This window comes from Gopherus flavomarginatus, chromosome 2 (genome assembly GCF_025201925.1).
Source record: "Gopherus flavomarginatus isolate rGopFla2 chromosome 2, rGopFla2.mat.asm, whole genome shotgun sequence".
NCBI lineage: Eukaryota > Metazoa > Chordata > Testudines > Testudinidae > Gopherus > Gopherus flavomarginatus.
The window spans coordinates 208,882,720-208,946,139 of NC_066618.1; the positions used below are offsets into that span (position 1 = coordinate 208,882,720).

A 63,420-nucleotide genomic window follows, 5' to 3' on the forward strand; every position below is an offset into this window, starting at 1 on the left:
CTGTGAGGTTTTATGCCTCCATTATACTTATTAAACTGAGGCCTAGCAGGATTAAGGGAGTCACCCAAAGTTATACCAGTTGATGATTAAGCTGATAGTGGAAACTGGGAGTCCCAAGTCTCAGCTGTTTGATGGGACCATTAGATTGTATTGGTGTGGGAAAGACAGACAACTTGGACTCTCACAAGAAAATGCTCCAGACCAAAGTAATCATAAGAGGGTGTAACTGCACTGAAGTGAAGCCGGGGTGAATTGGGCAACTCATCTTCAAAGAAATAGAGTTTAATGTATTCTTTGCATTTTGCCTTCAAGAATATTAACCATATGCTGGTGAGAATGGGAGTCCAGGTATATTTATGCGATGCAAGTTTCAACATGCAAATTTACCTGAAGTTTTTTTGCTGCAGGATGGCCACCTTAAGATCTGCTATAGTGTGGCCAGGGAGGTTGAAGTGTTCTCCTACAGATTTTTGTATATTGCCATTCCTAATATCTGATTTGTGTCCATTTATCCTTTTCCATAGAGACTTCAGGACCAGACTTCAAAGAGAAACTGCTGAGCTTCAGTTCATCTGCAAATTTGACACCATCAGCTCAGGATTAAACAAAGACGGTGAATGGCTTGCCAACTACAAAACCAGTTTCTCCTCCCTTGGTTTTCACACCTCAGCTGCTAGAAGAGGGCCTCATCCTCCCTGATTGAACTAACCTCATTATCTCTAGCTTGCTTCTTGCTTGCATATATATATCTACCCCTGGAAATTTCCACTACATGCATCCGACGAAGTGGGTATTCACCCACGAAAGCTCATGCTCCAAAACGTCTGTTAGTCTATAAGGTGCTACAGGCCTCTTTGCTGCTTTTACAGATCCAAACTAACATGGCTACCCCTCTGATACTTGACACAATACTATGGAAGTGCTAATAGATCATTTGTGCCCAGATACTTTGCTAACTATAAAGGGCCATATGTTCCCCACCACTGCAGATCCTAAATGGCAGCAAAGAGAGGTAGATCCTAAATGGCAGCAAAGAGAGGTAGAAATTGAGCTGGGGAGTGGAATGGAGAAATTAGGCCATTAAAATCCCTCATGGGGCAACAGCATCACCACAGAATCAATGCATAATTCAGAATACATGTTTTGGATGGAGGGCAGCTAGCCAGAAGAGGGCAAACTGGTGCACCCACTCTGAGCTGCATGCTCCTATGCAAACTTTCTCTCATCTACACAACAAAATGTTGTGTAAATGTTTGCTTCCAGGGGGTGGTTTCCACTCCCACTGTCAGAGGGTAAGGTAATTCACTCCCATGACAGGGGAACCCGTAGCAGTAGAGCCATCCAGCTGTCCATGCTGCTGCATGTGGTGAGGCCAGAAGGGCACATAGAGGAACTACCTCTTCATGGGGATGACCCAAAATCTGGGATTCCTCATGGATCCTCAAACTTCATGCAGCTGGCAGGTCACATCCCTTGTACTTTCTACCTCACCATTAATCCTTCCCACAACAGAGGAAAAAGTAGAACAGCTTTCTTGATACATTGTACTCAATGTATTTTAATGTAAGTGTGAATGTAAAGTTGTCCCTTCTACCCAAAAATTTGCATCAGGGGAAGATATGGGGCCTAATTCTCTGTGCACCTGCCACACAACATAAAAGGCCATATAGCAGGCTGAACTGGGTCCCAGGGAATATCTGGTGGTCTAGGGGGTTTCCCTGCTTGGCACAGTGGCCATGAAACAACTCTATGCCACCATTGAGAAGCCCCCATTGCAGGGACATATTGCAGGCAAAGAGGTGGAGGGAGAGGTCATGGCCAGAGTGCGTTGTGATCCAGCTATTCTCAACTGTCAGAGTACATTTTGTGAGGAGTGTGAGTTAAACTGAGCCTGAGGCTTTATGAGAGACAGGATGGGTGAGGTAATACCTTTTATTGGACTGACTTCTGTTGGTGAGGAGACAAGGATAGGAGCTTACCAAGAGCTCTTCCTCAAGTCTGGGAAAAGTACTCAGTGTGTCACAGCTAAATATAAGGTGGAACAGATTGTTTTGCATAAGTTGTTAACACATATTTCAAGGGAACATTAAAGGTGAAGTGGCCCACTAACTCCTTTCTAGTATAGGGGGGAAAGGAGAAAACAAAAACTGGGGTGGTGGACAGTGGGTTATAGATTGTTGCAATAATTCATACATCCAATGTGTCTATTCAGTTCATGATGTTTAGTGTCTAACATAGTTATGAATTTAAGCCCCTAGGCTTGCCTTTTGAAGGTGTTGCACAGGTTTACTTTGAAGATTTGAACTGATCAGCTATAGAATGATTGCTTTGTGAGAGGTGATAGGGTACTTTTGTCTTTTATCATTTTTCTGTGTGAGTTCATATGAGAGCATAGTGATTCTGTCATTTCAGCCAAATAGCTATTACTGGGGCATTGAGTGCACTGGATGAGGTACATCACATTTTGTGATAGGCACATGTAGGACCCATGAATCTTGTAAAATGTGTCGTGGGGTATGTTGATCATTGTAGCAATGGAAATATGTCTGCAGATTTTGCAACTGTTGGGTCTGGTGCGGCTTTGAGATGTTATGTCTTGGTCTCTGGGCAGCTTGCTTCTGATGATGGGCTTGGAGAGGTTGGGGGGTTGTTTGATAGCCAGAAGAGGGGGTTCAGGAAAGATTTCTTTCAAGTCTTTGTTGTAATTATTTAATGATACCCCATATAAGTTCCAGTATGGGGTAGTAGGTGACAATTAGGGATGTGCAGTCAGAAACGGTTTTATTTCCATATTGAAGCAGGCTCTTTTGGGGTAATCAGGTGGCCCATTCCATGATGCTTGGTGAAGACAGTTTTAAGTGTGTTACGGTAGGTATCCTGGACTTTCTCCTCCAAGCACATTCTGTGGTATCTTGGTGCCTGGCTGTAGACATAGGCACCAACTCCGTGAGTGCTCCAGAGCTGGAGCACCCACGTGGAAAAATTGGTGGGTGCTCTGCACCCACCGGTAGCCAAGCTCTCCTCCTCACCCCACCCCCACCCCATCTCACCTCTGCCTCCTCCTCTGAGCATGCTGCATCCATGCTTGCGTAACAAGCTCCAGGAGGGAGTGGGAGGAGCGGGAATGTGGCACACTCAGGGGAGGAGGCGGGGAAGAGGCAGGGATTTGGGGCAGGGGTTAGAATGGGGGCACGGCTGGGGACAGAGGGGAGTCGAACACCCACCGGCGCCAGCAGAAGTCGGCGCCTATGGCTGTAGATAACATATTTCTTGGTGTGTTTGGGGTGGTTACTGAATCTGTGAAGGTAGGTGTGATGATCCAGGGGTTTCTTGTATATAGTTGTCTGTAGAGTTCCATTGTTAAAGCCAACTGTGGTGTGCAGGAAGTAGATGTTAACGTGTAATGTAAATAGTCCAGAGAGAGTTTAATGGAGGGTGGGCGGTTGCTGAAGTTGTGGTGGAAATCTACGAGGGAGTTTTGGTCATCTGTCCAGAGGATGAAAATATAATTCATGTCTCTCAAGTATATCATTGGGTTTGTGGTGATTTGTCCAGAAATTCTTTCTCAAGACGGCCCAGGAAGAAATTAGCATATTGGGGAGCCATCCTAGTACCCCTGGCTGTTCCCATGGTTTGAACAGAGTGTTTGTTGTTGAATGTAAAATTGTTATGGGTAAGGATGAAATGGATGAGTTTGGGTTGGCTCTCTGGGGATTGTCCATTGTCTTGTAGATATCTGAGGCAGGGAGCGATGCCATCATTGTGAGGGATGTTGGGTGTAGGAAAGTGACATTATGGGGGGAAGGATGGTGTTCTGAGGGAGGTGTTCTGGGACTAACTGGCTACAACAACACTGCAGACAATACATAAGGTTTTATGTCGGGGGCCAGACAGGTCCCTAGATCACCCAGAATTCAGGAAGCACAGAAGTATCTTGAAACCACCTTTGCTGCTCCTGCAACCATTTCATCCTTACTCATAACAATTTTACATAACATAAGTAGGTTCAAATTGCTGTGCGCTGTGCAGAATAATATGCTGCAAAATTTGACCAACCAGAAGAAAGATAATGAGCAGAAGAACTGCATGGAGGATGGAAATTTGGCTTTGTGAAGCATTTTGAGATTTTGACATTTGTTTTCATTCTGTTTCAGAATGATACCCAAAAAATTAAAAGTTCTCCACTAAAGAATTTTTGTAAATCATTTTGGGTCAATTGAAATGTTTTGTTGCAACAAAATTAAAATGTTTCATTTCAATTTTGACTTTTTTATGTAAAAATGTAGTATAATATATAATCGAGAAAATGTACAAATTTTGAAACAAAAAGTAATTTCTAGACAAAAAGCTAAATGTTTCATTCCAAAAATGTTGAAATGTTTTGACACAGTCAGAACTTTTTTCTGCTCATTTTTTTCCTAAACATTTTGGCGAAATTGACACAATTTCAAAAAGTGTTTCAATGTTGACATAGCTGCATTTTCTGCTGGAAAATGGTTTCATCAATTTTTTTCCAACCAGGTATAAAAAATAAGTAATAATCGACCACAAACACACAGCTAGGGACAGGTGAACAAGAGTGCATCAGAGTTCTTGGAAGTTTGGTAACTGACAGATGGTAGGAATGATGGTCCAACGGTTAGGAGTACTAGTCTAGGACTTCGGAGATTTCTGTTCAATTCTCCGTTGTGCTGAAGACTTCCTTTGTCAAGTCGCTTAGGGTTTGTAAGCTCATGTAGACATACCAAAGATAGTTTCATGCTAGTTAGCAGTGAAGTTGCAATAGCGTGGACTGTTCAAATCCACCCAGAACCCTGGGTAATTACTCGGTCAGCTTGCCTGCTGCATGGTAACTGAGCTAGATAGATTAAAGCTAGTTTGCGTGTGTCTACATCAACAGCAGTCACACCCTGTGATTACCGTGTAGACATACACTTAGGGCTTGTCTTCATGTGCACCACTGTAGCACTTTAGCGAAGATGCTACCCTACATTGATGGGAGAAGCTCTCCTGTCAACATAGTTAATCCATCTCCCTGAGAGGCGGGAGCTATGTTGACGGGAGAAGCTCTCCCATCGACATAGCGCTGTCTACACTGGGTGATAGGCAGATTTTTCACACCCCTGAGCAATGTAAGTATACGAATGTAAGTGTAGTGTAGACCTGGCCTTAGTCTCTCTGTATCTCAGGTCAGTACTTCCCTACCTCACAGAGATGGTGTGAAGATAAATGTGCTAAAGACTCTGAGGTGCTCAGAAATGGTAGTGACTTGGAGGGTGAACCTCAGTCCTTGAAATAGGATATTGAGTTCATGGACTTGCATATGTGTGTAGCCAAAACAAGTTACACTAAAAAAAATACCCAGACACTGTGTCACTGATTTTTCCTTCAACAGGAAAACAACCTACAAGGCATGCACTGCTCACCAGATGGATGACAATACTATGTCCAGTTGAAATTTCAGAGGGATTTATGCTGATGGAATATCCCGGAATGGAACTTCGCTAGGACAACAGCTTGAGTGTGAACAGCACTGCATATGTGTTTAAATTGTTCCAGAAGCTTTCTTTGTCTTCAGTAATGGAAACAGCCATTTCTCCAGTTGTATAATTCTACAGAAATATAAGTTATATGCACAGCAGTTTTGCCCAGACTGCGACCCATTTTCAATTGTTGCTTTGTATTTTTGGTCACAACATCAGAAAATCAATGTAAAACCAGTAGAAAATGATGGAATCAATACCTTTATAGGCATTTTTACCACACTCGTCTTCATAATATTTGACTACCATAAATGAATGAATGAATTAATGAATATATGAAATCAGCGGTAACATTGGAGATGGTTAAAATGACTGTGGCACATACTGGATTAGAAGATACCTTTGGTCTGTTTTCCTTGCTTCCAGCTTATTGCTGTTAGCACACAACACACACTATCTGGTCCACCTGGCATTCCTAACAACCTCAACTAGGGCCTGATCCAGCGATCATTGCAGTCAATGGAAAGACCTCCGTTGAGTTCACTGGGAGTTGAATCAGTGCTTTAGAGCTTTACTTGCAGTGGCAGCACTCTGCAAATTGTCAGGGCCCAAGGTTAAGTGATTTCAAATAAAGTGGTTTCACTTCAACTCTGAACAATCACAGGAACATTTTAAATACTAGAAACAAATGAAGGTGTAGGGGACGGGGAGTTTTTGGATTTGGTTTAGTTTTCTGGCCAGGATTTTTTTTTTTAATTCTGCAGGAGTCTTCTCTTTTCCTCATATTGATTCATAGTCTTTCTTCCTCCTCATTTTCATACTCCCAAGTCTCTTGCAAGGTCTGAAAAACTATTTTCCAACACTGCTTCTCACTCTCTCCTCCAGCAGGAGAAGCTGGGTTGTGAGTGTCCTACTGGTAAAAATCAGGACTTGCATCCTAACCCTGGTTGACTCTATATTTTCCATATCTGGTGATTTGTGTACCACAATTGTTACTAAGTAGCAATGTTTCAGAGTGTGTGTGTACTGTGGTTTACAAAACTTAAAGCTCAGTGTTAAATCATGCTTTTTCAGAATAGTGGTTAATAAGCAAAGGGGAGCAAGAATAGCTCATGAGGTCACCTGTACCAACTTACAGACCCAGGACACAGTCAGTAAGACCCGTAAGCAGGAAAAGATAGTATTAACTTGTCTGATATATTTGGTGACTTAAAACTCAACTCAGCTAAGGCCAGATTTTGCTCCTATTAAAATAATCATAAAACTCCATTGAATTTACTGGGTGCAAAATCAAGTCCCTAGTGGGTCTGCAAGTAGCTGAAAGAGAAATCAGTGGTAATAGAACTATTTTGTGTAGGTTTGTGCAACTGATAGCTAGAGAATGTTACCCAAGGGTTTGTCAGTCACTTTTCTTGCCAAGGAAATTTTAAAAAAATCACCAATGTATGTCTTATTCTAAAAATATAACATTTAGTTCTTTTCTGAAGATAGCTGAAATCAAAATGATGGATTCAGCAAAAACAGTACTGTGAGCTTGGCTGAGAAACCCTGCTACATTAGATACACTGTAGCTTTTCAGCCACATTTGTATGGAGAAAGAAAGCAATTGTGACTTGTTCTACACTGTAAAACTGTGTAATCTCTCCCTCAAATAGCCAAAGCAAGATGTAATACAATGCATTTTTCTATGTATTAGACAGAACCTAGACTTGTTTTGCGCATTCTAATTACAACTGAACAAATAGTAGGAAAACTTTTTCATAAATATTCATTCAAATTCAAAACAATTTCAATTTGACTGTGTTCACAACTCTTTTGTGTTTACTTTCTGCAAACATTTGAGTGCTCAAGCTTGATTCACAAAAATCCTAGTGCAAAGTGAATTTAAGGCTGAATGTTCGGCTAAAGCCTGATCCAAAACCCACTGATGTCAAAGGAAAGACTCATGCTGATTTTAATGGGCTTTGGATCAGAGCCACAGTCATTAAAGGCCAATTTGGAATTATATATTTAGTTGTAAGATTTGTAATTCAACTGTGTTGTTTAGTCACTTAAATAATCCAATCAGGAAACACTGTGTAAGTTTTAGATACTCATCATGAATTCTTTATGAATAATCTGCAGATTAAGAATTATTAACTGAAAAAACTCAAAACTAATTTCAAGTAATAAGTACATTCAAGAATTTGACAATCTTTTCATGGGCAATTCACAAACAGAAATATGATAGATAAATTATTTGTCAGAAACTATTGGCTCAGGTCTCCTAATAAATCTTTACATCCTGCTCTTTTCAAACTACATTTGTTATTCAAAACAGTATTTTTTTTAAATGTAATTAGCCATTAGCAGATCATAGTACAGTGTGTGGCATTGGCAGAGCATTACTGAGCTCAAGACTAATGTCCTAGCCTTCCCAAAAAGACTACAGTGTCCATATTCTCCCAACCTTCCTTTCTCTTCCAATATTTTTTTTAAAAAATACACCTCATAGTGAGATTGGCATTAGCTGCCAGCCAGCTAGCCTGAACTTGAGGTTGACAAGTGCGATGTTGATATGTTAGTTCTTTGAAGAGTCACACTACAAGTCCAATCAGTTAGCTTTTTTCTCATCTTAATTCTTTTGCACACAGAGCTCCAGCCTTAAAATGCAACCCCTGCAAAATTATTATTCAAAATGGCTACTGGTATACTCAAACTTCAGCTGACCTCCTTACTTCCTTCTTTAAATGTTTCTGATCCCATGCTATTTATAAGAAACACAACCAAGAGCTGAATTTCAAGATTATTACACTACATATGTGTTTAGGCATACATCTTGCATCAGGGAACTGAAAACCAGCCAATGGGAGCTTCAGGGGTGATGCTTGCAGGTGTGGGCAGTGCATGGAGATTCACTGCTCCCCTCCCCCCAAGGGGCACACATAGACATGCCAGCAGCAGCCGGCCACAGCTGCTTCCAGGAGTGGTAAGCACTCCCAGAGCTTGCACCTCACACCCCCTCCCACACCCCATCCGCCTGTCCCAGGCCAGAACCCCTTCCTGCACCCAAACTCCCTCCCAGACCCTGCATCCCCTCCTGTACCCCAATCCCCTACCCCAGCCCAGAGCCCCCTCCTGTACCAAACTCCCAGATCCCACATCCCTCACCCTCTCTGGCACCCTAACACTCTGCACCAGCCCAGAGCTCCCTCCCAGACCCCAAACCCCGCACTCCATTAATATAGTAGAAATGTGCAGACTGTGACAACTTACCAAAATTCATGGAGTGGCCCCCCCTGCAAAAATTATTGCCCACCCCTGGTCTACAGAGTCACATATCCTTAAAATCACATAAATTTTAAAAAGACACACAAAAGACAAAATACAATCTGTGTTGTTTTTGGAAAGTTCTGTAGTGTCTAAGTCTATTAGGTACTGATTTCAGTTTATTTCATTACGACATCTGAAACTGCATTGATAGTAAATCACAAATGGAGCCTAATTTACAAAGTTGTCCAATGCAGTAATTCCTTTTAATTTTTTTACGTAAGTACACATGACTTCCATGGCAGTATTATTAATAACTAATTCCCAGAAGACACTGTTAACTTGTTGGATGAACTGGTTACCTACTGATGATTTTATCTATTCACTAGTTTGCATGTGATTTTTAAGTGGGTATAGTTTGATTGAATCTTCTCATTGGGGGAATTTTATCTGTTGCGCTCCATGATTGCTAGTCCTTCACTTCTGTTGTAATGACTGAGTCAAGTCTATCTTTCACATTCCAGCCGCAGGCTGTTTTGTCTTGTGACTTGTTGCTTCTTTAAGATGTGGTAATATGCTGGATGAGACAAGGCAGCAACAGTAAGGAGCTTCATTGGGCTCTGAAGTGACATGCATTCATTAAGTAGCAGAAGTAGATAATTTATACTAGCAGAGCCTTCTCCCACACACTGCATTCTACCACAATCTGTATCTGTGCCAAAGGTGACTCTTACAAAATGGCTTACTCCTAACCTGTGTAACTTGTCCTTAATAATCTTGTCCCCGGATTCGACAGTTGCACATTGTGTTTTATGTACACCATCCTTCTTTTGTCCTTACACTATCTCTTTGTCCGCAGTGCAGTACCTCGTTGCTCAGAAGGACAGTGATGTCTTTGATAGCTCATTGTTGCGGTTACATCTGCTCTGTTGGATATCGTCGGGTCCTCAGAAATCATAAATGCAGATGCTTTTACCATATTTAAATAAACATTGCCTTTTCATTGTTTATTTGATCCTTCCTCACTCACTGAAGTTATCCATTATCTCAATCACAAATCTATAGAGGAAAGAGAACTATTGGTACCTCTTCCTACCAAAGCAGGATTGTTGCTAGCAGTACTAGTACATCCACCATTTCCCCAGTCAAACAGATAGCACCTTCAGAAAAGTTTTCTGGATAGTCACCCTCATTTTCTTCTTTCTTCATTTAATTCCAATATTTCTAGTTACTCTTGTGGTCTGTTCTGTTATCCTAAATTGTTTCTCTCCTCGTTTACATTCTTTAAATATTTGCAGACTTCTGTCCCTTCTCACTTATTGTTTTGACAAACTACACCTATTTACTTGTTTTTGTCTTTCCTCATAAGGCAGTATGGTGTAAAGCAGGATTTCCGAACACATTCTTAGTGTGTCCTGCATCATAAATGAGATATCGTGCCAAAAATTCTCTCTTTTCCCATGCAGGATCGTGAAGCATCCCTTTGTGGCTTCTACAACAATTAATTGAATGTGGAAAAGTTACACTGGGTACATATTTGTATATTTTTAACTGTCATTAATGTGAGAATCATGTTCGCCTGTTTTAAAAAAAACAAACAAGTGTTGCTCTTCATTTTATCTCACTTAGCAAGCAATATGGAGGACAGCCAACACCATCTGATCAGTACATATCTCCAGTAAGGGCTCTGCAAACCACAGTCTGCAGTTTGGGAAACATTTGTGTAAAGGAATGAGCAAGGGTTGAGAATCAGAAACTCCTGATTCTAATCTTGACTCTCTGTTAGGGTCTGCCTCAGTTCCCCACCCTGCGTGGTAGAAATGGGCATATTAATACTTATACATATCTCACAAGGGTCTTTGAAGGATTACCTAATTAATGTCTGTACATCCCTTTGAATATATCAAGTACTATGAAACTGCTAATTGTTACTTAGTTCATCTATACAGAACTCTAACTAGTTATGTTGCCCTCCCCAGAACTCTCTCCAATTTGTCACACATTTCTGGCAATGAGGTGCAGGAACTGAACACAAGGAAAAATGAAAAGAGGAAGTTTCTGGCCAGTGGCTATTACAAAATAAGGCCCTGGATCCTGAAAACATGCATGTACTTAGCCTTAGGCCCCTGAGTAGTTCCACTGATTTCACATGCATAAAGTTAAGCACATGCATAAGTGTTTGCATGACTAGGGCCTAAAGCGAGACTCAAAGCAAAACTAATCAACAACAGACAGGAGGAATGCAAGAAGCAGAATGGAACTCCAAAGAAGGGAGCTAAGAAGTTTCTTTTAAGTTAAAACATGCCTAATTTACACTGGGATTTCTAACAGTTCTCTCACATGTATGTTGCCTAAGGCCTTTCAGGCAAAAGTATATACTTTGTTTTTTTATTTTAATCAATATATGTCTTAGACACCCTTGCAGTTCAGGCCTATCTGTATTTTTATACCTGTCTGAAAATGTTACTTATATACAGTAAAGTGAAACACCGCTGGCAAGACTCATTCCTTTCCAGTACAGCTGGTCGAACAGTATTTGCCAATAGTTTGGCTGATTTTGATTTTCCCAGCCAGCTGATGAATAACTATTCCCAGTTGTTTTTCCAACTTTACAGATGGTTAGCTCCCATTTGCCCCACACATTATTTACAAATACAATGTTATTTGTAACTGGTGAATAATTTCCCCTACTATTTCCCATAGTGGTTCCAGGGGTGCAGGAACAATTTGTATAGTGGGGGTGCTGAGAGCCATTGAACCAAACCGTGAATGCTGTATATGATAGAACCACTTCAAGCCAGGGGGTGTGGCAGCACCCTGAGCACCCTTGGTTCCAGCACCTATGGGTGGTTCCAGGCCTGGAATGCCAGGGGCAGGGGGACCCAAGCTGAGCCTCACTCCCGCTCCTCTGCCACTGTCCCCTAGTTCCTGGAGGGAGCTGTGTGCCCCTCGCCAGGATGCGGATGGAGGGGAGAGGGGGCTGGGAGGCAGGAGGGGCACACGCGGCTCGCTGCACGGGAAGAAGCTGGGGGGGGGCAGACTGGTGAGGTCCCCCCCCAGGAGGGAGGGGTGAGGGGGCGGCCTCGCGCCCTCTGATCTCCTCTCGTGCCCGGGTGTCTGGTTTCCGGCAGCGCGGGGTCCCCGCCGCCTGGCCCCGCCCCGCCGCGGGAAGGGGGATATGAAGAGGAGCCGCCGCGGCTGCCGCTGCCGAGCGAGCAGACGAGTTGCCGGGGACGGAGTGGGGCGCACGGGAGCCAGCGGGCGCCAGCGGGCGCCGGGCAGGGAGGCTCCCCCAGGCGTGACAGCCGGAGCGCGTCGCACCTCCCCGGGAGGGAGCACGTCCGCCCCGCCAGCAGCAGGCGGTGCCCAGCGATGGGACCCCCCGGCCCCCTGTGAGCGCGGGCGGGCGGGCGGCGGAGAGGCGGGAGCGCTCCCCGGGCTGGAGGATCCGGCGGCACCTTCTGCCTGGGCTAGTGCCCCTGCCTGCGGCGCCCCCGGCTCGCCTCCTTCCGAGCCTCTCCTGCCTGCCTGGCTGTCAGGTCCGCGCTGAAGGGACCATTCGCCTGCCACCCACCAGCCCCGGGCCGGATAACGGGGGGGCGCCCGAGAAGAAGACGAGGAAGGAGAGGCGATAAGGCGAGAGGCGGTGGAGAGCTGGAAATGTCCCTTCCCTGTTGCAACCTGGTTAGATACCTGTTCCCAGCCCTGCTCCTGCATGGTGAGTGCCCGAGGGGCGATTTCCCCTTGGGGTTAATGGCTGTTCCAAGACTACTGAAGGCTCCGTTGCCTTCTCCCAGGATGGCTGCACTGGGGGTGGGGGAGCGGTGCAGCACTGTGCCGCTGGCGTCAATACAGGAGTTTAATACGGTGGCGTTTTCCAGGGAGGAGAGTTGTGTGATTCGTTTCCAAGATCAGCTCTCAGAAGAGTTCTCTCCCTCCCCCACCCCCTGTAGGATTTCCAGACTATGTCCTGAGAGAGGTTTTTTTTAAAAAAAACCCAAAACCTAAATTGTGGTCGGTCTCAAGAGCGTTCCAGAGCCTGTTGGGTGACTCTTGATGTGGCCAAAAATTGTAGGAGGTTCTGAAGGACGGAGCTAGGCTCATATGGGGAAGAGTTTCATGCATTTTTATGCCTGCCTTTCTTGGAAGTGGATAGTTGGGCCACATGATTAAGTTTTCTTGTATGTTAGAGAGGAAGTACATTGATATATAAAGTCAAAGCATACAATGATTTCATTTACTTTGTTTAAACCCTCATTGCTAAGAATCTTTCTTAATAAAACATTTTGTCAAACTTCTACAAACAGGATGACATGGAAGTTGCCCCACCAGTTGCCTATGAAGTTCTTGTAATTTAAAATATATGTCTGTACCAGCTCTGGCACTGCATCCCATCTGGGGGCTCAATCCAATGCTGCTTTAAGAGGCTCTGAGTAAAATCCTACCCCTAATGAATTCAGCCAGAGCTTTGCTATGGAGTTCAATAGGGCCAGGATTTCACCTGCAGGCTTTTCCTAAGAGCTGTTCTTTGGTCTTGGGAGTAGTTATTGAGAAAGCTTGGATAAAAGAATGTTAGTATTGGGTTTAGTGCACCTAAGAATTTGATTTAGAACACTATGGCTCTTTGGACCTGTTACTTTAAAATATGCAAACTTCTGCATTAACCCCACCTAAACATATCACTAGAGTGTAAGTCTTTGGAAGCAGTATTGTGGTGGGAGCAGGGTTAATTTTAAGTGATAAGTTAATTTTAAGATGGACCACTTAAATGGTCAAAGCTGGGTGCCTAAAGCCACATTTAGGCATCCAATTTTCAGAAGTGCTGAGCACCACAGTTTCAACTTTCTTAAAAGGTATTTGAGGGTGCTCAGCACCAGGGAAAATTAGGCTATTTAATTAGGTGCCTAAATACATATTTACAGGCCTCCCTTTATGCATCCATGTTTGAAAATTTTGGTGAGATATTCTTCTCAGTGTCTCAACCTATTCAGTTACATCAGCATTTTGAGGACCGTACCTAATACTGAAGTACTGTATTCTGCAGCATCCAGCCTTCTTCAATAAACTTCCTCAGGTCCTAAAATCTACTTTTAAAAGGAGGTGCCTCTTTCAAGTATACTAAAACTGGACATCCCACAGGATCCAGCCTTAGAACAGGGGACCGGAGTCAGAACTTTAAAGCACTTCTTAAAATTGTCTGTTTTGGAATGGGGATTGTCTTTCTTTATGTTTGTAGTTTTAAGCTAAACAGACAGATGGTGCTCAATAAATTTGTGTTTTGTTTTTATAGAGAGAGCATTTGCTCACCTCTCCTCCAAAACATATATAGACTGTGTAAACAAGTTATTTGAGCCAGACCTGCCTGGACGCCAAGGTGTACCTTTAAAACTCTGTGATCTGTGAATCTAAAAGTCAAAATGGAATGTTTGAAGTTAGAGAGTGAAGAGAGAAGTTATAATTATAGGGTTGACTACCAGCCTCATCTGCTTGGAATTACAGAGCAGTTTTAAACTTTGGCTGAAAAGAGAAACAAATCAAGGCCAATGATCAGATCAAAATAACAGCTGCCAGAAGAAGATGAAACAGGAAAATCATATTTTTTTTCCTTCAAATGGGAAACCAGTCAGGCCAATGATCAGATAAAAAAGCAGCTGCCAAAAGAAAATGGAAAAAAATAGATGATTTTCCTGTTTCATCTGCAGTTATGTATCACAGAACAAAATATACCTATCAAATACTGTTTAGAAAGTAATAACTTGAAAACTTGTTTGTGAACATATACATATCAGTAAGATAGGGACTGAAGCAAAGATTTATTGTGGAAAACTATTGCCCCCTTGGGCTGAGATAGGAACAAACAGTGGGATACAATGCCCAAAGATGTAGTTTAGCCTAATCTAGGTTTTGCCCATTCTAGGTTTGATTATAATCTCTAAACATTATAAATGTATTGCACTGCCCTGGGGCTTTTTCCAAAGGTCTTTTAGATCACATGGCTATCTCCCAGTCAACTGGATTGCGCTTGGAAATGAGAGAGAGAATTTTCTCCTTTTAATTCAAAGTGCTGTTTGTTAATTTAATGGAAGTTAAAACTATGTAACTGCTGTGTAAGACTCAAGCTCATATTTTCATTGCAACATTACTCCTAATATTGTTAAGTTAACATTATGAAAAAATTGTTCTCATTAGTCAAAATGGAACCTGTAGAATGTCAAAAGAGGTTTGCAGCTGGAAGTTGTCCATTATCAGTATTTCTTTGCTTTTATATGAAAAGCCACAGAAGTTTCAGATGTCAAATGCTGGAAACATTCAGCTCCAGAAAACCTGATTAATCAGAGCTATGGTAAAGTGTATTCAAAACAAAATAGCTAATTTGTTTTCAAATGACTAATTTATCTTACAAATGTGAGGAAATTACCATAGAGTGTTGCTGAATATGTGATTGTTATAGCAATGTATTTAAAACTTTAAATAAAATAATTGGTTCCTTATATGATAACATCCTCCACTAAAATATTCAGTTTTAATGAAGTTTATTCAGTCAGGACTGTTAGACTTTTCAAGGCAGAATTCATTGTTTATGCAAAACTAAATAAATTCATACATAATTTCAGTGCTTCAACAGTGTTACTGAAATTGGTTGGATAGAAGTGTTTTATTTCCTTTCTTATAAATTTCATTGTATTTTAATGAATGAGGCAAAAAACTATGTCCCATATACATAGAGATGGGCAAGGCAGGAGTTTGAGCTGTGAAATGTATGTTCCCCTTAGTAAAATAATTGAATTCAGTTAGGATTTAGGAGAAGACAAATCAGAAAGGGAGTTCCCTCTGTTCAGTGCTTACTATATCAAGCATGAAAGGAGAGAGAGAGAGAGAGAGAGAGAAAGAGAGAGAGAGAGAAATAAAGCAGCATGGGCTGAATTCCACTTTCAGTTAAAACAAAATGTAAATCCGAAGTAACTCTGTTGACTTTCAGTGGATTTATGGTAACTATACACTGGTGCAACAGAGCTGGATTTTGTGCTATGTATATATACATAGACTATTTTGAAATAGAATGATATTGTGTTGTCTGTAAACTGAAAAATAAAATCAATGAAAATGACGGAGAAAGAAAAATTTCAGGTATTCAAGACCAGACTAATACTTTGTTATTAATGCAACTTTTGTAGTTACATTTGTAGTGTGTGCTTCCTGTACATAGATTGCATGATTACTTTGGTATAGGATCCTGTCCTGCAGTATTTACTCAAACTCCAATAAGTTTAATGGTAGTTTTCCCTGAGTTTTTTCCCTAATTTGTATGTAATATAGAACAGTGGTGCTGGAACAGTTTTTATAGTGGAGGTGTTGAGAGCCGTTTAAGCGAACTGTAAACCCTGTACAGTAACTCCTCACTTAAAGTCGTCCTAGTTAACATTGTTACATTGCTGACCAATTAGGGAACATGCTTATTTAAAGTTATGCAATGCTCCCTTCTAATGTCATTTGGCAGCTGCCTGCTTTGTCCACTGCTTGCAGGAAGAGCAGCCTGTTGGAGCTAGCTGGTGGGAGGGCTTGGAATCAGGGTGGACTGGCAGCTCCCAGCTCCCCTAAGTTCTTTGTGCTGCAGCTGCCCAGCAGGCTAGCAAGTGCTGGCATTCAGCTGTCCCTCCCCCCACTGCCATGTGCTGCTCCTGCCCTCTGCCTTGGAGCTGCTCCCAGACTCCTGCTTGCTGTATGTGGGGAGGTGAGAAGTGGAGGGCTAATGTCAGGGTGTCCCCTCCCCCTGCACCCTGCTTACCCCATTTCCATAGAGCAGGGGGGGACAGGGTTCTGATCTCAGCAAGCTGATCTAATTAACAAGGCAGTGTACTTAAGAGTGGGGTCAGCTACTTAAAGGAGAAATGTGCATCTCGCTCTCACACACGGGTGTGTGTCTCTGGCTCTGTCCGCTGTGCTCTCTCCCCTCCCTCCATGCCTGCTGCCTTGTAGAGTGAGGCTACATTAATGAGTTAACCCTTGATGAATTGCTAGTTCATCATTTAGCAGTAAGGCATTCCCTGGGAAATATCCCACCCTCTGACACCTCCACCTCAACCAAGCTTCACAGTCATCATCACAGTGTACCAGTATTAAATTGTTTGTTTGTTTAAAACTTATACGTGTGTGTGTGTGTGTATATATATATATATACTGTATATAGTGTCTTTTGTCTAGTGAAAAAATTTCCCTGGAACCTAACCCCCTCATTTACATTAAATCTTATGGGGAATTGGATTTGCTTAGCATCATTTCACTTAAAGTTGCATTTTTCAGGAACATAACTACAATGTTAAATGAGGAGTTACTGTATATAAAGGCACCTGCTTCAAGCTAGGGGTGTGGCAGCACCCCTAGTTCCAGCACCTATGGTATAGAATAGATGTGTTTAGATGTCTGTGGTATAGAACCTATTTTTGCTTGAAAAAGGGCAAAGTCACTCTACTTTATGTATTGTGTTGTATTTAGGTTCCAGTTTTCCCTCCTGGAAGTCAATAGCTAAGCTCCCATTGACTGTAGTGGAGACAGACTCGAACCCTTAATGGTTTACAGAAATACACACTTGAGATGCCACTGCTTTTTCTTCATTCAGTGATGGTGTCCATTCTAGTACAAAATTTAATTCAACATTACAGAGCTCGTTTTATAAAACAGCTTAAAACACGTTATATGAAATAGCAGAATGTGGAAACGATTTGAACCCACAATTCTCCTCCTCTCTCATACGCTGGTGGGAATTTATACTTGAGCCATTGGACTCAGGTTTGATTGCTATTTTTATTTTGTTTTAATTTTTTTTAAATGTACAGCACCTATGACCCTTTTGGTAAATGGTGCTTAATAAGTGACATTAAAGGGCACTGTCAAGGAATTTATCATGATATTTAAATTAATTTTTATACAGTATTTTATAACACCTTGAAAGCATAACCCTAAAAAGCTGTAAACTTTTCTCCTTACCAAATCCATTCATTCCTCCACAATGCATACCAACTTTGTTGTGAAGTGGCTCATGAGGAATACAGATCTGAGGATACTGATTCTGTTTTAAAGAAGAGAGCACAAACGCATCTACTTAAAAATTAAAGTCAAAGAATTTCAGTAGATTACTTGTGTGAAAAGTTATTGGGGCCTCAAGTTCTTGCTGTCCCTACTCAATTGTTGACTGAAACAGGTGTTTTGGAAGAGTAAGCACTGAAGGCCTAACTCTCCCAGGTGCTGAGTTAACTGATTTCACTAGGTTTTGAAGTCGTTCAGCCTCCCCCAAGAGATTCTCAGACTATTTCAGTACTGGGCATTGAGTAAAGACATCAGGATTTGTGCCATAAAATAACAGAAGATCTAATTCTGGGCCAGTCAGCCTTGACGGAGTTTCTAATTGTTACATCTTAAAATCCTTGTCTTGTATCTCTGTTCAGTAACTTCAACACTATAAACTGGGCATTTCCCTCCTTTAAACTACAGGTCTGTTTGCAGACGTATATCTAAAAACTACGTACACACACAAGAAAAGTAATAGGTACATATGAAACAAAAGCAAATCTTGTTATCTTTTACAGTTGTAAACTTCAACCTTCTCTGCCCCCAATCCTTTGTTTGTAATCCCTTGTTATGGTATGTCTAATTTATGTCCCAGTCCTGTAAGGGCCCTTTGATGTATAAAGAAATAATAGTGGAGGAAAACATGGTAAGTAAACACACACATTTGTTTGGCAATGGGATGTTATAGTCTCCATTGTAATTACACAAGTTTGCACTGCAATTAAAAAGCTGTCATAGAGGTTATCTAGCACTTTCCCACATCAAGAGATAGCTGTACTCTAATGTATATTGTGCAGAGCAATTGACTAGATAAGTAAAGCTAAATACTTAACCTAGGCAATTATTTTTCATCTGTTCGAAAGATTTTTAGACAAGTTCCAACTTGAAAATAGTTTGCTGCAGAAATAAAATACTAATATTAAGTGATTCCCTCCAAGGATATAATGCTCACAGATAATAGCACTTAAGGTGACCAGATGTCCTGATTTTATAGAGACAGTCCTGATTTTTGGGTCTTTTTCTTATATAGGCTCCTATTACCCGCCCCCCGTCCCGATTTTTCATACTTGCTGTCTGGTCACCCTAATAGCACTTGGGCTTCCACATGTGGTTATTTGTGTGAGAATGGGCTGTAAAAGGAAGCTACACTGGATTTACACTGGTGTGAATGAAGAAACAGTTTAGCCCTATGTGTCTCAGTTGATGTAAATTAGGAACTTTCCAGTTATCAGACATGTCAGTCCAGATTTAGGTTTGAGTCGTGTTTGATGTTCCAGTTTAACTCTCTAAGTGGCCACATTTGAAATCCGAACATGCGGAACTTGAGAAATTCTGGGTCTCAGTTTTGAAACTCCAAGTGTTTGAAGCCAAAGTTTTGATAGAGCTCGTTATAGATATATTGGTCCAAACTTTGCTGTCAGTTAAATAGCTATGGATTTAAACCAATGTAGCTGATTTTGGTGTAACAGAACAGAATTTAATCTATGAATTCAGATCGAGAACCTTTGAGTTTGAGCTAAACTCTAGTTATAGAATCATAGGACTTGAAGGGACTCAAGAGGTCATCTAGTCCAGTCTCCTGTGCTCCTGGCTGGACTAAGTGTTATCTAGACCATCCCTGGCAGGTGTTTCTCTAACCTGCTCTTAAAAATCTCAATGATAAAAACCTCCGTTCTACAGCCTCCTTAGGCAATTTATTCCAGTGCTTAACCATCCTGACAGGAAGTTTTTCCTAATGCCCAACCTAAATCGTCCTTGAAGCAATGGGCTTAAATTGCAGCTTGTCCTATCCTCGGAGGTTAAGGAGAATAATTTTTCTCCCTCCTTCTTATAACAACCTTTTCTATACTTGAAAACCATTACATGTCCCCTCTCAATCTTCTCTTCTCCAGACTAAACAAACCCAGTTTTTTCAATCTTCTCTCATAGATCATGTTTTCTAGACCTTGAATCATTTTTGTTGCTCTTCTCTGGACTTTCTCCAGTTTGTCCACATCTTTCCTGAAATGTGGCACCCAGAACTGGAAGCAATATTCCAGTTGAGGCCTAACCAGCGCTGAGTAGAGCAGAAGAATTACTGCTTGTGTCTTGCTTACAACAATCCTGCTAATACATCTTAGAATGTTTGCTTTTTCTGTAACAGTGTTACACTTTTGACTCCTATTTAGCTTGTGATCCACTATGACCCCCAGATCCCTTCCTGCAGTACTCCTTCCTAGGCACTCATTTCCAATTTTGTATGTGTGCAACTGATTGTTCCTTCCTAAGTGGAGTACTTTGCATTTGTCCTTATTGAATTTCATCCTATTTACTACAGACCATTTCTCCAGTTTGTCCAGATCATTTTCAATTTTAATCCTATCCTCCAAAGCACTTGCAACCCCTCCCAGCTTGGTGTCCTCTGCAAACTTTATAAATATACTCTCTCTATGCCATTACCTAAATCATTGAAGAAGATATTGAGCAGAACCAAATCCAGAACTGATCCTTGCAGGACCCCACTTGATATCTCCTTCCAGCTTGACTGTGAACCACTGATAACTACTTTCTGGGAACAGTTTTCCAACCAGTTATGCACTCACTTTATAGTAGCTCCACCTAAGTTCTGTTTCCTTAATTTGTTTGAGACGGACATGCGAGACTGTGTCAAAACCCTTACTAAAGTCAAGATACACCACATCTACCGCTTCCCTATTTTTGTTGCAAATATATCTCATATTAACATTAATTCACTGAAAACTGAAATTGAATATGTAATAATTGAAGACAGAATACTTTTTCTTACCAGCCTTTGGACCTAATACTGTTATCCAACTGAATACACTGCCAACAGCTTAATACTTTAAAAATTCTTATTTTACTCTCGATTGCTTAAGAACTTGAAAGTACCTTCTATCCTTATACTTGTTTTCCTTTCTTCATCTAGAAAACACTGGTTATTTTTTCTTTTTTTGTATTTCTCATGGAGCTGCAATTATTATGGCTTTCTTTATTTTACTTTTTGACTTACTATCTTGCTTAAGCACCAGCGTGATGAGTGATGCCATCTTTTGAATAGTGTTCATTAAATAACTGAAACTACAAAGCCAAAAGAAGTTTTTATGGCATTATTTTTGTGGATCATATTTAAAGTGTGGATTTTGTTTGAAATCTTTCAAATAGCTTAGGAATAGGTAGGTAATTTTGTTTTTTTTTTTGTTTGTTTTGTTTTTTTTAAAGAGACAGACATATCAGATCCAGAAATATTTCCTAATTTATAATAAGTTTAAGGTAAATCAGATCTGGAGTCTAAATTACTTACATGCCCCTTTCATTGTTTATCATTTCCTTAGCTATCCTGCCACAGACATGTATAGATTGTGAAACCCCCTTATTTGCCTCTGTTGTGGAAAGTAGCACATTTGGATCCCTTTCAATGAAAGCCAAAGCTCTAAGTATACAGTAATTATGTTTGGTCTCCAATGTTATTTAAAAGTGGTCTTTTAAATTAACTTCCACATTTTTCCATTTCACAAAAACACAGTTAACTGTGAGGCTGCCAACATCTTTTCATTTTATATAAACCAAAGGAATACTGTGAAGTTAATGAGACTACTCCCTGCTTAAAGCTGAACACATCCTTAAGTGCTTTGCCTAAAAAGGGTTTTAAAAGACTATTTTACATGTTGTACTGCAACATACCTTAATACACCAAAGTAATCCTAAAATCCAGTAATCGTGGTTTTTTTCCCCTTGTAAATTAGGAATAATTCAAAGTGAATAATTACTTGCCTATCCCAGTGTGCCATGCTGCAACTCTCTTTTAGATTTCTCATGAAAACCCACTCCTTTCATTAAGCCTTTAAATACTAGGCCATGTTGCTGTGATCTAGCAGCAACATCTAAACAGATTTTTATGTGCTGTACAGCACCAAGGACAATGTCAAAGCTGAATAAATAAATGTATTTCATCAGCACATTTGCTCTTTATGCAATTTGAATCATGGATCCCATTTCCCGTAATGAAAATGCACCAAGCTGATTTTTTTGTTGTTTTGTTTATGAATGTGTCATTACCTTCAGAGTATCCTGAACAGCCTGGGGATTCTCACTGCAGAAGGTGGAGAAGAAGGAAAACATACTGCTGCAAAACTTCCCCATTTTTTAGAAAAGCATACAAGGAGATAAATGGTGCTCAAAGGGGGTCTTGTATCCTGCTTATGTCCATACTCTTTCAAGCCTCTGACAGCATCCAGGAATGGGAACAAACACTTGCATTATATCCAGGAAGGACAGATGTGTAAAGGCAGTGGCATGGTTGTTTACCAGGCCATTTACTGATGTGTCAAAGGCTGGGATGGAGAGCCAAAAGAGAACAATGTATGACAAATGGTGTATCTGATCTTAAGGTGATATAAAGAGGGAAGTATGATCCCACATCTGGGTACTTATGTACAATAAAACATACAAAGATGCAGAAAGGTGCAAGCACTGAAACACTTATTCAGGGTGTGGGAGGCTGTGCTTATTAAATATTGCACTGCCTCACCCCATAATACACACATGACAAGATACTTCTAAATGGGCAAGATAAGGGTCCAGTAGGGGGTGGCATTTATTCCCACCACATAACTTAGAGGCCACAAAACATCCTAGTAATGTGACTATATATTTATACCACACTGTTATATTATTGTATGTGTGTTTTCCACATCTATTCCTCGCTCTCTGGCGCTTCCATTGTGTTCCTGTGCCTGTGCTCATTAGATGAGATGATTGGAGCAGTGAGATTTGTAACTTGTCCATATGCAGAACCAATAGATGATTGTGTTTTGACCCAGTATGGGAAAGTTAAAGTATAAAATGCTAACAACCCAATGCTGAGCAATGCCAAATTTATTATAAATTCAATAGACATTGAAAGTGCTGCTGAATTATTAATTACATATTTCCTGTCTTCATACAGTTGTTTTCAACTATGGTTCATCTGCATAGCTGTTAAACCAGTAATGGGTAGTTATTTTAATAAAACACTGGCTGTCTTCTAATCAGTAATCTAAGATTCGTATTTGTTCACTTGTTAATCCTAATGTGCTTTACTCGTGATCCATATTTTCCTACACCTTATATAGCATGCAGCCTAAAGGAGTGCAAGAAGCATTCTTTCTTACGCTACATACTCATTTTGTTTGATTAATTTTGTGTAGAAAGATTGCTGGTGAGTTTCCTATGTATGCATTACTAGAAACCAAAATTACTGAGTACTAGAGATAAAATTAGCTTTTGAAATTCCTTTTTCCCTGAAAATAAAAATAGCAGAATCCGCCTTTAATTGACCACCTCAGTCATCACAGAGGCTTCCTGTGTACAGAGGCTGTGCTTCGAATATCTGTTTTCCTTTGACTTTAAAAGGTGGCCTTTATTTGCAAGTTTATTATAGAAGCATTCAAATTAGAGGTGGGCCCAAGCCACAAAGATCATATCTGGATCCAGCTTTCCCACAGTTACAGAGGTGCTTGGGTCCAGGTTTTGGGGTTGTCCTCTTACTGACAGACTTAAGAACCAGTTGTGAAGTTCAAATCCAGATCCACACTTCAGAGGTATTTGAATTCAGAGTTTTGGTTCTGATCCTGATCTCATTTTACAACATTTGTGAAATCTAGTCAGAGGATTTGTAATTTGTTGGCAGAAAGGGACATTTCCCAACAGAAAAAAATTATTTTTTCTTCACATGGAACAAGTAATATAATCAATTCTTTCCCTAAGCACATAATATTGCCAAGCGAGTAATGTGTTAGCACTGCTAGATAAACAGTATAGCAGGTTGAGTATCAGTCATCCTTGCTAGAATCCCCTGGTTAACTTACACTTTTATTTCCCAGGGCTGGGAGAGGGTTCTGCCCTTCTTCATCCAGACAGCAGATCCCACCCTCAATCTTTAGAGAAGAGTGCATGGAGGGCTTTTAAGGAATCACAGTGTCATCACATGCTGAAACATCTTCACAATGGAGCCCGAATTACTGTGCAAATGCCTCCCACCATTGAAGGGCATTGGGTCTCTACTGGGTAAGGATAACAAAAAAAGATGCTTGAGTGCCCGGGGGTGGGGAGGGAAATATCTACAAATGTAAAAGCATTTTTCATAGCTACTTAGAATGACAGATATTTTAGTTGTACAACAGAATAGCATACTGTAAAGCTACCTTGTTATACACCACTTTGCAGACTGCATTTTAAACAGTAAGGAATGCAATATTTTTAAAACTTTTTTTGATTTAGAAAGAACAAAATATTGTTAAAACCTGCTTATGAATATTGCACTATATTACAAGACTTCTAATGAATGGATCCTTGCTTTTAAGAGCTTTTGCATGAACAAATGTCATTTAGCAAATTAAATTAAGAAACTTATGTGCAAGTGCTTATCTGTACATCATGATGACATTCAGTCAGAGTAATATTCCATTTCCAGTGTCTCAGCTGTAATATTCATCAACCTATTTTAAATGACTTTCTTAGGCTGTTTGGGGGGTTTTAAGATGTTTATGGGGCCTGATCCTGTAATCCTTACTCAGACAAAGCTACAACAGAACTCAATGAAAGTGGTTCCTGAGTAAGGACTGTTGGATTTGGACTGTAATTATTCCTGAAAATTCCTATAGATTTCAGTGGGAGTTCTGCGTGTGGAGCAATTGCAGGATAAAGATAGAATCTTTTTTGACTATCCTAAGCAGATAAGCTACAAAAGGGTTCAAACAGACAAGCTGCAAACTTTGCTTCTAGTACAGTAACTGAAAAAGTAACAATAGTAACTTATATTCACTGTTTTATAACAAACCCAAAGCTACAGCAAGTTCACAGTAGCTAATACATTTTCTTAATGGAAAAGTTATGTGACCTTTAGTCTAATAAGTCAGTAACTAATTTTGATAATGAAACCCTTTTTTGGATGGGATTTAATGCTCTCCTGTAAAATGTGTAGCAATAGTTCCTTAATAGTTTTTTGCCTACACTTTATTATTAGTAGAGTGGAACCACTTAAATGACTGATCAAAGAATACATTTTCCACACATGTATAGGTATACACCAAAAAATTGAGGTCCTCATCCAAAGTCCATTAAAGGCAATGGGAGTTTTTCCATTTATTTCAGTAGACTTTAGACTAGGCTCTGTAAGCCTAAAACTATTATCTTATAAGTGGAGCAACCCCTCTATTTAGGTTACCTAGCACTTTTCAGGGGTCTTGTATGTGATCATGTAACAGAAGCTTGTATCATAACATGTATGCAAATCAAGGTTTGCATGGGCAACCTAAATTCTGGTGCTTACTAATTTTCAGCTGCTTGACGCTGAAACCTAAACAACATTCTTCTAATGTAGTTTTTTCTCTATATGATCATAGCAATACGTCTGTGTAAAGAATAAGTTTTCAACACACTAAATGAAAAATTGAAAATTGACCTGAAAAGTATAACCTTCTGAGCTTATAATTATTAAATTTACTATTTTTGAAAAGTATTTATTTTAAGCAGCCTGGATGACACTCAAGGGAGAGATTTTTTTCAAAGGCACAAAGGAGAGTTTGACTTTCAGTGTGAGCTGGGAGCCTCCTTTGTACTTTTGAAAATCTTCCCCAGAATTAACAACCTAGCCTCTCTCACCTCTAGGTCATGCATTCAGGTGGCCAGAAAGCATTACCATCTGATGGCTGCGTGTGTGTGTATAAAATATTAAAAATTTACATTAAGTGTCTAGGAAGTTTGCATGGGTGCTACCAATACTGTACCTGTTTTGTGGTCAGTTAAGGTGCTTCATATTTCAGTGCTCTTGTCCTTTCTCTAAATTCACTATATTTTTAAAAGGAAATATTTATTTATTTTGCAGCCACTTCCTATGAGGAAGAACTCCTTTTCATAAAACTCCTGAGACAAAATCAAAAATATGAACAAGATTAAACATTCAAACCAGTATGGTCAAAATTAAGCTTCAGATTTAAAAATCATGTAACCCTAGAAAGAAAATATAGGTGATAAAATGACAGATTGGGGTAAATTTTTCCTAGGAGCAACTACACTTTTTTTTTTCCTTCCAATTTAAAGCAGTGTTAGCTAAAGAAACAACATAAGAACTTATTATTCCAATTGTGATAAAGTGATAAAAGAGGAGGAAGAGGAAGGGCTGCCCAGAGATTAACGTAGGAACCTGAAACTTGGGAAAACCCAAGTTCAGTTCCCTCCTCAGACTTTCTTTGTTACTTTGGGCAATTCATTTAATTGCCTATGTGCTTGAGTTCTCTATCTGTAAAATGAAGGTGATAGTCCTTCCTTACCTCATGGGTAGAGCCCTACCAAATTCACAGTCCATTTTGATCAATTTCATGGTCATAGGATTTTTAAAATCTTAAATTTCATTATTTCAGCTATTTAAATCTGCAATTTCATGCTACTGTAACTGTAGGGATCCTAATCCAAAAAGGAGTTTGGAGGGCTTGGGGTCGCAGGGTTATTGTAGGGGGTGATGCAGTACTGCTACACTTACTTCTGCGCTGCTGCTGACAGCAACGCTGCCTTCAGAGCTGGAGAGCAGCAGCAGCTGGCTGGGAGCCCAGCTCTAAAGGGAGAGCTACCGCCAGCAGCAGTGCAGAAGTAAGTGTAGCAGTACTGCAACACCCTCTACAATAACCCTGCGACCCCAACCCCCCCCAAACTCCGGTATTGACACCCTTATTTCTGTGCAGCCTTCAGAGCTCGGTGGCCAGGGAGTGGCAGCTGTTGACCAGATGCCCAGCTCTGAAGGAAGTGGGCCCCCCCGCATACCATACCATGCCACCCTTCCTTGTGCGCTGCTGCCTGCAGAGTTGGGCCATCATTCAACAGCTGATACTCTCTGGGCACCCAACTCTTAAGGCAGCAGCGCAGAAATAAGGGTGGCATGGTATGGTATGCGGGGGGGCCCACTTCCCTCAGAGCTGGGCATCTGGTCAACAGCTGCCACTCCCTGGCCACCGAGCTCTGAAGGCTGCACAGAAATAAGGGTGGCAATACCGGAGCCCCTGTAAAATAACCTTGGGGGGGCCCCTGCAACTCCCTTTTGGGTCAGGACCCCAAATGTGAGAAATTCTGGTCTTCCCCATGAAATCTGTATAGTATAGGGTAAAAGCACACAAAAGACCAGATTTCACAGGGGGTGACCAGATTTCATGGTCCATGACACGTTTTTCATGGCCGTGAATTTGGTAGGGTCCTACTCATGAGGGCATTGTGAGGATAAATACATTAGACTGTGAGGAGCTCAGATACTACAGCCACAGTGGCTATGTAGGTACCACAGGTTGTTGAGTGGTATAAAAAGAATGCATTTGAAATGTTTCTACAGTACTAATGCAGTATTAATACTAGTGCACACTATAAGAATTTGACCATCTTATTAATTGTAGCATGATAGTGTGGTATATCTCTCTCAAAGTTTGTTTTATATCATTTTCAATCTTCTACAGCTGTGAAGTTAGATCAGGCCCAGAGTTTATCACAAGATCCTATAGATTCTACAACAACAACACATTCAAGGCCTACCAGTTTTATTACGGTGGTAATCGCTGCACAAACCCTACCTACACCTTAGTTATCCGTGGTAAAATTCGTCTTCGTCAAGCATCCTGGATTATCCGAGGGGGAACTGAAGCCGATTACCAGTTACATAACATTCAGATCATCTGCCACAGTGAAGCAATAGCCGAAAAACTAAGTGAGTTGGTGAACCGTACATGTCCTGGATTTGTACCAGACAACAATCCCTGGGAGCAGGATGTGAGCTACAATTTGTGGAGAGAAGAGAATGGCTGTGAATGCACCAGAGCTCTTAATTTTGCCATTCATGAACTTCAATTGATCCGAGTAGAGAAGCAGTATCTACATCATAATTTAGATCACCTAGTGGAGGAGCTATTTCTCGGAGACATCCACACTGATGCTACTCAGAGGATGTACTATCGGCCTTCTAGTTACCAGCCTCCTCTTCAAAATGCGAAGGTACATTCACTTTTATTTTTTGACAAAAGAAGCAAATGAAATTCAGGATCTTTTCTGAACTAAGTTTTTATTATAACCTAAAATCCCACTGTTCTAGAGTCAGAGATGGATTGCAGAGTTATGGACAATGCAATTCAATCAATTTTTAAATGATAATTCATGGGAGTAGTATCCCATTTGTAGATTATGAAATTATATTATAAGTTTGGGTCAATAGGAAGATGGGCTGCTTGAGCAGGAAGAGAGCGCCACTCTGTGTTACAACAGATTACCAGAATGGGGAGATGAGAACTGCTATAGAAATGGACAAAGACTGAAAGTAAGCATCAAAAAGGAGAGAAGATTCAAGGTTCGAGGCAGAAATTGGTAGAGAGGAGGAGGTAGTAGCAGAGGGTGGATGGTGGTGAAAAGGCAGCAGTATTGAAGTGGGAGATAAAATTGTGTGAGCATATGGAAGTCCACCAGCCAAGAAAAAGAGGAATTGGAGGGCAGGTACAAAAGAGGGCCAGCATGAAGAGGAAGCAATTGGTAGACTGCACAGGTCATGGATCTGGACTCAGATGCATACATTATTTGAAATGAAAAACAGGGACATTTGGAATCTGAGGTTATAAATTCCATTTTAGGATTCCATTTTCAGTCTGACCTCCTCTTTAGTGTGAGCTGATCAAACCATAGCAAGTTTAAAAAAAATCAAAGAGGGGAATGTGCAGTGGTGTACATTTTGCAGTGGGTCTGTCTGTACATCTTTTCTGATGACAAATCTCAAAGAAATATAGCAACTGGAACCATAGGCGCTGAGTTTCTTCTTTCCCTTGTAGGTGCTCCACTCCGTCCCTGCTCTGTCCCCTCCCAGCCTGCTCTCTGGTCTCCGCCCTCCCCTAACTTCTCCCCCAGCCTTTAATCAGCTGCTTGGTGATGCCCTGATCAGCTAATTGGGGGTGCTGCCAAACAGCTGTGGCTGGTGGATGCTGAGCACCCACAGAGTCAGCACCTATGATTGGGACCACATCTGAGACTTCAGTTGCCGTTAATAACTTCCACACACAGACTGGTTTTTGATCATTTCCAGTTTAATGAGTTATCACAACTAACTTTTTTCGCTATAACTGTTACAAAAATGGACCACAACATGCTCAGTGCGAAAGGAGACACAATCAGGGAAGAGAGCAATTTGGGGAGAGTGGGTTTGGGTTCTCATTCATTCACATAACCCTTCCACCTCCCCAGAGTTGCTTCTGTCCTCTCCCTCACCGGAATTCCAACAGTATGATATCTCTAGATTGTCGTCTTATCAGCTAACCTCAAGTAACCTGGAACAACTTTTCTTTTACTTTTTAAACCCTACATCTTCCCAAAATAGACAGAGTGTAGCCAGAGCAGACATACACACACCCATAATCAAAACACCTGAGTTCAGAACAATTTTATTTTTTCTATTTCATTTGCTTAACTAAAATAAATAACATTCTATTTTAGATTTTTCTCTTTACTTATTTTGGAGTGAGGGTCTTTGTTTAAAATTATTCTTTGAAAGGGATCCTTAAGTACCAAAGTACATGGATGAATGTTGTAGCTATACTAGCAAATTTTGTGTGTGTTTTTCAGAACAGTTGGAATGGAGACAAAACTCAGATTTCAGTACAACCAGCTAAGACACTCTGTGACAGTCCCACCTAGGGTGACCAGACAGCAATTGTGAAAAATCGGGATGGGGCTTGGGGGGTAATAGGAGTATATATAAGAAAAAGACCTAAAATCTAGACTGTCCCTATAAAATTGGGACATCTGGTCAACCTAGTCTTACCAAACCTGGTTATCCTGATATTGGCGGGTAAATGACATTGTAAAAATGTCTGCACTTCATTTTAGAGAACTTTAATAGAGGCTCAATGTTAGAATGGTTGGCTTTACCTGTTAGCTGGCTATATAGAAACCAGGATTTTGTCAGTTCTAGTGTCACCTCTGGTCACCATTCAGCGGCCTGGCCTCTGTGTTGCAATGGCATTGCTAGACTGCTCACCTCTAAAATGCAATGCTCTAGTTAAAAAGAATAAATCTTGCAAAACAAGTCTGTCTCTTAAATCCATCTTCCTACCATGTGAAGTCTGATAATTAACATATCATCAGCATGAGCTGGGTCTAGTAAAGTTTTGCTGAAAACAATATTTATACACTGTTCCACATATCATTGTATAAAATGTAAGCTGAAGAAATATAATGGATAAGCTAGAAGACTTTATAGATATTTAAAGCAGGGTAACTAATTTCAGGCCATACTGGAAATTTGCCAGGAGCTCAGAAACCACACCCAATATTGAGAATAGCTAGAAGAATGTAACCCCCATCATCTTCACTCCCAGGGTTTGTCTCAGAGACCACAATGCAAAATGCACTATTTTGCTATGAGTGGGTCATGCCTACATATTGTAGACCAGGACAAACATAAGCCTTTTTTGTAGAATCTGACAATTTTCATCTGGGCTCGGGACCAGCTTGTGGCAGCAAAGGGGTAGTCAGTCTGTCTCATCCTGTATAAGAAGTTTATATACTCTGATCGGCCAAATTCTACCTTCAGAGGCATGTGCACAACTCCCATTGAAATCAGTGGGAGTCTCCTGTATGGATTCCAGGCAGATTTTGCTCCTATATGTTTACTAGAACTGGTGGAAGAAAAAAAATTAACTTGAAAGATCAATATTCAGGGAGCTCAGTGCATCCAAACATAAGCTTATCTGTCAGCATTTAGGCGGAGTCCAAGTCAGGGGTGAGCAAACTCTTTGACCCAAAGGCCACACCTGGGTGGGGAAATCGCATGGAGGGCCATGAATGTAGGGCTGGGGCAGAGGGGTTGGGTGTGAGGGGGTGCAGTGTGCCTGAAGGGGCTCAGGGCAAGAGGTTGGGGTGCAGAAGTGGTGCAGGATCTATGAGGGGGCTCAGGGCAGGGGGTTGGGGTACAGGAAGGTGTAGAGTGTGGCAGGATGCTCAGGGCAGAGAGTTGGGGTACAAGAAGAGTTCAGGGTGCAGGCTCGGGCCTGGAGTGGCTCTGGGGTGGCAGCAGCATGCAGCAGGGCTAAAACAGGCCCTCTGCCACTCCCAGAAGCAGCCGGCACCATGTCCCTGTGGCCCCTGGGGGAGGAGGGAGGGATAGAGGGCTCTGCACGCTGCCCTCGCCTGCAGGTACCTTCCCCGAAGCTCCCATTGGCTGCAGTTCCCCATTCCCAGCCAATAGGAGCTGCGGGGCGCAGTTTCTGAAGGCAAAGAGAGCACACAAAACCCTTTGCCCCCACCCCACCCCCCAGGGGCCACAGGACATGGTGCCAGCTGTTTCTGGAAGTGGCAGAGGGCCCGCAGTGCCACAGGGGGGGGAGGCAATCCCGTGGGCCAGATCAAAGCCCTGATGGGCCGGATCCAGCCCAAGGGCTGTAGTTTGCCCACCCCGGTCCAAGTCCTAAGGCTGAATTAATGACATTGGAACATCATTCACATAGGTATCCTTGACACTGAGAATGACATTACTACATGGGGGGCAAGCTAATTCAGAGTATTCTCGTGGTACCCAAAAGTGCAGATAGATGCAAGTACTGGGTAATAAAAAAACAAAAACAGTGTAGTTTAGTGGATAGAGTCGGGAGATCTCACTTTATTTTTTGTTCTCACTGGACCAAAGTCACTTCACTTCTGCTTCTCCTCCATCCTGCATCTGTTTGTTTGAACTGAAAGGTTTTCAGGGTAGGAACTGTCTCCCACTATGTGCCTGTACAGTGTCTAGCCCAGTGGGGTCTCAATCTTAGTTGGAACCAGTAAGTGTAACTGTAACAAAACAATTAATAGGACGTATACAGCTCCTGAATATGCAAAAAAGATTCTGTAGATACTTTTAGTTTTGTGTATCTTGTTCAGATTCTTGTGACTTTTTTTTTAAAATGGGAAATATGGGCATTGAGACAAGACTTTCATTATGATAGTTAGTAGGGGAAAACTGTATATTAGCATTAGCCATCATAAAAGGCTGCTGAGTTTTGATGTGTATCTACCCATGAAGTCTTCTGTACCAGCAGGCTGTTAACCTGGCTCTGGGCTGCAGTGTTTTTTTGAATGTAGGAAGAATGGTAACAGAAGATGCTGTGGTTTTTTTTTGTTGTTTGTTTTTTTTCTTTTTTTTAAAGACCACACAAACATACCACTGAAAGGTTATAACCTTTCTTCTTTGAACTCCTTTCCTTTTCTAATTGCTGGTCCAAAGGGACCCAGCTGAAAATGAGTTTAAATCCTAAATTGAGTTTAAAACCACTAGTCACAGACTCCTCTGGAAACTGGACACCTTAAATAAATAGAAACATTAAATCAACTTTTGTTTTTTTTAAGCTTTCTGCAGTCATGCAGCAACACTAGGGAGATGAGGAAATAGCCATTGAACTGAATCAGGTGTGTTTTGTGGAATCTTTCATATATGGCTTGTTTAATTTTCTTTTTTTTAATATATAAAGACTTGGCTAAAATTTAGATTTTAAGAAGATTCATTGTCTGAATTAAAATTATTATTAGGCCTCCATGAAGATGTTTGTTCCACCCAGCTCATAAATTTACATAAATTTGGATGTGATAGCCACCACATTCATTACTTGTGCAGTTGAAGCAAATGGTAATTAAAAGCAAATGGCTGCTGGATCAGTTAGAAATGCTAAAGCCGCATGATCAGACTTTAAACAAATAGAGTTGGGCTTTTTCCAAATTCCTGCAGTGATTTAGCCACAGGATGGTAAATCAAAGGGGCTGTCCAAAAAGCAGACAGCTTTAAGCCAAGCTACTAATCTAAGTAAATTCACAAATGCCCACATCTTAACTCAAGTGTACATATGAAATTGGGGAGCTTTAAAAATGGTTTTAATTTGTAATCTCTTAAGGCCTTACAAATGCTCTTATCTAAGAGCATATCCTACACAAGTTCAACTCAGAAACTTGTGTGTACAATATTTTAGAGGAAGAATTTATCAATGATGAGTCAATACGCTGACAAAACTGAAGATAATCAATTCAGATCTGATTCTAAAAGTTGCTGAGCATCTTCAGCTTTTGTTGAAGTCATTGGGAGTTCAGAAAGGTGCCCTGCACCTTGCAAATTCAGCCTTTTAAATAATAACTGAGAGAGACAAGGTTGGAGTGACCTTACTGGTGTAATGGTAGCAATATATTGTGTTGTCATACAGAAGATCTAAAGTCAAGAGTGACTTCAGGGATTCTTTCTCATTAGCCATAGAAATTACATGGTTTGCAGAGGTGATGTGAGATATAAGGCTCCTAATGGTCTGAGAAATCAAGAACAGGTGTGGAGCTCAACCGGCTCTTAGTGAAAGAATAAGAGCTGTATTTCGAAAAGAGGCACATGTACTAAAAATGGAGGTAATATGCATGGAAACTGTACTGGCACATATAATTAGCACTAAAATATTGTTTACTGAATACATTGAACTCCAGGCGCCTCTTTCTCTTTATTCTGTCAGGCTACAAAGATCAGAGTGAGGATTATGTTAACAGCTTATTCTACTGACATCCTGGTAGCTATTAGCATGTTAGGATGGAATTGTTTGTAATGTCATCAGAACCAAAAAATGTGTTTGAATACCCTTATTTACGACTTTTTTTGGTGTGTGCTCAGATATTTGAGACATTCAGTTTTAATGAGAAACATTCCCATTCAAAACCATATACTAAGTGTCTTTCTTCTCTCTTGCAATTTTTTTTGGGGGGGGAGGGGAAGGGGGACTTATTTTCAGAAGTGCTTAGCACTTGCAAGAACCATTAACTGTGGGTGGAGTTCTCGGTACTCAGAGATCTGGAAAATCAGGTTTTAAGCATCCAAAACCAGAGGTATCCAAAATTAGTGGACACATTTGAAAATTTGGTCCTTAATCTGAGTTTCTTCATCTGTAAAATGAAACCACTACTTATGTGCCTAGTACCCAGGATAATTTCAAGGATAAATTAATAAACTTCTATAAAGTGTGTTAAATATCTCAGATAGAAGGTGATGTGTGTAAATATTACCTCACCAAAGAAATTATTGTCTGAGGACAGTATTTTTTTGATTGGCCAAACCATAAATACTGCTACTAAAACATGCAAAAGTCTATTCTAGATGTGGTGGGAAATAGAGGGGTTTCACATCTTTGTCTTTGCATAAGACAGCTGCTTAAAGAAATATGGTGGAGGAAAGGAGAAAGCAGAAGAGAACTTTTTTTTTAAGAACCGAATGATTTCAAGACAATCCCATACATCCTATTATTCATAATTATCTTTAGAAATAAATTAACCAATCATTTAGCTGAGGCTTGTTTTCCTATTACAAATCTACCGGGCATAGTGTAGCAAAGGATGTGTTACTTTTAAACGTTCTTCTTACTTTTAAAGTAACATGCTATACTTACTCTTCTTAGAAAAGCCAATGTTTAAAGAATGGGTGAAATATGACTTTTACTCTTGTATAAACCTTGAAGATTTTAAATATGTGCTTTATTTTGTCTTTATGGATTTAATTATTAGTTCTATTTTACAATTGTAAAGGCATAACTAACATTTTAAGGCAGCGTTATTCTTGCGCAGAGTCTTCAAGTTCAATCAATCACTTGCATCACTTTTTCCGAGACCTTGTTTGTTGCTTCTGCTTCCCAAAATATATATGGTTTGTTGCTTCTGAAAATGTATATGATTTGTCACTGCAAATTAGCATCAGTGTAGCTGGATAGATGACAGATGCAGGCATGTTCCTCTGGGGGAAAAAGCTGTTTGGGTCTTGTTTCATCTTTTGCTGTAGATGGTGGGATTTAAATTCGGGAAGAGCAACAATTTAAGACTTTCATACTTTATTTTGATTTTATGTGGGGTTGTGAAATTCAGTTGAAATCATTTATATCAGACTGGTGCAATTATAGCACCTTCAGCTTCCTTCCCTGTCTTTCTGCTCCTGGGAGCATATGACACACACAATGCCCTAAAATTTGTGGTATTCATATGTGGACAAATTTCACTGCTTCCCACCCTTTTGCCTGCTCTGAATTCCCAAAAAAAAAACTGGCAATGTTGCAGCAGGATTACAGATTTTTTTTTCCCCAACACTAAAACATTTTCCATTTTTTTCAAGGCTTTTAATTAAAAAGTTTTAAATCTTCTGTTGTCCTTATGAGTAAGTTCATCCCATTTGGCAGCCTGAGTTACAACTGCATCAATCGTACTTCTCAATGACCAGCAATCAGCCTTCTGTGTTGGCCACATATGAGGTCATGGCAACCCTCCAAGTTACCACTTTTGTGGTGGAGTTCATTAAAGGGTTGTCCTGGTCTGAAATTATCTTTGAGGGTGGAGGAGTGGAGTGAGAAATTGTACTGAGTATCCATGAAAGTGACAAGGTGGGTGAGGTAAGCTTTCTCTCACCCACAGAAGTTGGTCCAATAAAAGGTATTACCTCACCCACCTTGTCTCACTAAAATATCCTGGAACTGACATAGCTGTAACAACATAGCACAGCCTTGAAAGTGTCCTTTATGTGGCCTGAGCTATAGCAACATGAGATGAAGTCCAGCTTTTTGCATTTATTTTAAGACATTTTTAGCCTCCCTCTGAATTTAATGGCTCCAAAGGATTTTTTTAGGTTATTTTTGTTTCCATCTTGGGACTTTTTAGTTGCTAGATCTGCCACCTAGATTCTCAGTTGATGAGTTGCTTAGAAGTGTTTATAGTAATAGTTGTGACCTGACATGCCCTTTTCTGCTGTTAACCAGCTCTGCCTCGGCAGACTAGCTTTGTGGATTTTTGCTGGATTGTTGGTAAGAGTATATTTTATTTTTCTCTTGCCTCTCCCTCCTTTCCCCCCCACCCCCACTCAACAATGGCAATATTTTCATACAGCTTATTTCAGTTACTTGATTCACAACTGAATTTCTAACTAAATAATTGCCTGTTATTGAGTTTTCTGAGACACTAGCTAAACAGAACCTGCTTCTTGGGTCACAGCCTCAGCTGCTATGAATCAGTGTTGCTCCATTGACTAATGGTGTGATCATTTACATCTGCAAAAGATCTGGCCCTTTTGAAGCTACCTTTTGCATTAAAGGTGCTGGAGTAGATAAGGGAGTGGAAGGCAGTAGGATCAGGACACATTGGGAATCACTTGTTTCTATATAATTTTATGAAGCTCAGGATTTATATAAAAAATCTAAAGTAAGTGACTTCTTCACAGTGCGTGAAATATATGAGTTATTCTAATTGAGCAAGATAGTGGTGATAGCAGCATAGGAGGAGAGCTGATAAGCTGGCTCAAACCACAATGGGAGAGTAGGGGGAACTTAAACCAGAAGCATTAAGTATATCCCTAGTGAGCTGAGCTTAAATAAAAAGTGAAAGTTAAAAGCATTGGGGCCCCAAGTGAGGCATTACAGAGAGAAGCAATTACTCTGCCAAGAGTTTCTGGGTTGGTTTTTGTTTTTCACTGGTGTCACTGGAAAGGAGAGAGTTCAGAGGCAGGCAAGCAGGATAAGAGGATATTTGTGTGGTGTGTTGGTTTTTTTGAGGTAGAGTATATGCTTGTGAATATCTTACTGGCCTTATTTAAAAAGGACTTGTTCACCGTTTGGTGGCTCCAGAGAGAGGGCAGGGGAGATGCATGCAGCTTTAGCATGTGTGAAGGGAGGAATGACTTTCCAAACCCCTTTTCAATTTAATGAAAATGGACTGTCTTTGCACTAGGTTCCTGCTTTTACTTAAAAATCTCTCCTTTACCTGTAAAGGGTTAAGAAGCTCAAATAACCTGGCTGGCACTTGACCAATAAGGGGAGAAGATGCTTTTTGTTTTGTGCTCTCTGTGTGTGTGCTCTCTGGGACAGCAAGGAACCAGGGCAGGGAAAATGCATCCCCTAAAGCCATACCTGAACTAAGCATCTAAGATTACAAATTGTAAGTAATAGCAAGGAAATGTGTTAGATCAGGGGTCGGCAACCTACGGCATGCGTGCCAAAGGTGGCACACGAGCTGATTTTTCATGGCACGCAGGGTGGGACTGAGCAGCTCAGCCCACCGCTGCTCTGGGGTTCCCACTGCTGGCCCCTTGCCAGCCGGGGTCCCACTCAGCACCTGCTGCTGGCCTGGGGAAAGGAACCCCAGGCTGGCGGCGGGCTGAGACCACAGCTGGCAAGAAGCCAGCAGCCGAAATCCCAGAGCGGTGACGGGCTGAGCTGCTCAGCCTACCTCTGCTCTGGGGTTCCCACTGCTGGCCCCTTGCCAGCTGGGTCCCACCCCCCCACAGCCCCATTCAGTACCCACTGCTGGCCTGGGGGAAGGAACCCCAGGCTGGCAGCGGGCTCAGACCCCAGCTGGCAGGAGCCAGTGGTGGAAACCCCAGAGCTCTGGTGGTCAGCCCTCTGGGGTTCTGGCTGCTGGCCCCTTGCCAGCCAGGGTCCCCATAGCCCCACTCACCTTGCTTCCAGTTGGAGTTCCAGCGCAGACCCCCTGCCAGACGGTCCAGGCTTCTGGCCCTGCTCAGGCCTACCAGCTGCCAGCTCCACTCACTTCAGCTGCCGATCTGGGGTTCCAGCCGCTAACCTTCTGCCAGCTGGTTATCAACTTATAACTCAGAAGCCTGTATGCAGCTTAAAGTATCTAAATAGGTGCCACCAGACATTGGAAAACTCAGCAAGGAAAAGCAAGGGCAAGGACCACACTAAACTAATAAGATCTGCATTTTAATTTAATTTTAAATAAAGCTTCTGAAACATTTTGAAAACATTGTTTAGTTTACATATAACAGTAGTGTGGTTGTATATTATAGACTTATAGAGAGATCTTCTAAAAACGTTCAAATGTATTACCGGCACTCGAAGCCTTAAATTAGAGAGTATACATGAAGACTCAGCACACTGCTGCTGAAAGATTGCTGACCCCTGCATTAGATTATCTTTTGTTTTAGCTTGTGAATTTTCCCTAGCTAAGAGGGAGGTTTATTCCTGGTTTGGTGGTGGTGTTTGGTTAGAGTTTTGCCTAGAGGGGAATCCTCCATTTTGAATCTAATTACGCTGTAAAATTACCTTCCATCCTGATTTTAGAGGTGCTTCTTTTACTTTATAATAAAGTTCTGCTTTTAAGAACCTGGTTGGTTTTTAGTGCCCTAAAAACCCAAGGGGCTGGTCTGTGCTCACCTTGTTTGCTCTCAAGCCTCCCCAGGAAAGTAGGTGAAGGGATTTGGGGGGATATTTTGGGGAAACAGGAACTCTAAGTGGTCCTTTTCCTGAATCTTTGTCTAACTCGGTGGTGGTAGCGATACTGTTCCAAGGACAAGGAAGGCTTTGTGCCTTGGGGAAGTTTATAACCTCAGCTGGTAGAGAAGCTTAGGGGGTCTTTCATGTGGGTCCCTACATCTGTACCCTGGAGTTCAGAGTGGGGAGGGAACCCTGACAGGAATAGTATAAATTTATAAGGGATTGACAAGCTCTAAAGAAGTGCTACTCAGAAAACTGGTGTTCATAGTTGTGGGTCCCCCTGCCTCAGAATTCTCAGGGTATGTCTACGCTGCAATTAGACACTTGTGGCTGGCCTGTGCTAGGTGACTCAGGGTCCTAAAGCCTGGGTTCAAGCCTGAGCCCAAACATCCACACCACAATTAAACATCTCCCTAGCCTGAGCCCTGGCAGCCTGAGTCAGCTGGCACAGGCCAGCTGTGGGTTTTTAATTGCAGCGTAAACATATCAGTCTTGCCTCTCCTTAGCTCAAGTCAGCCCTAAACAGCTGGAAGCACATACTTGCTCCTGAGTCAGACTCTCCTGTAATAAAGTGCTAGATTCAGGATGGGACTTTGAGAGCTACATGACACCATTATCCTCACCACACATACTTGTGTCCTCTTAATGTGCCACCTCCTGAAAGGTGTAAACTCCTATTAAGAGCATGAGTAAAGCAGGTCAGGAAATGGTAAATATATTGTGTCAAAATATTCAAAAGGAACAAAAAATTTTTTTCCTGATTTTTTCATGGAAATGTTTTAATTTTTCAGTGAAAAAACAAACCCTGAAAATGTTTGTTTGTTTTTTTTCACTTAATTTTTTTCAAAAGAAGCAACCATTTCCCCCAAAAAACTTTGTTTTGAAAAAAGAATGTTTGTGTATTTTAAAAAATTGATGGTTTTAGTTCCATCTCCCCTATGCTATCTCATGATCAGGCTCATTTTGAGCAACACAATAGAGAGCACACTGGTTGATCACCTAAAATAACTACATTTTTATGGCACCCCCATCACCATTGTCTGACATGAAGTTGTCAGGATCAAGTCATTGTTCTTAGCTGGTCACTAGACATTACTGTAATAAACAGCATCAGTAATAACATGTGTATCATCTGCACAATTTATCTCATTGATATAAAAAGTAAGACCGGGCTGTTGGATTCCACTTGAATTCCAGCTGCCTTTCTCCTTTAAAGAAATGTAATGCTGCTTTTCTGAAAAGGGCTTAAAAGGCTTTTAATTTTGCAAAGTAGAAGTGAAGTATGAAGGTGTTCAGTTCAGACCAGGCAAATGCCCTCCAAGGAGATAACATTAGGCTTTATTTTTGACACATTTTAACATCACTCCAGGGTGCAGAAAACAGTCTGATGGAGTAGTATATAACCCTGGCACTGGCATAACCATCATGACCAGCGCAGAGAACAAGCAGCCCCTGGCAGCTAAAGGATTTGTAAGAAAACTAAAATGTACTGGGAAGGATTGTATTTCTGAATTCCGAATCACAAGGGGACTTGAAAAAGTCTAAAGAACTCCATTCCTACTGCTGTTTTAATGGGGCTTCCCCCAGGTGAAGACAAGGGCTCCCTGACCTGGTCACCCTTTCAATGGAAGCAGCAGCAGAGAATAATGAAAAGTGGTTGTGGTGATCTTCAAATCACTGGGATCCTCTTTGTCCTTGAACTCCTGAACAGAGCTGTCAGCTAGGGAACCAGCTGTAGTCTACATGGCCTGCCTGCCTGAGTTTACAGTCGGGCTCAGAAGAGTCACTATTATGCAGCCATTAGCAAAAGAAAAGCCCTCTGCAGAAGAGGAAAAAGCCCTATAGCCCCATAGCTTGAGAAGTTCATTTGGCAGTAGCTACTGTAGAGGCTGTTTTTTCTAGATAGATCCCGTTGTTCAAAATACTTGTTCACACATAGAACCTTACTTTTTTGTAAAGCAGGAGCTATCCATCTTATCCACAGTTCATTTTAAAGCATTTTAGCTTATTTTATGGTCAAGTGAGTCTTTTATTAGAAATTATTTTAGGTGTGCTTGGAGAATAGCACCAGTCAAATGCTTTTTGCCTCCGTTTAAGGTTTTCTTTAAATGTCTGTGTTTAGAAATTAGATCCTATTGCCCTTGCCAAAGACCTATGGAAAGGGAATGATTTTACAAGGCCTTAAGCAGTGGGATTTAGAGCCAAAAGTAGTTGGCCTAGAAAAGAAAGGTCTCACGCATAGAAAGCAACATTGAAAAAAGAAAAAACCACTGTCAAAAATAAATATTACTCCCTAATTAGATCCATTCACTTTATAACAACAACTACATGTCTTTCTTCCATTAATTGGACAAAAGCTACATTTTCAGGGATTTTAGAGCAATGTATAAGCATACACTTGCTATTAAAAAGTTCATTGTTCTCTTAAAACAATTTTCAGTTAAAGCTATAATGAAGCTGAAAGGGGTTTATAGGGAATTGGAAGGAATAGTCTGGATCACAAAGGAGCAATGGCTTCAGCAGAGCTCCCCCTAAAAGGCAGCCAGCATAAGTAAAAAGAAAGGTTAGAAACTTTATACTACAGCCCTGCTCATGAACAAACCCTAAAACAAAATCTGATGAAACTTTTATTTCCTCCTTCCTCTGTTCTACAATAAAAAACTTACTTATCAGGTCTTATCTGCAGGCTTGCTTGGAATTTATGAAACTCCTCTGTCTTCTTCAAGTAAATCAAAGTTTTCTACTGAAGATTTATGGTTCAGAATTGCTCATGGGCTAACCATTTGTTTATATAAATGAATATCAAGTGAATCAGTGCTTGTGAAAGGTGTTGGACTGACAACTTAGAGACTCACTGCACATCTCGGGTAGCTGCACTGCAGTTTACTCTATTCTTCCTTGCTGATATGCCTTGACCATGAATGGGGAAGAGTGCAGTTTCAGTCTTCTTCTCCCTTCAATCCTGAGCTCCTCTGCTGAAACTGCTAGCAAGGTTGTCAAATGAGAGGGGGGAAGCTGCTCACTGCCCTTTAATTTCTTTTAACTGAGACTGGAAGTGAACTGGCTTTGTGAGCCAAACTATCTGAGAAAGGCTTTCCATTGCCTCTATTACCATAGTATCTGAGCACTGCACAGACTTTAATATCACAACATCAGTGCTTGGCAAAGAATGCACATTTTGTAGATAGGGAAACAGAGGAGTCTGGTTGTTTTCTTTGTTTTGGCTCAAGGTCACACAGGCAACCTGTGGCACAGCCAGGAATTGACCTCGGGTCTCCTGAGTCATAGGCAAGCCACTGAACCATTGGACCAACAAACTCCAGATGGAACCCTCAAGCCTCAGAAAACGCCACACTTTCACAATCCTCCTATATTATCAGTGCTTTTTTAATGTTCATGTAAGCTAATTATCCAGGACCAAGTTCTGTTCTCAGTTACAGTCATGCAAATCTCTATTAGTTCCACTGGATCAGTGAAATTACTCAGTGGCATTTTTCTGTATTTATATAGGCATATTCCATGAAAGGAGAGAAGGGCACAAGACTGTGTGTTCTGTACCTTTTCTTCTAACTACTGAAGTGTTTTCAATCTAGTGTAAAGTACCAACCACAGCATTCTGTACTGCAGCAGCCCTTTATAGAAATACTACCATCAGATCCAAAGCTGATATATGTAAACAAACAGAATGTAGCAAATACACAACAGGTGCTAGAGCAGAAAATTTTGCTTTTATCTAACAGCGCTCTAGTTATTCTGCATAATTTAATTATTTATAGACATAATTCATGTTAGCTAAAAGAATGTTTCCTAATATTTGAATAAACTGTGGTTCAAAGTTTGCTTAGCAAAGCAGAAAACATTTCTCTTGCAGCTGAGTAACCAGCAGTTTGAAAGCAAACTAAACTGCCCTCTCTTGCCAAAAAAAACCCCAAACCCTAAAACTTTGCGAAGTTACAAACAATTAGTGCTAGAAACTGCATAAAAGTCTTTATAGTTTTCATTTACGTTGTTAGAGGACTGGGAGCCTTGGAAATTGAATTCTGACATCAAGAAAAGGTTCATTCTGCATGTTAGTTCAGTTACTGCACCCCCAACAAACTGTATCCCATACCAAAATGCACCTGATGTGTAATGGTTTGGTCATTGTGTCAACACTTACCCATTAGAAAGAGAACTGAGGCTCCCCCTCCCCCCACATACACACTCATTTTACTTTGTGTGGAAGGCTTCCACCAGCATATTTATAATGCTAAACCAAACCCAGCTCTAGCCCCACCTTCATGTCAGGTAAAAGGGCCAGAGCAGTGCAAAAAAAGCTCTCAAAGCATGGGAGCTAGCTTAAGGGGTGGGGTGGGGATTCTCTAATACTGGAACTGGGGAAGACAGCCTTAAGGGTGTCTGCACATAGGTGATAGGGTCACAGCACAAGGGAGATTCTGGGGATAGCTGCAACTGCTAGACCGTTGAAGCAGCTGCCATAACTTACACTGACCCCCAAGGCTGTCTAAATTACACGGGGAGTCATGGAGCAGGCCAGGACTGGGAGGGGACCAATGGCTTGAAGTCTCCTTAGCCCTCCCCCTCACACCCTGGGCTGAGTTCTGTGCTGCTCCTGGTGGGGCCACAGCTCAGAATCACAACCCACAGGTCCATACAGGGCTGGGTGCCCTCATCTCCAAACTCAATCACTCAGTGGAGGTGCTTCACACCTTGCAACGTCAGGCCCATTTAGACTGTGAAACTGTGCCAGATAAACAAGCAAAAGCATGTTCCCATTGAAATCAGTTGTGTACCTCTCACTGATTATAATGGCACTAAAACATAGCCAATACTGAACTAGATGCTTGCATTATAAAAATAATATGTCAGATAGTCTTGGCCCAGAATGTAGGAGTTAAAATATCCATTAGAAATGTTTTCTTGATTTTTTTTTTATTACAGTGAAGACACATGGTTTCAATGTAAACACATCAACCCAAATACCACAGTATTGTCTAGTATACGAGAACCAGAAGGCGACACTAGGCCATAAGGGAGACAAGGTGGGTGAGGTAATATCTTTTATTGGACCAACGTCTGAAGAAGAGCTCTGTGTTAGCTCAAAAGCCTGTCTCTCTCTCACCAGTAGAAGGTGGCCCAATAAAAGATATCACCTAACCTGCCTTGTCTCTGTAATAGTGTGGGACCAACACAACAATGCCACCACTGCATAGTAGGCCATAAGGTCATAAGAATGGCCATATTGGGACAGACCGATGGTCTACCTAGGGTATCCTATCCTCTGACAGTGGCCAGTGCCAGATGCTTCAGAGTGAATGAACAGAATTTGATTTCCAATTTTTAAAGGGTACCTTTTTGCCTCTTTTATTCTGCTGTTTAGCTCTGGTAGCAGTTTTTGGGTCCTCTTACAGTGTTTTGTATTGGGGGTATCTATATAATTTGAGCTTCTATTGTGGTGGTTTTAAATTGTTTCCAGGCATTTCCTTTTTTGGTCACTGTACCTTTTAATTTCATGTAACTAGTGTCCTCATTTTTTGTAGTTCCCCTTTTTGTACTTAAATGCTACTGTGGTGTGTTTCTTTGGTATTTTCCCCCCTAAAAGGATGTTAAATTTAATTACACTATGATTGCTCTTACCAAATGGTTCAGCTATATTCAGATCTTGGACCAGATCCTGTGCTCTGCTTAGGACTAAATCAAGAATTGCTTCTCCCTTTGAGTGTTCCAGGACTACCTGCTCCAAGAAACAGTCATTAATGGAGTCTAAACATTTTCTCTCTACATCCCATCTTGAAGCGACATGTACCCAGTCAACACAGGGATAGTTGAAATCCCCCATTATTATTGTGTTTTCTGTTTCACCATCACAATCACATCCTGGTCACATGGTTGGTAGTATATTTCTGCAGCTCTACTCTTACTATACAAGCATGGAACTTCTATCCATAGAGACGGATTGTCCAAGATGAGTGAAAAGCAAGAAGTAAATCAGTTGCAAAAAATACGTTCTCTCAGTTTAATAATCGATGATGTTTTATTAGTAGCACACAGGAGAAATGTGATGTTCTGGTTTTAAGTTTAGGGCCAAACTTTGCTTACACACACCTATGCACTCCATTTAAGTGAGTGGAGTTGCATGCATGTCATTGAGAGGAAAATTGACAGAGTCCCTTCATGCAGACACCACTGGAAATGAAATATTTTTGCGCTGATATTTTACACTAAAGTCTAATATATCTTCAAAAGTTTAAATAGCAGGATATTAATTTTCCAGACTGCTAGCCAGATTAAAGTTAGGCGGATGTATGTACATATGCACAGCATCCAAAGTTAATCATTAAAAAGAAGAAATTAATACAAAGTCAGAGCTGAACAAATGCGTTCTTTTTAATGAAATTAAGAGCAAGTTTTTAAGGCCCCTACTTATCTGAGTTAGGCATTCTGCCAGCATTATAGATTCAAAGGTTTTTTTTCCTTCCAAATGAAGGAAACAATAAATACCTGAAGTAAAATATTTGTTCAAAGTAAACCCAGGAGAAGAAATTAGTATCTTAACCCTCTCCCTGCTGCACAATATACTATGTGCACCATATTCCAGGTACATCACTCTGACATACAGAATCTGCAATAAAATGAGGCAAACATTTGAATCCTTAGATGTGAGGTTGATTTCACCTCAGCATGACACACACATCATGGTCTTCATTGAGGAGAATTCATTGTCTAACAGGGTTTTTCTCCACTTTGTTTCAGAATCACGATCATACCTGTATAGCATGTAGAATCATTTACCGGTCAGATGAGCACCATCCTCCAATCTTACCTCCAAAGGCTGATTTGACTATTGGATTGCATGGAGAATGGGTGAGCCAGCGCTGTGAGGTGCGTCCTGAAGTCCTCTTTCTCACCAGGCACTTCATCTTCCACGATAACAACAACACCTGGGAAGGTCACTATTATCACTACTCTGACCCCATCTGTAAGCACCCCACCTTTACCATCTATGCCAAGGGGCGTTACAGCAGGGGAGTGCACTCTTCAAAAGTGATGGGAGGAACAGAGTTTGTGTTCAAAGGTACGACCACTACATTGGGCAGTTTTGTTCCATTACTGAGTAACAAGATAGGTTGTTCATAGCTGGGTGAAAGTTGCCAATGATAATGATTCAAAACTTGTATAGTGTCAAGAACTTCCCAAACTGATACGCAGACTATGCAGAGGGGGTCACGTCTCTCATACACACACTGAAGTGCAGCAACTTCTGAGGCAAAATGTAGTAACTTTTAAATGCACAGCAAAACTACAGAACAGCTTCAGTCACTAAGTGAAGAATATCTAATTGAAACTACAGGAGCATATGGGCAGAATTCAGTTATCCAGCTGGTCAGGTAAATGTGGTGAAAGCACTCTTCTCTTATAAAGAATACTGTAGAATCTTTCACCGCAAGAGGTCAGTAGCGTTAGCATCTTAAAACAAAAAACAGTCCCGCCCCTCTTGGCATCCCTCTGGAAAATTGGTTCAGCATTGACAATGTCACCTATGGAATCATCACCAAGCTCTGACTATACCTGTCCTGCTTAGCTTGAGATCTGGCAAGATTCACAGCCCCATGTGGTCTAACTTGAAATGACATTCGAGAAGCTCATAATGGCCTTTTAGACTCTCCTACGTCTCCAATTTAGGAAAGAGCCTGACTGGAGGAACTAACAGATAGGGACAGAATTTCCAAAGGAGCCTAAGGGTTGCTCTAGTCTGTCAGAGGCTCTGCTCACTTGGTTGATTACCTGGAAGTAATTACATAGGGTGAAAACTTCAGTGAGGCCAGCATTTCACCCATGCTGCTTATTTATAATGTATTGTTCAACCTGCTGCTGAACATATGAGAATCCAGCGCTAGAAAAGCAAGAGGATGAACTATTAGTTTTCTTTTGTGTAGCACCCGGGAAATAATATGGATCATGAGACCACTCACACACATACACGGTTATAAAATCTCAAGGTGAAAATTCTGAGAAGTCTTGCTTTAAAAAAAATCTTGAATCACATATACGTTGCTAATGTCCTGCAGCAGAATTTACATTTAGGAGGGTTGTGAAGGGTTTTGTTTTATTTTTGGTAAAGTTTGTCAGTGCTATTCCACTGAAAATCTCAATTCTCTTTTTATGTAACATACTGGGCCAAATTCATCCCTAGTGCAAATTCTATTAAAGTTCCCCTAACCCCATTCTGACCATAGCTTTTCTTCAGGTCTGTTGCAATTGAGCTGATGAAAATCAAGCTCATGTGACATGATGAAAATCAACGCTCATGTGACAAACTCCACTGAAAGTTGGTCAGTGTAGCTAGAATTGAAGAAAATTGAAGAAAATTGTAAGACTTATGTTTGAAATTATAAACTGCAGTTGTTTTTTAAGATATGGGATAGGGTCTCTCTCGATAATTCAAACCTAAAGATGTAATTCATATGGTGGTATGGATAGTCTATGAGAGAAGGTGAAATTGTTACATTTTCTGAGCTTTGAGATTTGTATCTGGAATTTGTTAGGTCATTAGCTTTGTGGACTATCTTAAAAATTCTCATGTTGCCCGTGGAACTAATATTAATTAAAATCTGAGTAAATTTTTATTGTATCCTCCTTCCTCTAGCTTTATATCTCAACCAACCAACCAAGGAGGATCAAGCCCTTTGTTATATCTCTGAATTCAGGACTAATAATTAGACTGTCACCTTCACTTTTGCTTTGTCCCTCAGATATTTAGCTTTCTCTTCTTCCTTTACAGTAAATCACATGAAAGTCACCCCCATGGATATAGCTACAGCCTCTCTACTGAATGTCTTTAATGGGAATGAGTGTGGAGCAGAGGGATCGTGGCAAGTTGGAGTACAACAGGATGTTACTCACACCAATGGCTGTGTTGCTTTGGGGATCCGCCTACCACACACAGAGTATGAAATCTTCAAAATGGAGCAGGATGCCAGAGGTAGCTACTTACTGTATAACGGCCAGAGGCCTAGTGATGGGTCAAGTCCAGACAGACCAGAGAAGAGAGCCACTTCTTATCAGATGCCATTAGTTCAGTGTGCTTCATCAGCACCAAGACCTGAAGAGTCACCAGAGGAGAACAAAATAGGCCGCTATAGCAGCAGGGCACCAGAAAAGGACTCCAGTGTATTTGTCCTTACCCTGATGCTGTTTATTTGTACTGTGTCACATTGGAACATTCTCAGTTGAAAGGAAAAAACTATTTTTCATGACTACAAAACCAGGATTCCATATGACTGAGGGTTTTTCTTTTCAGAAAGAAAAGGACATTTATTTTCTTGATGCACTGGAATGCCTGAGAACGGTTGTTCTTTTCCTTATTTTTTTCCCCTCCTTGAATCATGAACGGCACTCGTTTGATGTTTTCGCTTTGAACTTCGTCCAGTCTGATCCCTGGCCTGACATGACTGCACAACCGTAATTGCACTTTACGACTGCAGACTTACTTGGCTTTTTTAACTACTAGGGTAAACCTAAAGATCCTGCTTCAGTTGGCCCTGCCATTTTGCTGTTGTGGTTCATTTCCCCCCTAGCACTCAGTTTCTCGTCAGAATTTAGCTATCAGGAATCACTCTGTATAGTATTGTGATAATACTGTGATAATGGCTTTTGTCTTATTCTTTAGGACTCTGCTGTAGATATGTACATATAAAGAAACCCCACAAGGATCTAGCTAATTACAATCTTACAGGTTTTACACAAAAGAAAAAAAATATACAACCTATCCTCCCGTAAGAAGGTAAATGGAAAATTATCTCTAAGTAACATTCAAAGTAATTTAAGCTATTTTTACATATATTTGTTTAACTTGTAAAAACAACCAGAGGTTTAGTGGGATGTAAATATTTTTCTCATTCAGTTCCATTAGGTATGCAATTGCTTCATGCCTCCCATTGTATCTACTAACTAGTTACAATAACCTCCCCCTCTCCCCTTTAAAATCAGATAGAGAAAACATTTTTTCATCAGGTATGCACAGTATATGTAAGTTGCAGAAGTATTAGTGGATTGTTCCATGTTGTTGTACTCACTACTCCTTATACCCTCTCTATGCAATGTTCCTGCCTTGAATTTCATTTTGTTAGGGGTGAACAAAATAATGAAGGGGCTGAGGCCATAACACAAATCATAAAACAAACAAACAAACAAAAAACCCTCTGCTTAATAAGAATTGTAAAGTGGCAGCAGGTAGGAAGTAAAGAAAGGATTGAAGCAGCAAACATATCATCCATGAGCCCCATCACATCTTCCTCCTTTCAACTTAGAGAGCAGAGAAACAACAGAAAATTTGAAAAGATGGAGCAAATTTCACCAGAGGGATTGGGGTTTCACAAATACAGAGCACTCCCACCCTTCCTTTCAGTACACAAGCCCCTACACAGGGTCACATTGAGTTTGAGGCTCAATGTTTGCTTGTCTTCAGTATTACATGGCTGAGATCGGAACAAATCGTCAAAATTATGAGTAAAATAGCCAGTCTCTATTCTCTACAAGATGTATGCAGTTAGGTCACATATGCAAATGAGGTAGCTGAGAATTGCACAAGTTATTGATCCTTTAATTTCATCAAACTCATTCAAGTTGTATAGCATCATGTACACCTATGGGACAATACAAATATATTCCAATCTATAGTTTGTGTGACGTGGCTCCATAGCCTGTCAGCCTAAGACGGTAAGACTCAGCAACGGAGGACCTGTGAATGGAGTAATTTACATCATATAGGTTCAAATGTTTTTAAGAAGTGAAAGGATAAAGCAGGGTTTTTTTCCCCAACTGTGCAACTTGACACTGGAGTTCTGTAGCAACATTGTTACATTCCAGCCCAGAAGAAGTTATTGCACCCGAAATAAAAACCCAGAATATAACCAGCAAGAGAAAGAAACTGTTGTGCAAATCATTTTTAAAAACTAACTTCTTTCAAAGCACAAAAGGGAACAAAGGAAAAAAGTGATCAGAAGTAAGACTCCTTCTGTGTTTCACTAGAGTTTACACATTGTGCCTGCTGTCGTAGGTCAGAACATGACAGGAGTCCATATTTTGAGATGTAAAGTCATCCTTGCCAATGTTAAAGTGTATTAGCTTAAAGCCCAGGATTTTAAAAAAATATAATTTTATTTTTGTAAAGTTATAGAAAATATTTTTCTTCCCAATGTAGTGTTCCAGATTAAACTACCAGGGAACTTTGAGCACTTGTTAAAATACTGATTGAAATAAAAGACTCAGTGAAGAACTAAGAATTCCTCAGTATCTTATCTGTAATGGTTGTGTTTTGTCTCCTTTCTAAAGAATAAAAAGCCTCTTGGAAAATTACACCCAAGCTAGACTGAAACCCTTTATCTAATAACTTAGCGGCAGAAAACCCGATTTTATTATCTAATAAATAGTATTTTTGCTTCAGATCACCTCAGCTGAGGTTAGAAAGAGCTCTGATGAACACAGGTATAATTATTTAAGTTTCAAACTAAAGCTCTTTGGATTCTTTGATAAAATGGACTGAAGTATATGCTGGGAGCACACAAGGAATGAGACTGTTGGCCTCAGAGGACTGTACAGTCATCCAGTCAGAATAGCTGTGTCACTACAAAGGGTGTGTGGTTTCAATAGAAACAAAATATTTTCATAAATGAGCTCTATTTATGAGCTCCTTTTTTTCTGGAAAATTAAAAAGTTGAAAAAATCATTTTGGATCAAACAAAATGTGTTTCAATTTTGACAACTTTATAAAAAAAGTTGAAAAGTTTTGAAATGATAAGTCCTTTCAGACAAAAAAAAGAAACGCTTCACAAACACTGAAACAAAACATTTAGCTTTTTTCAGAATTTTTTTCTAGTTGAAACAAGTGAGTAAAATCAAGACCAATTTCTGAAAGCTGCGGTGTCACTGAATCTGCATCCCCCCTCCACCCACCAAAAATAAATTTGTGTGGAAAAACTTTGCCCAGCTCTAGTTAAGTCTTTGCAATTTCAAAGAAATTCTACTGAAAAATGAGAGCAAAAACTGCACAGGAGACTATTTTCTTCATTAAATAAATTAAAGGCTTTCATCTTGAAGGGTTTGCTAAGTAATGGCAGCACAAATTTACACTTTGAGATGCTCTCTATAAGCAAACTGAATGGAATTCAATGGATTTGTCTATATAAGAGGCATAGCATCAGGCCATATATATCACAGGTTAGACACATTCCAAAAAGAGGAACAAAATGGATATATTAAATGTCTCCAGACATTTCAATTATTTCTCTAAATCCTAAACATATTCCCAAATAGATTTTTTTTCTCCTCTCAGCCACAAGCACTAATATTTTGGAGACTATAGGAGGCAAGCAATAAAACAGTAAATGTGCATTAGTTTCATTTGCTTAACTGCATAGTAATATCTATTACTAGAGTCAGTCATATCTTCCAGTAAGTAAATGTGTTAATAAGCCACCATGATACCTCTGCTCCATAAAACTCCACATAACAACTATTTTGCTTCAAAATCAAATACAGACCCCAAAGTTTTATCACATGTATTGGGCCTTTAAAGTTATCTTAAAGATTTAATCAATTGATCTTGTAATGTCTCCATACCAGTATCTTTAAGCAGTTCAGTAGGTAATTTAGAACTCACTGAAAGAAATGAAGCTCTCTCAAAGAAAATAGTGGATAGGCATAAGAAAAGATTGCCATCTAGTGGTAACTTCTTTTTGAATTAAATAATGGAAATACACTCTATCTCTGGCAGGGATGAGTCCAGCCTGCTGCCTTCACTAGCAGGACCAAGTACTGATTTTGCCCCAGATCCCTAAGTGGCCCCCTCAAGGATTGAACTCACAGCCCTGGTTTTGGCAGACCAATGCTCAAACCACTGAGCTGTCCCTTCCCCCATGTCTTATGTTAATTCTCTAATGAAGTCCTACCAATACACACTACACCAGTGGTCCTGTAACTTTTCTTCTCATGCCCTCCTTGCCCCTTACAGGTAATAGAATGTGTCTGTGGGCCCCACCCCCAGGCCAGGAGCAGAGTTGCAGCCGGGCTGGGGGCTGCAGCTGGAAATCAGGTGCCAGCGGCTGAGAGCAGGGGCCAGCAGCCAAGCTGCAGTGAGGAGCAGGGACCGCAACCTGGGCCGGGAGTAGACCAAGGGCCACAGATGCAGCTCAGGGCAGGGCCAAAACAGAGCTGGGGGCAAAGTAAAGCTGGATGGTGCTCCCTCCCTACCCACTCGTGAGGTCTGGTCAGGCCCAACCATGGGCCCTCCCCCATCTGACGTTCCTCCACGCTACACAGAGAAACACCAGAGCTCATTGCTGAATATGAAGAGAATAACAAACATTTATTTTTTAAAATAATTAAATAGGTGCTAAATATCTAGCTACAGATTTAAAGATGATCCATGATTTATGTGAAATCCTTGTGTATCCTTAATGTGGAGCTTGTGTGTGCATGCATTATGATACAGTCTTTAATGATACAATTGTATAGTATTTTTTCCCCCCACAGGACCCCTGCTTGATTCAGGGCACATGACGGAGCATGCTCTGGGGATGAATCAGGATTTTATAGTGAAGGAGACGGTCTGTAGGACCCTGATTCACTTCTTGCAGAAACTAAAAGATGTGTAGTGAATGAGGCAGGGGACTTTTAAGAAGGGAAAGGATAGTCTCATGGTTAAGGCAGTTGAATTCTGCCCTGGAGAACTGGATTCTATCCCTGCTTCTACTACAGAGTTCGTATATGAAGCTAGGCAAGTCACTTAAATCAAACTTATATAAAATACCTTAAACGGAATCCCTTCTTCAGCTCCCTCTCTAAAGTACTGAAACACTTAAATTGTCTGCATAGACTGTCAGCTTATCAGCCACTTCTATGGGTTTTTAAAAGCCATGAAATGGATAACTTCAGTGTTATCTTGTCAAATGCTGCACATAAATTATACCTTTTTAAATGAAATATTGATGTATATGTACAAACACATGCTCCATTGCATAGTTGTCAAGGTATTTTTCCCACTTTGAACTTTAGCGTCCAAAAAGTGGGGACCTGCATGTACCCTTCTAAGCTTAATTTCTAGTTTAGATTTGATAGCACTGCCACCAGCCAAAATATAGTGTTTGGCGCACTTTCTGTTCCCCCAAAACCTTCCCTGGGGAACCCAAGACCCAAACCCCTTGGGTCTTAAAACAAGGAGAAATAAACCATCTCCCCTCCTTTCCCCCTCCCAGACTTTTCCCTCCTTGGGCTACCCTGAGAGACTACAATGATTCAAACTCCTTGGATCTTAAAACAGAGAGGAATTAACCTTCCCCCCCTCATTTCCCCCCACCAATCCCTGGTGAGTTCAGACCCAATCCCCTTGGGTCTTACACAAGGGGGGGAAATCAATCAGGTTCTTAAAAAGAAAGCTTTTAATTAAAGAAAGAAAAAGTTAAAATTAGGATGGAAAATGTTTACAGGGTATTCAGATCATATAGACTAGAGGGACTTCCCCCACCCCAGCCTGAAATTCAAGTTACAGCAAACAGAGGTAAAAATACTTCCAGCAAAATACACATTCACAAGTTAAGAAAACAAACATAAGACTAATCTGCCTTTTTTAGCTAGCACTTACTGTTTTGAACATGAGAGACTGTTTTAGAAATACTGGGGAAACCTGGGTTGCACATCTGTTCCCTCTTAGCTCCAAGAGCGAACAACAAAACAAACAGCACAAACAAAGACTTCCCTCCACCGAGATTTGAAAGTATCTTGTCCCTCCATTGATCCTCTGGTCAGGTGTCAGCCAGGTTTACTGAGCTTCTTAACCCTTTACAAGTAAAAGAGACATTAACCCTTAACCATCTGTTTATGACAATAGTATAAAGGTTTTATCAGCACAAATTAGGAACAATCACTTTACTCATGAATGCTGAAGCCACAAGATATGCGAGTGATCCCAAATGAGTACCAATCAATACTACAATACACCAAGCCAATGCCAATATTTTTACATCAGACCATCATATATTCTGCATATACCACATTACAGAAAAACTATTTTACAATTACTTAAGAAAAAAATTATTAGGACCATTTTGTTGTCTCATTCTGCCTATAAAACCAAGTGCCTTAATTGCCATGAATCCAAATACACATTGCTCAGAGGGAGCTACAAATATCATCTGATTAGGTTTCCGGTACCTAAACTATCCTGACTTTAAGGTCTGATCTCTCAGCATCTTCCGTAGGTAAAAGCAGATGCTGCGTCCCACACTGGAATGCTAGGGATCTTCCTTTTCCAGAGGCCTATGACTCCTGTTTCTATCCTTGCAGGGGCATGCTGGACCTGAAACCTTTCCACAACGGAAGAGAATCTTCGGGAGGTGATATTTCAGGAAAGACCATTCCACTTTTGGTGAGAAAGGAGGAAACATTTCTCTGGCAGTTTGCTCCTCCCAAAAAAAAATAGTGACCTTGAAGCTGCACAGAAGTTTGAAATGTCAGCAGCTCTGGGGGGAAGATGGACAGAGGAAAATTGAAGCAGTCAGATGTGTGTGGTAAAATTCAGAACAGTGCGGTACTCACAGCTCCTCTGTCACATGGCTCCACAATTATATAGATATCACAGCCACATTTGTGGTATGTAAACATACATGTATGCACAGACATACAAACAGTATATGAGAGAAGAGAAGAGAGAAGAAAGGTTGATCCTATGGTCAAGGCACTGGCTGGGACCCAGACACTCTGTTCTATTTCTGGCTCTGCCACAAATTATTGTGTGACTTAGCAGAAGTCAGTCTCTCGGTGCTTTTGTTTCCCTATCTTTGTCACAAGGATATCACCCCTTCACTCACCTTATAGGGGTGTGAAGAGTACAAATTCACTAATGTTTGTGAAGTTGAGATGGAGCAGTCAAGGGGGGAGAGGAGCAAGTGGGACTGTACCTAGGTTGATATTTCCTGGTGTTGCAAGATTTCTTCCCTGTGGCAGTGGATAGTTCCAGCTTAACTGCATGGAAATGGCTATGTTCCAGGTTGTGAAAGGCATTTGAGAGAGGGCCAACCTTTCATTCTGGTGCTTTTGATAGAAAACCATTAGGGAAATCTTAACAAGTACATTGACGCTCTTTTCCAATGTCATTCCAAGTTAAATGAACCTGGTTTCCTTGGCATTCCACAGGTTGAGGAGAAAAATCATTTTAAATCTTAAAGTGAAGCTGGAGAAGGGCATAAGAGCCACAGTTTATGGTACAGCAGAAAGGATTGAGAATTTGGAGGCAGTGCCAAGAGGTTGAATGTCAGACCAAAAGCCTGAGGTTAGGCAGCTATAGTCACGTGAGTTGGGTGACTGTATATCCTAGTTTTCTGGGATTCTTTTTGTTTACAGGGCCTGTCCATGACAGGATTTGCTAAATCCAGTTATTCCCAGATTTACTTCGGTCCCCTCCCCCCAACAGGAGATACAGACTCTTACTGAACTGAACCACAAGAGTGCAACAAATCAACACCTCAGCCAAGTATATACACCAGCTCCCATGGGAAGGGATAGGAGAGAAATTTCTGGCACCTAGCCATATATTGAGGGATAAGGCAACCAAACTTTATTGGCTGCTTCAACCCTCAGGAAGTAAATTGATTGAACTTTCCCAAGGAGGTAAGTGGAGCAAAGAAGGAAACGGTCACTTACTGTAACTGCAAAAAGAACAGGAGTACTTGTAGCACCCTAGAGACTAACAAATTTATTTGAGCATAAGCTTTCATGGGCTACAGCTCACTTCATTGGATGCATGTAGTGGAAAAATACAGTAGGAAGATATATATACACACAAAACATGAAACAATGAGTGTTACTATATACACTATAAGGAGAGTGATCAGTTAAGGTGAGCTATTATCAGCAAGAGAGAAAAAGAACTGTTTGTAGTGGTAATGAAAATGGCCCATTTCCAGCAATTGACAAGGAGATGTAAAGAAGGGGGCGGGGGAATAAGCCTGGGGAAATAGTTTTACTTTGTGTAATGGCCCATCCACTCCCAGTCTTTATTCAGGCCTAATTTGATGATGTCCAATTTGCAAATTAATTCCAATTCAGCAGTCTCTCATTGGAGTCTGTTTTTGAAGTTTTTTTGTTGTAATATTGTGACTTTTAGGTCTGTAATCGAGTGGCCAGGGAGACTGAAGTGTTCTCCAACTGGTCTCCAACTTGGAGGAACAACGCTTGGATGCCCAGTTATGTGACTTTGTGGCATAAAAGGTCCTGGTATGCCTTAAAGTCTTACAGAATAGAAGAGGAGAATGAACCAGGCCACAGAGCATTGTTCAGCATTGAGGACCAAGTTCTCAGCTGAGTCAAAACTGGTTCTTGCTCCCAGGAAGTAATACCCGAGAGGGAGAACTCCATCGGCTCCCCAGAGAGGAAGACCACCTATGCCTGGGCTTGCGGTTGAGCCAAAGCCACCACCAGTCTGGTGGGTGATTCGGCTTCGAGAGGGATGAAGAGCAAGATCTCTGCAAACAAGGAGCGTCTCACTGACTCCAAAGGTTGGTAATTAGTGGCCAGCAGGGGCCAGGCCAGGGACCTTCATCCTGGCTACAGGGCACACACAAGCCCTTTGGCAGCCCCCAGAGTTCATCAGGTGATGCAGAGTGGGAGGCTGACAACTCCAACTCGGAATCAGAGCCCCAGGATTTCGGTGACATGGGAACAGCAAATGCCCAAGGGAGCCAATAAGTGGTCCAATTCATCCATCACCCAGAATGAGGCAGGAGTTGGCACCCCAATGAAGGTGGTACCACTGGTACCGAGCACGTCAGTGCCACAGGCAGAATTGGTCCAGATGGAAACAGCAGTACTGGAGAACCCAAATGCACTGACGTCAAAGGTGTGAGAGCCACAATCAGAACACTTGCAGCATCAAATGCAGTGGGGCTGAAGAGGGTCCCAGTGTAATGGTCCCCATGCACTAATTCTGGTACCAGCTCCATCCTCACCACAGGAAGGGGAACATCTAGATGCAGTGCTGAGAGACATGGAGATCCAGTGGTTCACTCCTTTGGAGGAGACATAGGCGACAGCACTAGGAAAGTCCTGGACCCAGGCAGAGATCAGGACCGAAAGGCAGAGGAGGTCTGTGGCTGCCTGGTATGCCAATGACATGGATGCAGTCAGTACCAGCATCTCCCTTGTTAGTACCAGACTCAACGAATGCCTGGAGGTCAGAACTGGAGTCAATGGTATGGGGTTTCTGCCCTTCCCATTCAGTATTACTCATGTCTTCCCACATGCTGGTCCTGGATTAGGCAGACAAGTTGCCCTGTTACCTGGAGTGGTCCCAATTGATCCTATAACGCCTCTTCCTCAGTGCCAACTGAGAATGGTTCCTCTGTCTCTTCAGCAAGGCACCTGCCTCAGAATGGAGGCAGCAGTGCCCTCCCAACCCAAGGGTGATCTTCAGCTCAAGGAGGGCTCAGTACCAAATCAGGCCACATTGCCTGTTCAGGCAGGTGCTGCTAGAGGTGAAGATTCTGTGCCATCTGAGTGTGCTTCTTAAATGGTTCACAAATCAAATAGCACTCTTTAAGGTGAGCCTCACTGAGACAAAGCAAGGACCATGTGTTAAGCTCACTTTGGGGATTGACCCTCCACACAAAGGAGAGGGTTTAAACCCCAGTGAGGGCATCACTGGGGAATATCCACTGTCAGCTAACACTAATTATATCCAATAAATTAGGCTAACACAAAATATAAGGTTGTGAGACAACCGCACAGAGCTCCAACTCCAGCCACAGGCGCTGAGAAGGAACTGAAGGGGTTCTGGGTGGAAAAACTCATATAGCCAGGGGAGGGGCCACAACCATGAGTGCTGCCCCTCTACAGGAACTGACAGGCAAAAGTCTGTCTGGGCATGCACACACCTAAGTGGAATTCACATCTGCATCTGCTAGATGAAACAGCAGCCAATCTGAACAGATTTCTTCCATGATGTCACTTACCCAGCCTCCCTGTTATCCAACCAGCCTCCCTTACTACAACCTGCCCACACAATCCTTCCCAGCACCCTAACCCCACATTTCTATTCCTATCAATCACCTGCCTTGCCCTCCCCTCAGCTTTCCAAACCTCCTCTGAAATCCCAGGTTAGGTGTCACCTTTGCCTCCTACCCTACCCTGGGCCATGTGACGGATGCCTTGATTTTAAATGACTATCTGCTCATCTATACATTAATTTTGTTCAGCCTCTGCAAAATGTCCTATTGTCTGATCTGCTACTCCAGGTGAGGGCTCCATTTCTGTTCATTAGTACAGCCCCCTTCTAGTAGGTATTTCAGGTTACAACGTGTTGGGCTTATTTTGGTGTTTGGCTGAGTGTGATGGTTATTTTTTTTTAAAGGAGACTACCATTAGTCTCACACTTTGGCTCCCTAAACTCCCCCAGTAAATACAGTGCATTAAGGTACTGTAAAGGAATTATTCCAATCAGTGCTTCTCAGACACTGAGACCTAGCACATCCCCTATTGTATTGTACTCAATGTGATAACAGATTCTTCCTCTGATATATTTTAAAGCAGTCAACATGCCAGCCACTTGCAACTCACACCACCACTTGAGAACCATTGATAAAAGCAATGGTGTTAGGATATAGATATTCAGGCCTATCTGCAAAGGCCTATACTTAAAGAATTTAGGTGTATTCTTATCAATTGGCTAGTTATAGAGGTATGAAAGAAAGAATCAAAATCACTGTCTGTGTAATGGCCTTCTCTTACTGTGACAGGCTAAGGCCTTCAGCTAAGATGTAGTTAGGCAGCCATAAGCTGGGAAGTGTATGGTCACATCCTCACATTCCAAACTAGTCACATTGAAATAAGGTGCTATTGGGCTACTAGAAATACAATCCTGTCCTGATATTCCTATCACCTCCAGAGAAAGGGAAGCGCCTAGAAGATGTAAAAGGAAACTTAGTTTGATAGCATCCTGTCTGGCAAGAACTCACTTATCAATAGACACAGCTGGAAAACCCTTATGTCTGTATAAATGTAGTTGTGAAATCCTCACTTCTGTATTGTTTTGTATGTTTATTTGCATGGTCTCTGTCTGGTTCTGTAATTGTTTCTGTCTGCTGTATAATTAATTTTGTTGGGTGTAAACCAATGAAGGTGGTGGAATATAATTGGTTAAATACCCATGTTACAGTATATTAGGATTGGTTAGTTAAATTTCAGTAAAATGATTGGTTAAGGAATAGCTAAGCAAAACTCAGGTTTTACTATATAGTCTGCAGTCAATCAGAAAGTTTTTGGGGGGGGAAATGGGAACAGGGACTGGGGATGGGGAACTGGGATCATGTTTTGCTAAAGGGGGAATGGGAACAGGGGATGGGAACAGGAACAGGGACACAGGCAAGGCTCTGTGGTGTCAGAGCTGGGAAGGGGGACACTAAGGAAAGAAACTGGAATCATGCTTGCTGGAAGTTCACCACTGTCATAAACAGATAGCTAAGGGTTAATGTCTTTTTCACCTGGAAAGGAGTAACCTGAAACACCTGACCAGACGACCAATCAGGAAACAAGACTTTTTCAAATCTGGGTGGAGGGAAGTTTCTGGGGTGTGAGTTCTTTGTTCTTTGTCTTGTGTCTGTGCCCTCTCAGCTATGAGAGTGATTTTTCTATCTCCTGGCTTTCTAATCTTCTATTTCCAAGTTGTAAGTACAAAGATAGTAAGACAATAGGTTTATATTGTTTTCTTTTGTATTTACATGTGTGTAGTTGCTGGAATGTGTTAAATTGTATTCTTTTTGGATAAGGCTGTTTATTCATTTTTTTCTTTTAAGCAAATGACCCTGTATTTGTCACCTTAATACAGAGAGACCAGTTTTATGTCCTTTTCTTTCTTTTTATATAAAGCTTTCTTTTTAAGACATGTTGGAGTTTTTCTTCAGTGGGGACTCCAGGGAATTGAGTCTGCAGCTCACCAGGGAATTGGTGGGAGGAAGAAGTCAGGGGGAAAATCTCTTTGTGTTAGATTTACTAGCCTGACTTTGCATACCCTCTGAGTGAGGGGGGAGGAGGAGGAGGAGGAGAGATTAGCTCTCTCGGTACTTGTGTTTTCCAGGACTGGAAACAGGGAGGGTGGAGTCCCTCTGTTTAGATTCACGGAGCTTGCTTCTGTATATCGCTCCAGGAACCCAGGGAGGGAACACTTGGAGGGGAGGAGGGGGAAGGGAGATGGTTTATTCCCCTTTGTTGTGAGACTCAAGGAATCTGAGTCTTGGGGTCCCCCAGGGAAGGTTTTGGGGAGACCACAGTGAGCTAGGCACTGTATAAATCCCTGGCTGGTGGCAGCGTTATCAGGTCCAAGCTGGTAACTAAGCTTGGAGGTTTTCATGCTAACACCCATATTTTGGACGCTAAGGTCCAGATCTGGGAAAAATGTTATGACAACCACAATAAACATCAATTTGTTTGCACCTTTGGACTTCAGGTATTGTTGCTCTCTGTTCATGCGAGAAGGACCAGGGAAGTAAGAGGGTGAAGGAATAAGCCCCCTAACATCTTGGTGCCGTGATTTTTTTAAGTTGACCATTTATTACAAATTAAAAATGGGTTGTATTAACCTTCCTAAGAGCCTTACGTTCCTCAATACTTTAACTGCAGAATTCAACATACTTTCAGTCATTGTCATTAACTGCCCTAGAAATCTATATATTCTATCTCTTCCAGACCTTACAGGAAGTGCTTGATGCAGGACTGCCCTCATGTCTTCAGAAAATATGAGTGTAATGCGTACAGCATTATTTTATCATATTAACTTTACTTGAACTATGAAAATGACAATTGAAAGAATATTCCCCACTTCCCGATACTACTAGTACAGTAGCTATGCTATTTGCCCACGTGACTTTGAACAGAACATACTTATTTTTCCTGTCCTTACCTTGTAGAGCTCATAGATATAGAACACCATCAGCACCACCGAAAGCTTTCCCCCACACGGGATCAGCATTATGCCCTAATACTACCACCATCACAAGGGTACTGGGACCTTTAGCAACTACTTTGGTGGTATCATCACACCTACTAACACGATGAGCCACTCTACAATAAAAGCAACTTACCACCTCCAGACTTTCTCAAATCCACATTCCACCCATTCACTTCATGACTTCAGGAACAAGAAGGTATCAGCCACTCCTCTTCAAGAAGGTTCTCATGGTGCCCACCAGATACGTTTCCCAAATAACATATAGCAGCATCTTGAAGACCCATTAGAGAAGTGTCTGCAAGAACCCAGAGGTCTGAAGAGGAGGCCATGTGGCACAGTGGACTAAGCACTCAGGAGACTTGGGTTCATTTCTGGCTTTGCCACTGGCCTGCTGGCTAACTTCAGGCAAACCACTTCATCTGTGTGTCTCTGTTTCCTCACCAGTAAAATGGGGATAATTACACTGATCTCATTTGTAAAGCACTTTGAGATCTACTGCTCAAAAGTGCTATATGAGAGCTAGATGTTATCTACCCTGAGAGCAGACTGGAGCATAGAGATCAGCAGCAGCAACCAGACTGAACATGTTTCACATACATAGATGACTGGCTACAGTTTGGAGATATTTTAAAAATACATTGGAGGCATTGCTCCCCAAGTTATCATTAGTGCAAGGAAATGCAGATGGGGGGGGGGGCTAACCAGGTTGACAGTATCCCATTCACATTTTTAAATGAACTTGCTAATTTACATATATAGATGTTTCCGTGGTAAGAATCTTCCATCACACAAATATGTTTTGAGTGGCTTTCCAAAAGGGTATTACTTCTATAGCAGGACTGTTCTATTTCCTGAATGTACTGATTTCAGTTTTGTCCCCCAAGTAGCAACCATAACCCTCATGCACGTATACTCAACTATCACCCTTTAAACTTCTCTAGTTTTTCCTGAAAAAGTTCCACTGTTGTTACCAACAGATGGGAGCATTAGCATAGACAAGGCAGCAGGATCTGATGGCCATTTTGCCAGTGTTGTGATGATTTGCACTGAGCAAAGTTAAGACATGGTAATTAAAATATTTGCATCTGTCAGAAGCCTTTCTATGCAAATGCTCATCCTTGCTAACACCAGTGGAGCTGACTCACGGGTCGTGCTGGTGTGAAAATGTTCAGAAAACATGGTGTGTGTGTGTATATCAGGGGGAAACAGAACTCACTTTAACAACTGCCGAGACCTCTGTTCTGTAATTCATTAGCTAGCATTTAATTGCACTAATACAGCATTACCAACCCCCATATTTCAAAAATATGGAGTCAGGCCCTCAAATTCATAATTTTACAAATTGGGTGGTTTTTATGTCAAAACATGGGGAGGGATGGTTATTTGCCATCTGTTTTTTGAGCCTTTAGAGGAACATACATGTTTTTCTTGGCAACTATGAAGGCTAGAAACTTTTTTAAAATGAAAACTGAAGTTCTCACACTCAAATGACTAGTTTGGTTTTAGGTTTTCCTTAAAACTCGAGACTTTCCCCCAAAACTCACAAGAGGTAGTAATGTTATTATTCTAAGAATATGTAGCTATCACTATGAAAATCTGTATGTATAAGTAATTCAGTGTCTGAGGTAAATGAGAGAAAATAAATGAGTATAATATTGAAAGTATGAGTTGAGAGAACCATATTACTTCAGACCAACTCGTGCACCTCACTCAGACCCAAAACCTGAAATTTATGACCAGTGCAGGGATGGATCCTGTCATACAGCAAGTGGTCTCATTTCCTAGATTACAATGAAAATACCTCTCCTTCAGCATTGACCATTAGCCTCAAGTACCATTCTATTCTGAAAAAGTGACTAAACATAGCTTCAGTGGCTCCCCAAGTTTGTCACTGATCTCCAAATTAATGTTCTAAGAATGGAAATAAAAACTGTGGGGTTTTTTTTAATGTGTCATTTTCTGCAAATTCAGCCTAGAATTGAAGAGCCAAGAGTGGTCCTTTTCTTCTCATGCATCATCAGCTAAAATAAAAAAGACCTATACTACTGAGGGCAAAAGTAGTACGTACTTACATGTGCAAATCAACTGTTTTCAGTAGCTTTGCAACAAGGCTAGCGGATTGTAACAAACAATTCTGTTACTGCACACTAAGAACTAGAACCCAGTTCACATTTAGCTGTACAGAAGAAACATAAGCGATGTGTTCAGACTACAGGAGCATGAATAGCAGTATGGACCACAATGCTGGGGTGAAATGCCTCCGTGTGGATGTTGCATGCACAAATTAAAAGGTTCCTAGTTTTCATTAATGTAGGCCTGTTTGAAGAGGACTACGTTGTCGTGAACTATGAACCCTTTAGTTGATGCCTGCAGTTTCCATACAGGGGAGTTAAAAGCTCAGCACTTTGGTGTGTACTGTCATTCACAGTCCCACAGTCCAAACCACAGGGAAGCACAGACAAGCCCTTAGTTGCCAAAGCTAGCAGATAAGAATCAACAGACTAAGAACTGTTCTTTGTACAAGATGCCATTTTCACATACCCACTTTGCTGATTAAATCTACACTTAGGACTTATTTACAAAGACAACCCATCCACTACCTATGGACTCTTTATATAGCCCTCAAAACATGAACAACTTTCAAGTGTTTAAAAATAGAAATAATTTTATTTCCTCACCTCATAAGAAATAGCTTGATTATAGTGTGGTTACATTACTTGGTTGTGCACATGCAAAGAATTCATTTGAAGGAAAAAAGTTAAAAAAAAGTTTTGCATTTACTTTTGTGGGTAATTTCATTTTCATACTTATTTCAGGACTCCAGAACTGTGGAAGTTCGGTCACCTGCACTCAGCCTCTCTGTATTGGTCAATAGCTTATTATACTATACTAGTAGAACATAGCTATGATGGCAAGACAGTCAAAGAGGAAGAGGTGGTTTCTCTCAAGAAGCTGTGACCAACCTCATGAAAAGAAACGAGCATTGGGAGTGATTTGTTCAGTGTCCTTGCTAAGATGGGCTGCTGTATTTTGTACTAGCTGTAGCTATGAGAGCACCTGGCTTCCTTCCTAGATATGAATTGCAACAAATAAGCCAGGAGGACGTGAATGCAGAGCACAATGGCTAGGTCTGTATCAGATAAAATGAGATACAATCTTCTGCCATAGACAGAAGTGGCTGTTTAGACATCCAGTAGCACTGAGGACCACAGGTCTTACAACATAAGGGCAAATGCCCTTGGACATGGGCGATGAGATACCATAGCAGCACCTCTGTCTTGCATGAGTTCAGCTTTAGCCAGCTGCTTTTCATCCAGGTGATAAGACTTCAGCAAAGCATTTAAAAAGCTGGGAAATGGTGCTGTTCATGTTT

The 63,420-nt window shown here is 41.1% G+C and overlaps 1 protein-coding gene across 1 annotated transcript; it reads left to right on the plus strand.

Annotated features, from left to right (window-relative positions):
• Window positions 1-12,141: 12,141 nt before the first annotated feature.
• On the plus strand, window positions 12,142-47,854 carry APCDD1 (APC down-regulated 1). Its single transcript, XM_050942157.1, has 5 exons — window positions 12,142-12,450; window positions 23,660-23,843; window positions 27,275-27,806; window positions 44,807-45,128; window positions 46,836-47,854. The coding sequence occupies exons 1-5, from the start codon at window positions 12,393-12,395 to the stop codon at window positions 47,285-47,287; spliced, it is 1,548 nt and encodes a 515-aa protein (XP_050798114.1). The 5' UTR covers window positions 12,142-12,392; the 3' UTR covers window positions 47,288-47,854.
• The last annotated feature ends 15,566 nt before the right edge of the window (window positions 47,855-63,420 follow it).

What these genes read in the sequence shown, in the direction of transcription:
- APCDD1 (XM_050942157.1), top strand. Translation starts at nt 12,393, where the DNA reads ATGTCCCTTCCCTGTTGCAACCTGGTTAGATACCTGTTCCCAGCCCTG. An exon ending in CCCAGCCCTGCTCCTGCATG is followed by an intron (nt 12,451 to 23,659) that starts GTGAGTGCCCGA and finishes TTTATTTCCCAG; the next exon opens with GGCTGGGAGAGGGTTCTGCC. An exon ending in GGGCATTGGGTCTCTACTGG is followed by an intron (nt 23,844 to 27,274) that starts GTAAGGATAACA and finishes AATCTTCTACAG; the next exon opens with CTGTGAAGTTAGATCAGGCC.